At 50.1% G+C, this 72,089-nt stretch overlaps 1 long non-coding RNA gene across 2 annotated transcripts; it reads left to right on the top strand.

Annotated features, from left to right (window-relative positions):
- Positions 1-22,348: 22,348 nt before the first annotated feature.
- LOC129052696 (uncharacterized) lies at positions 22,349-29,160 on the top strand. Of its 2 annotated transcripts, XR_008517812.1 has the most exons (4): positions 22,349-22,633; positions 23,109-23,261; positions 28,402-28,522; positions 29,010-29,160. It is a non-coding gene; the product is annotated as an uncharacterized LOC129052696 (long non-coding RNA). The 2 variants fall into 2 exon arrangements; XR_008517813.1 differs by lacking the exon at positions 28,402-28,522 and having other exon boundaries at positions 22,355-22,633; positions 29,010-29,125.
- The last annotated feature ends 42,929 nt before the right edge of the window (positions 29,161-72,089 follow it).

Below are 72,089 nucleotides of genomic sequence, written 5' to 3'. Positions count from 1 at the left end.
TAACATTATCAACCAAGAAGCGCCAGTTGCCACTTGTAGAACATGCTACCTGATGACAAGAGAATACACATTCTGTTCAAATAAACATGGAACATTCACCAAGACAGACCGTAAAATAAGTCTCAATATATTTTAAAAAACTGAAATTATAATAAAACAAAAATTTTACAAACACAGAATTAAATTAGAAATCAGTAACAAAGTTTGAAAAATTCTCCAAATATTTGGAAATTACACAATACACATCAAAATAACCCATGGGTCAAAGAAGCTATTCCAAGGGAAATTGAAAAATGATTTATGCTACATTTAAAAAGGGAAAATTATTAAAATTTGTGGGTTACAGCTAATGCAGTATGTAAAGGAAAACTAAGAGCTTTAAATGTTTATATTGGAAAATTACAAAGGCCTAATGTTGATAAGCCTGTTTTGTACCTTAAGAAGCTGAGAAAAAGAGCATATTAAGAGCAAACTAATTACAAGAAAGGAGATTATAAAATTAGTAGCAAAAATAAATAAAGTAGTAACGAGAAAATTAGAGAAAATCAATGAAACCAACATCTGTGTCTTAGAAACAATCAACTAGCTAAGCTGATGAAGACAATAAGGTAGAAGATGCAAATTTACCATATTAGGAATGAAATATATGGCATCACTGTAGGAATGAAATATATAGCATCACTATAGATCCCATGATAATTAAAATATGAGATTATTATGAAAAAATGTTTATGCCATTCAATTCAACCACTTCAGTGAAATAGACAAATTCCTTGAAACATTCAAATTGCCAAAACTGACTCAGAAAGAAATGGAAAATATGAACAGCCCTATAATGATCACAGAAAGTAAAATCACAATTAAAAATCTTCCCACAAAGGTAACTCCAGGCCCAGATGTCTTTACTGAGTAATTATATTGCATGCTAGGAACAAGTAAAATGAATTCTATACAATTACTTTCAGAAAATGAAGGAAAAATGAACACTTCTCAATTCATTTTATAAAGTTAACACTAACCATTACTAAAACCTGATACAGACGTTGCAACAAAAGAAAAGTACCCAACAATATTTCCCATATATATAGCTGTAAAAACCCTTAACGGGTAAAGTCCACCAACATATGAAAGTTGGTGTATCCCAGAAATGCAAGGTTGTTTTAATATTCAAAAAATCAAGGTGAGTCATCATACCAACAGCATATAGGAGAAAAATGATACACTTTTCTCCATAGAGGTAGAAAAAGCACATGGCCCAATTTAACACCCACTTGTAATAACAATTCTCTGTAAGCTAGGAATAGAAAGAATGTCCTTGAAATAATAAAGAGCACCTAACAAAAACTTGCAGCTAACATATTTGCTACTAAAAGACCAAATATTTTCCCCCAAGACTGAGCACAAATCAAGGATGTCTGCTTTCATCATTTATGCTCAGCATTATCCTGAAAGTCTTAGCCAATGCCAACACCAGGAGGCAAGAAATTAAACAAAAGGCATGACCAAGCAAGGTAGCTTATGCCTGTGATCCCAGCACTTTGGGAGGCCAAGGCAGGAGGATCCCTTGAGCCCAGGAGTTAGAGACCAGCCTGGGCAATATGGTGAAACCCCATCTCTACAAAAAATACAATAGCTGGGCATGGTGACACATGCCTGTGATCCCAGGTACTCAGAAGGCTGAGGTGGGAGAATCGCTTGAGCCTGGGAGGTCGAGGCTGCAGTGAGCTGATCATGACACTGCACTCCAGTCTGGGTGACAGAGGGAGACCCTGTCTCAAAACATAAGAAGAAGAAACAAAAGGCGTCCAGATTGGAAAAGAAGAAGCAAACTTCCCCCTTCACAGACAGTAATCTTATATCTGACATAATTAACTCAAATTAGGGTTACATTAAGTACTGAAACTATAAAAGCTCTCAGAAAATATCTTTGCACCTTAAGACAGCAAAGATGTCTTAGATATGACACAAAAAGCACAAACATCAAAGGAAATACTTATAAATTGGACTTCATAAAAATTTAAAACTTCTGCTCTTCCAAAACATCATGGAGAAAATGAAAAGGCAAGCTACAAACTGTAGGATGATATCTGCAACACATATAGCTTGACAGAGACCTGGCATCAAGACATGTAAAGATTTCCTACAACTCAATTATAAGAAAACAAGTGAAAATGGATGAGGACTTTGAAAAGCCTCTTCATAGGAGAAAATATAGTCAATAAGAACATGAAAAGATGCTGAACACCACTAGTCATCAGAGAAACGCAAATTAAAACCACATCTGTAGTCCCAATAACCCAGGAGACTGAAATGGAAGGATAGCTTGAGCCCAGGAGTTTCAGGCTGCAGTGAGCTATGTTCATACCACTGCACTCTAGCCTGGGCAACAGAGCAAGACCCTCTCCTTAAAGAATAAAAATGAAACCACAATCAGATACCACTCTACACTCACTAAAATGGCAAAAATGTCATACCAAATGGAGAGAATGTAGAGTAGATGGGACTTCAAGTGGCATAAAATGCTACAGTCACCTTCAAATTCCTTAAATCTTAGTCATACACCTACCCTATGACTCAGGCACTTTATAGCTTTATTCATAAGAGCCAAATACTGAATACAATCCAAATGACATCAGTAGGTGAATGTATAAAATTCTGGTATAAATATCTGATGGAATACTACTCACTACGAAATGAGTAAGCATACAACATACAACAACATGATGAATCTAAAATCACCACACTGAATGAAGAAATCCAGACACACAGAATGCCTACTATGACTCCATTTATAGAAAAGTCTAGAACAAATCAAACTATTCTCTAGTGACAGGAAGCAGACCATTGGTGGCATAGGGCTGGGGGAGAAGGTCGGGGACTGGCTAAAAAGGGTCATGGTGGAATCTGGGGTGAAAGAAATATTCTATATCTTGACCGTGGTGTTGGTTGCACTCATTTGTCAGAATTCATCAAACTGTACACTTAAAGTGACTGCATTATTGTATGTGCATATCTTCATAAAGTTGCTTTCAAAAGGAATAATAGACTTGACCAGACACATCACACAAGAAGGTATACATGTGGCCAATAAGCATGGGAGAGGCCCTCAGCATCCTTAGTTCCCAGGCAGATGCCTACGAAAATGGCGGTGACCATCACTTAATTTTGGAAAGACCAAAATTCAGACAGCTGACAGCAGCAAATGTGAGGGTGTGGACGATGAGGAATTCCAGACACTGGCTTCTAGGGGTATATACAATGGTCACCCACTTGGAAAACTCTTTTACATTTCCTTACAGAGTAAAACATTTCTCCATTCTTTGAACCAGACATTCCACTTGGTTCAAAGTTACTCAAGAAAATGAAAATACAAATCCACACAAAGAATTTGCATAGAATGTTCATAGCAGCTTCACCCATACTTGCCAAAAGCTAAAAGTATCCCAAATAACCATCAACAGGTGGATAGAAAACAAATGATGGTATATTTATGCAATGAAACACCATTCTGTGATAAAAAGGAGTGTCTACAGAGGCACAAAACAGCACGGATGAATCCCTCACAAACATGATGTGGAACGACAGACTCCAGGTACCAAAGGACAAATGCTGGATAATTTCATTTATCCAATGGGGAGTTCTCAAAGGGGGAAACCTAATCTACAGTGACAAAAATCCAAATAGCAGTTGTGTCAACATGAGAAATGGGACAATTGCCCAGAAAGAGACACCAGGGAATTTTCTTGATTGAGATCTTGTTACTCATGTGGACACGCACATCAAAACTCATTGAACTGCACTCCAAATTCTGTGTAACTTATTGTATACAAATGGTACCTCAATGAGAAAAGCTCAGAAACTAAGTTACAATAGCATCTGAAAAGATGAAGAAGAAGTATATCTAACAAACTGTAAAAGGTCTTTATTCAGAAAACTGTAAAACATTATTGAAGAATTTTAAATAAACTCTTAAAAATGGGGGAAAAAATCTGCATTCATTGGAGGACTCAATATTACCCAGATGTTAGTGCTCTCTGCAATTATAGATTCTATAAAATACCAATCAAAATCCCAAAAAGAACTGTGGAATTGAGCATGGTAGTTCTAAAATGTATGCACAAATCCAAAAGGCAAGAATAGACAAGACACTGTTGAGAAGCCAGAAAAACCTGAGAGAATTCGCTCCACCAGACACCAAGACTTCTTACAAAGCTCCTGTAGTTAAGGCTGGCCAGGTACCATGACACCCGCCTGTAATCCCAGCACTTTGAGAGGCTGAGGTGGGAGGATCGCTTGAGCTCAGGAGTTTGAGACCAGCCTGGGCAACATAGCAAGACCCTGTCTCTCCAAAATCAAAAATAAAAAACCTAACAGGGCAAGGTGGCACATGTCTGTGGTCCAGCTACTCTCAGGAGACTGAGATAGGAGGATTACTCTCAGGAGGTTAAGGCTGCAGTGAGCCAAGGTCATGCCACTGCATTCCAGCCTATGCAACAGAGCGAGAGAGACCCTGTCTCAAAAAAGAAAAGAAAAGAAAAAGGTGGGGTTTTGGTGCAATGAGAGAGAATAAAGAACCAGAAACAGGCCATTTATGTGTGGACACTGGATTTAGACGTGCCTAGCTCTGCACAATAACAGAAGGGAGAAATGGTTTGGGGACTGTTGATTATCCACATGGGGAAAGAAATGAAACTTGACCTCTTACCTCCCATAGCACATAAAAATTAATTCCAGACAGACTGAGATCCAAAAGTGAAAGTCAAAATACTTCATAAAGCTTTTAGAAGGGATATGAGAGAACTTCTCCATTACCTTCAGTTGAGAAAAGATTTTTGAACAAGATTCAAAATGCAATAACCATAAAGGAAAAGGTGGATGAATTTGGCCACATAAAAATTAAGTATTTCTGCTCATCCAAAAACACCAGTAAAAGAGTCCAAAGGCGAGATCAGCAGTGACAGAAAATATTTGCAACACATATAACTGACAACAGCCTCGTATCTAAAACATATAACAAACTCCTGCAAATTCAGTACGAAAATGGATCCGGCACTTGAATAAGCACAGCACAAATGAAGGTCTCCAACTGGCCGGTAAATGTAGATGGTGGTGCCTGAGAGTCATCAGGGAAATGCACATTACAATCTCAATGAGAAATCACTGCACACCCACCAAATGAGCTAAAATTACAAGGACTAGTGGGAGGACAGAGCAAGGGACTCCCTCATCCAATACTGTACGCACTGAATCCACAGCAAAGAGCTCCGATTGTCTGAGACATTGAAAGACGCACATATGCTATGAGCAACAGTTTCACTCCGAGGTACACATTCAACAGAAAGATTTGCACAAGAGCTCCAGCACCCAAACATTCTTTAGCAGCAAAACGTATAAATAAATCTTGGTACACAGCGATGAAAACGGATGCATCGCAGCTGCACACGATAGAATGGATTAATCTTTAAAATGCCATGTGGAGTCGAACAAGCCAAACATAAACATCAGTACTGTAACATTTCATTTACATAAATATTTAGAATATGTAAAACTAAGCCATTATTTAAGGATACCTACCCAGGTGGCAAAGCTATAAAATGTTGTAAAATAAAATAAGCTGTATAAGGAAAGAAGCGATTGTATAAAGGTCAGGTTGTGGGGGGCTGGGACAAAGAAGAGTAACTTGGGGGTGGGTCTGGCGGCTGGCTGGAAGTGGGAAAATGGGCATTGGCTGGAGGTGCCTTAGGGTCAAGGAAGGTTCCCTTTTTAAGATGGGAGCTGGTGTAGCCCATCTGTGGCTGATGATCGTGACTCAGCAGAACACGAAGATGGTGACTCAGCAAGAAGGGAAGGAGGCTGGAGAGATGCCCTGCAGGGGAAAAGAGGCATGCACAAGGGGACAAGTCCATGCACAAGTGGACCTTAGCTGACCTCAGGTGACCTTAGGTGGACCTTAGGTACCTGGGCAGTTTATCTAACAGAACATAGGTCCATGACAGAAGCTGACAGATACAGGAGAAAGGAGATGAGGGCAATTTCCTAGCTGGTCCCTTCTTTTTCAGAGAAATAAGAAACCAGGTGTATTAGTCCATTCTCACGCTGCTATAAAGAACTATCTGAGATGGGGTAATTTATGAAGAAAAGAGGTTTAATTGACTCACAGTTCTGCAGGCTTAACAGGAAGCATGGCTGGGAGGCCTCAGGAAACTTACAATCATGGCGGAAGGCAAAGGGGACGCAGGCGCATCTTACATAGCAGAGCAGGAGAGAGGAGAGTGAAGGAGGAAGTGTCATATACTTTTAAACAACCAGAGCTCATGAGAACTCACCCACTCTCACGAGAAAAGCCATGGGGAAATTCCCTCATGATCCAATCACCTCCTACCAGACCCCTCCTCCAATTCTACATGAGATTTGGGTGGGGACACAAATCCAAACCATATCACTAGGTCAGTGTCCCCATCATGCCAAGGCTTATGGAACCCCCTGGGTTTCTTTTTTTTTTTTGAGACGGAGTCTCGCTCTGTTGCCCAGGCTGGAGTGCAGTGGCACGGTCTCGGCTCACTGCAAGCTCTGCTTCCCGGGTTCATGCCATTCTCCTGCCTCAGCCTCCCCAGTAGCTGGGACTACAGGTGCCCACTACCACGCCCAGCTAATTTTTTGTATTTTTAGTAGAGACAGGGTTTCACCGTGTTAGCCAGGATGGTCTCGATCTCCTGACCTCATGATCCGCCTGCCTCAGTCTCGCAAAGTGCTGGGATTACAGGCGAGAGCCACCGCGCCCGGCCAGAACCCCCTGGGTTTCTCAACATCACTGGGCAGGTCCTGAGACCAGGTCGACCAGGCCTACCCAGGCCTGCTGAAATGCCAGTGGCCACAGCATCTCTGGGAACTGGAGGGGTCCACACAAAAGACCACAAGGAAGCCAAGATGTCTAACACCAGGATCAAGGGTGTAGGGGCAATCACCCAAACCTGCAGAAATAAATCCCTCGAGAGAAATGCATGAAAAACATCATCTGTGTTGCCAAAAAAGTACCCAAGCAAACTCCTGGGAATTAAATACTCAAAGTGGCCCATGCTCACGTTGAAGGCATCAGGCAAACGCTGAGTACCTCGCATCTGTGAGGACAGGAAGGAGGAGAGAATGCATTCTGAAAGCCCCAAGTTCAAGTTCTACGCAAAATGTGCCTGTAGAGCTGAAGTGATAAAATCAGGGAACTTGGTAAATACCAGCTGCTGCACTCCCAGCTATTTTCAGCTTTCTGAAAAGAAAATGGGGTCAGAACCCCAGTATTGCTCCCCCTTGCAGAGTGGCAGCCGCCCAGGAGAGGGCCCGGGCTGGAGTATAAGCCCTGAAATGCAGGAGGAGCCTCACTTTGCAGATTTATTGAAGCATAGTCACCGGCTTCAAAATCAGCTTACTTCAGGGACATTTTGGAGCACTGAAATGAACTTATTTGAAAATTGCAAGAACCACATGAAAATACGGTGACATTTAATGATAAAGTTTATGGATTCGAAGCAAAAACGTCACCTTTAGAAAAGCGAAATCAGAAGCCGCTCACCAGTGGTGTTTAGTGGGGGTTATCATTTGAATCCAACAGAATAATCATTAAGGTTTTGGGAGGAACATCTGTGGATGTGAGGAAAAAGTCATCGTTATTTTGAAATATTTGATATAAAAAGTTCAATTAGATTCAAAATCCATTTGCATTATCACAAAGAATTCTAACATTATATTTGTCAATGAAAGAAAAAGACGGTTGTTAGATTAGAAGAATGAGTTCAATTCAGAGCAACTGGATTATTCGAATTCTGGTTTATGGAGAGAAAGGAGGTTTTACCAGGCTGAAAAGCAGCCACCATACCCTCCAGCCATTTGTCCTCAGCCCTTGCTAGAGTTTCTTACCCTCAATCTGGGGAGATCAACCCAGAAATTATCCCAGGCCATTTCACGTATAAGCCGATGTAAAGTAAAAAGTGCAGGCTCAGTCTCTGATTTTAAATTTGTGAAAGGGTTTTATTTGGAAGCTTTACAAAAATTCAATATTCAATACCTTCCCTACTCCTTAGCATTTTTTTTCTTAACATTATCTAATATGAAAACCTGTGGACATTTTCACCAAGGTTTAGGGACCCAAGTCCCCTGCAGTTTGTCCTGGTGCAGTGCACAGCCCCGGCCACGTTCCGTGTCTGCCAGGACGTAAGCAAGGCTCAGAAGCTTTTGAGTTTCAGGCCAAGGATTAGGAAGGTGGGCCCTGGCCACAGAGAGCCTGGATGTAAAACCCCACTCTTCACCCAGAGGCTGTCAGGCAAGCAACCCAGCCACTCCAAGCCTCAGTTTCCTCATGTGCAAAATGGGACAAATAACCTAAGAGGGTTTAGTTAACATTACACAAGCAAATTCTGACCCAAAATGACCACTGAATCCACATCCAAAACCACTTTGTAGAAGGAAGGCAGACCCAGGCTGCGAGCTGAAGCAGCGTCCACAGGAAATGGGGGGCCACGTGACCGGGCACTCCGGCAGCGACACTGGGCCCGAGCCCACCACACACACCACAGTGACCCAGCGGAGGCAGCTGGGTCGGGGCCTGGTCTGAAGTGACCTCAGCAGGCTCAGACCCCACACAGGACACACCCGAACCTGCTGTTCTCCACTCTCGCCAGGCTCTGCCCGGTCTCACCTGGGTCTGGGCCGAGTGTCACCCCTTATTCTCACTCTCACCAGGGGGCTGGAGGTCTAGTTGGGCCTGATGATTAGGGGTGCAGACAGGGCCACCGGGGCAGCTGCCTCTCCCAGCAGTCACCTCGTGACACCACCACTCACCCCACTCTGGCCAAAGCCAGCCCCATAGAGCCCCAGAATATGCGATGAGGAGCTCCAGGGGCCCTGCCAGGCCCATTCCACCCGGGGCTTGCTGCCCACCACAGCATTCAGGCCGGGACCTCTGTCTCAGAAGGCACTGCCCTCCAGTCCCTCCCAGGGTGGTGTGCACAGCAGGCACCACGGAGAACACTGAGCTGGCAGGCCATGGTGGGGGCAAGCCACAGTGACCACCACCCAATGTGGCCGTGGGCTAGAGAACAAAAGCTCATCTTTCATCGCGTGGGCCTGCAGGGAGGCTGGGGCCTTGCTGATCCTGGAGGGGTGGGGGACACAGGCTGAGAGGTACACACCCCCCAGGAAGGGGCCTGTGGCCTGAGAGGTACACACACAATACACATATCACATCATATGCACACATATCCCATACACACACACACCACACACACATCACATGCACACATACCCCTCACACACACATCACATCACATGCACATACACCCCATACACACACACCACACACCATATCACAGGCACACATACCCCACACACGCACACCACACATGTCCCATATACACATGCTCCCCACACACATCACATACCACGCACGGTCTCCACTTGCATTTCTTTGGCTGTGCAGAGCCATGGCCGTACCTATCCCTAAAGGGCCATGTGGTGCTCCACGTCTGACAGGGGCAGGTGAGCTGGGCACACAGCACAGGTGGCCCACGAGCTGGAGGGGCCACTCACCCAGTCAGGCAGCCTTGTCTAGTCTTCCTTTTGAGCCTCACTGTCCTTGGTCCTTGCACTGTTCTCCTCTCTGGGAGCTGTGCCTCAACTGGTGGCCCCGCCAGCCTGCCGGGTGAGTGGCACTGTCTCTGCTGCACCAGAAGCCTTAGAGCTCCATCACCGGCCGCAGTCACACATGGCAGAGCTTAGAGTTTGGCCTGCAGAGGCGTCCCCAAATGTCCTGGGCCTGGGAAAAGGTCCCTTCCCCTTCCCACCCACACCCACTCCCCAGAGAGAGTAGCAAACTGGAAGGTCTGCATCTCACAACTAGGGGCCCTCCAGGGGACAGGCAGCCTGAGTGCAGGCACCTGCTCCCACCTTCTGTCCCCCGTGGTTTGGGGCAGCTGAGCTGCAGGGGGAACTGCATTCATCCATCCCCAGGATGGGGAGGAGGTGGATGTGCCCTTGGGGCAGAGGAGCCTTGTGGAGAAGGCCATGAGGATGGAACTCACTGTTGCTGGTTTTGCAGGAACTCTACACCCTCGAGAGAAGTATGGCAGGAGGAGAGAGGCACATACACAAGTAGGGTGCTTCCCTCCATGGACCTGTTCTCCCAGAGGAAGGCCCAGCCTCCCACCCTCTACTCAGGCCTCGCATCAGTGCTCCATGGGCCACATAAGCATATATAGGTCAGTTCTCAGGAATCAAGTCCTGGGTTTTCTAAGACATCCAGAGGGCATCTCCAGGCTTCCAGTCCCTGGCTTAGAGTGGGCACCACTACACGGAGATTGAATGTGTGGGTGGATGGATGGATGGATGGATGGATGGATGGATAAATGGATGGATGGAAAAATTGATGGGTGGTGCATTGATGGATGAATAGAAGGTAGACGAGTGGATAAATGGATGGATAGGATGGATGGATGGATAGATGGATGGATGGCTGGATGGATGGATAGATAGGATGGGTGGGTGGATGATTGGATGGATGGATGGATGGATGGATGGATGGATGGATGGATGGATGGATGGATAGGATGGGTGGGTGGGTGGATGATTGCATGGATGGATGGATGGATGGATGGATGGATAGATAGGATGGGTGGGTGGATGATTGGATGGATGGATGGATGGATGGATGGATAAGATGGGTTGATGGATAATTGGATGGATGGATGGATGGATGGATGGATGGATAGGATGGGTGGATGGACGATTGGATGGATGGATGGATGGATAGGATGGGTGGATGGATGATTGGATGGATGGATGGATGGATGGATGGATGGATGGATGGATAGGATGGGTGGATGGATGATTGGATGGATGGATGGATAGGATGGGTGGATGGATGATTGGATGGATGGATGGATGGATGGATGGATGGATGGATGGATGGATAGGATGGGTGGATGGATGATTGGATGGATGGATGGATGGATGGATAGATAGGATGGGTGGGTGGATGATTGGATGGACGGATGGATGGATGGATGAATGGATGGATGGATAGATAGGATGGATGGATGGATGGATGGATAGGATGGGTAGGTGGATGATTGGATGGACGGATGGATGGATGGATGGATGGATGGATGGATAAGATGGGTTGATGGATGATTGGATGGATGGATGGATGGATAGATAGGATGGGTGGATGGATGATTGGATGGATGGATGGATGGATGGATGGATGGATAGGATGGGTGGATGGATGGATGGATAGGATGGGTGGATGGATGATTGGATGGATGGATGGATGGATAGGATGGGTGGATGGATGATTGGATGGGTGGATGGATGGATGATGAATGGATAGATAGATGAATAGTAGATGGACAGATGGATGAGTGAATGGGGGGCTTTGCATGCACTCTCAAAATCACCCACCATAAGGAAGCCACAGAAGACATAGCCCAGGACTTCATCAGGACCATTTTGGTGGCTGGTGGAGCTGGCATCTGATTGGGCTTTCAGTGACCATAGGTTGGTGACAAGCAGTGGGTAGGAGCCACACATCAGGAAAGACACAGCACGAGGGACCTCCTCCCTGTTATACTATTAAATCCAAACAAGGAGTCTAGACAGTAAGTCCTTTTATATTTTACCCTCCACACCCAAGCCACAGTGAGCCCAAAGACCCCAAGGGGAGTGGGTTGAACTAGAATGCGCAGCAGCTGCCAAATGCTCAAGCCAGCCCCTCTAGTGACCCTACCTGTCTCATCACGGCCCCTGCTGTCAGCCCACATGGGGCTCCAGTTCTAACAGCCAGCCCTTGAGCTTTCTGTAAACATCAATAGCCCCAGCACCTCCTGCCACCTGGATTCCATCTTTGTCTCCACCCACAGATCTGTGTTTCCTCCAGGCCCCTCCTGCCATGGCCAGCGTCCCCATCCCTATGCCCCCTGGCCCTGCTGCAACCTGAGGCCTTAGCTCCAGCTTGTAGGAGCGGCTGCAGGCACAGTAAGCCCACGTCTTCCAGGCTTACCACAATGATGCTGTATGTAATGTACTTGGACTTCCAGGTTCACACTGCTGCCCACTGCAGAAGGGGCCAGTGAGAGAGGGCATCCTGCCCCGCTACTGCTTTTTGGAGACCAGCTGAGCAGTTTGTATCAAAAGTATTGGAAATGTACATACTTTTAATCCCAGTGTATCCACTGTTAAGAATTTGCGCTGGAGAGACTGTCATGAATTTGCATGAAAATGTACTAAAGGCAGTCATGTCAGCTATCTCTATAACAGTAAAACAGGAGGAGTCATTTAAATGGCACATCCATAAGACGGATGGCTGCAGCCATCATAACTCAGGCTGTGGACAAATGCATGTGACATGAGAAAACTTTAAAATATGATATAATAAAGTGAACAATGCAATCTCAAATCACCTGCAATTAAGTTTTCAACATGGGTATATGTTGCATGAGTGTGTGCTCAAGCAAAGGCATTTGAGAAAAAACCAGGAAGAGGTTTAGATAACGTTAGCAGTTGTCAGTAGGAAGTGAAAATGTGAGAGGCTTTTGTTTCTTTTGGCTGCGCCCTGTGTTTTCCAGGCATCATATAAGGAGCACGTATTACCTCTGCATCCAGAAAATAACTATTTTGAGAAATTAGTAGGATCTGGTCTAGGCCCCACATCACAACTTATTCCTAGGTACCCAGGGCTGGCAGGCCCCAGGCGCAGAGTGTGCAGACCTCCATTTGCAGGAAATACAAGGAAGATGCTCATGTCACCAGGAAAATCACAGCAAATGCACCATGCTTGCTCTGTGCCCACTCTGTGCTCAGTACCTTCCTTGATTAACTCATCGGCCTCCCAGCACCACTGAGGAGGGACCTGCGGGTCTCCTTTTACAGATGAACGACTTGAAGCACAGAGAGGTGAGTAGCGTGGCCTGGGTGGACCAGGTGGTCAGTCCTTCCTTCCACGTGGCCCAGATGAGGGGACGTCATGTAGGGGAGCTCTGGCCAAAGGTGGCAACAGGACCCTGGACCCAGCCAGAGAAAGCAGAGGCCCCCGAGAGAGGGGCTGGGGTTGGCTGGCCCCTTCTCCGGTGAGGCTGGGCTGGGGCAGGTGGCAGGTCCGCTGTGGAGGACGCCAGGCCCTGCCCAGTTAGAGGCAGCTGTCCCAGCCACCCTGTCCACAGGGTCCTAGCCGCTTGGCGTCCCCCTCCACATGGTGTAGTCTTCCTTACCCCCACATGCACCTGGTGAGGAAGGGGTGACTAAACAAACGCCTTCCGAAGGTTGGAATAAGCACATGTACCCCAGAATGTTGGCAGATCCTTGTCCTCACAACAGTGGGTCAGGAAAGCCCAGGCGAGGGCTGAGGGGTGGCTGGAGATGGAACGGTCAAGACAGGGGACAGCCCACAGCTTCTGTTATGCCCATCAGAGGCATGGGGGTCTCTGGAGCAGGGAAAGAGCGGGTGGGAAGGACAGAAGTGAAGCCAGAAGACCAAGGCCCAGCAGAGGTGACTGGAGACCGGTGACCTCCAGGCCAGGGCTCCCTTGCAGTAGCGAGAACCCCGCTTCACCCTCACCAGCACAAGTAGCTGTCATCATCACTCCCACACTTGGCAGGTGAGGAAAGTGAGACTCAGAGAGACGTGGACAGGTGTGGGTTCACAGCGCAAACAGGCAGGGGTGGCCTTATGCAGAGTAGGGTTGCAAAGAGAGGGAGAGTATGGCGTGTCGGGAACCTGCTGTGTGCCCGGCTCTCAGCCTGGCCTTTTGCATGCAGCACCTCACCTCGAAACCTGGGGTGGTTACCCCCATGTTCACGAGAACCTGAGGAACCCCACCTACGAGAAAACTGAGGTTCAGGTAGGATAAGTGACTTGTCCACGGTCACACAGCAAAGGGCAGAGTGGACGTCAGACCCAAGATGACTCCAAAGCCGGGTTCCTCCCGCCCAGGGCCCTCATGCACCCACTGGCTTCATGCATTCATGAAGCCACCAGCAGCACCAGGCGCCACCGAACACAAGCGCAAGATGAGGCTGGAGGCCGTCCTCACTCACTGGGACTGCAGGGGAGCTGGGGACACAGACACAGAGAAAAGTGCTGAGAAGACAGTAGGACAAGGGCCAGGTGAGACCTAAAGGGTGAATAGGTCATAACCAGGTATATCCGTCAGCCTTAGCTGCGTGACAAATGACTCCAGAACCCAGAAGCTTCTGCCTAGATGTGTTTCTCATGCTTCTGGGCCAACTGGTCACCTGCAGCTTGGCCAATTGGTTCTGCAGGTGGTTCTGTGGCAGGCAGCCAATCAGCCAAGCCTCGTGCAGCCCAGGCTGGAGGTGCAGCAGGCGCCTGTCCCCTGGGCTGTAAGCACAGAGAAGAGCAGGGCAGGACTGCCAGCCTCCTGGTCTTGGGGTGGGAGAAGGGTGGGGGGACGCGAATGAGCCTCCCAGAGTGTGGCAGGCAGCAGAGCCAGCGGGAAGAAAGCCCCAAGATGAAAGACAGCGCAGGAGTACGTGTGGCCCAGAAAGGTCAGCAGGCACCTGGCACCCTCCAGTAACCCGCCCTCAGGCATGGCTTCCCTCTAAGAGCAAGGAGAGCCATTTTGAAGGAAGATTCCGAGAGCAGAGGGCCCAGTGGTTGGTTCCACCTGGTCTCTGGGCCATAGAGACCCAAAAAGCAGAAAGGCCTTTTTGTGTGTACCGAGACCCCAATGTCACCTTTACTCCACATCATCAACTCCTTCCAACATCCTGCTTGCCCCAAGGTCCTGCTGGGGACCTGGTGGGGTGGGGTGGGAGAAGGCCACTCTGTGAACCCTGCTCTCCAGGGCCACGCGACAGGGCCTCTTGGAAAACAACGTTTCTGAAAACAAGAGAAGTCAGACACAAAGCTCCTTCCCTCATCTCTAAGACGTCTTGTGGGTAGACCCACAAATCACACAATCAGTATTGGCACACGCATTTTTACTGCATTTTCCCAGCGAATTCTCAGCCCTTCCCACTTCAAATGTCTCACACACACCCATTATGGCAGGGTACGAACCGGTAATTAACTCCCCAAACCTCCAGTGGAAACCAGTCTTCTTTGATTCTTGTCAAATTCCTTTAATTACGAATTTGCAACTGGCCCGCTCCTACACTCACCTGAGACATGGGGCAGCCTGCTTTCTGCCATGCTGGGTTTAAAAAAAAAAAAAAAGTTTAATGAGCCTTGAATTTCAGGAAAAAGAAAAAAAAATGAGCTTTGTAAAACACACTTAAAGACTGGAGGGGCCCTGATGCCACTTCCCTTGAGGAGCTACCCCTGACCAGGCCGGCGCATCCAGGGGTTCCCTTCTCTAGGCTGTGAGAACCCACTGCCTGCACGTGCCTGCAGAGGACAGCAAAAGCCATGGGAGACGGTTTGCAAAAATGGCCCAGATATTACACACACAGACACAAACACACACACACACACACATGCCCCTTGCAATGTGACTTGGCAGCTTCTCCCTCTTGAATATGGGTGGACCTTCTGATGTGCTTTGGACAAAAGAATTCGGCAAAAGTGACATTGCTTGTTCTGAGCCTGGCCTCAAGGGGCCTTACACTCTACACTCCCTGTCCGAATCCTTCCTGGCTGCCGTGAAGATAGCCAGGTCTCACCTGCAGGAGGATGGGGCCAGAGGAAGCAGGAGAAGAAGCAGGCTGACCACCCTTCAAACCCAGATGCCTGAATGAGCCCAGCCAGGACGGCAGTAGCCTGGCCCAGACCAGCCAAGCAGATCTGGGGTGCAGAGAAATGATGAGCAATGCTGATTTTGAGAAATAAACTTGGGGACGTTTGTTACACACGAGTAGCTAACTGACACGGAAACTATAAGCATCAGGGTTTTTATGGAGACGATGACACCTACCCCAGGCCCCAGGACAGCCCCTGAGTCCTTATAACGTGGTCACTGAAATCCCTCCTGAGTCCATCATGCCGGCAGCCTCTCCAGCCCCGGCTCCTCCCATCTCCTCCATGGAGTGGCCACCAGGAAAAGCCTCCTAAAGTACTTGAATTTCAGGAAAAAGAAAAAAAAAATGAACTTCGTAAAACACACTTAAAGATTGGAGAGGCCTCCTAAAGTCCCGACCAGGACCCCATGTGTGCCTCGAGTTACCCCAGGGCACTTCAGGTCCCAGAGAAGGTCCTGCCTCTTAGTAAGGACATTGAGCCCTTCCTGATCTGGCCCCCACACTTTATCTGGGGCTGAATCTCCCACGTCACCCACCCCTTGTGCCACCCAAACCCGCCCAAATTCACCGTCACTTCTCTCATTCTGAGCCCCACACTGTCTGTTCCCTCCACCTGGAACATGCCCCTCCCCAGGCCCTCCAGCTCCCAACAGGCACCTGCTCCATCTTCAGAGCCAAGGGCCCCTCTGCACCACCTGCCCACCGGTGGCCACCGCTGGCACCCCTTGCTGAGTTCCCCGGGCACAGCTACGCTGCACAGTGGTTAGGGGTCCAGGAAACTCCTAAGGTTGGAGCCTGCCTCTGCCAATGACCAGCTGGGCATCCTACCTTCTCCGAATCTCAGTCTCCCCACCTCTAAAGTGAACGTGAGACTAGAGTCTTCCTCACAGTGCTGTCATGAAAGTGAGGTCCTCCACGCAGAAGACGGCACAGGCCCAGGCAGCCCACAATGGAGGAATGGAGGACAATGGAGGAATGGAGGGCAAACACCAGAAATCAGGGCTGGGTGGGGGCGGGGCATCCTCAGGAGGCAGCGCCGACCCCTGAAATCTATGCAAGGAGGTTACAAGACATCTCTAGGACATCTTGTCCACCCACGGGATGACTTAGAGACAAGGGGAGGAGCTTTGTGCCTGGCTTCTCAGCCCTCCAGGACAGGGCGGTCCAAGATCCCTCAGGAGGCTTGGAGTCCCCACAAATCCACTGATTTATAAATCTGGGACTCAGAAAAAAATGCATGTCAAGGGCAGGGCTTGCTGCTGCAGCACTGGGTTTGGCAGGCGGGGTCTGGGCAATCATCCCCCCTGCAAGATTGGCGGGTCCCAGCAGGCGGCCTTTCCCACTTCCTACCTGGACATTTGGACTTGCATAGACACGACCACTGAGCCCCATCCTTGCAAGGTAATTAGTCCACGACCCTGCAATCTCTGCATTTTGAAATTCATCCTGAACTCCCGCAACCCGCTGGGCTTTATTTCAAATGCCCGTGCTCTTTCATCTTCCCAGCCGCCTTCATTAATTCTCACACCCGAGCCGGGGTGCGTGTGCCCCCCTCTCCTCCCAGAGCTGTCTGCAGTCTTCGGCCTGCAGATTGATCGGTGCTTCCCCCTCCCTGGCATTTGCACAACGGGAGACAGTCTATGTGTCTGCGACCGGCCAATTTCTCCTTTCCCTTCAATTTGCAGCAAGCGTTAGCTCCCCGGTAGAGGAAGGTGAGGAGGAGATTAATTGGCAGAGCCACACGAGGACTGTTCTGCCCCTAAAGTGGGAGACAGGCCATGGAGAAGTCGTGGTTTAATTGGTTACATGTGACCCTTTCCCTTTTTTTAAATTTAATTCTAACTTTTAACATTTGAAGCTGCATCAATATTAATCACTGCTGCCGTTTTCTGAGTCACCTCTCACCCAGGAAAGGGCATGTCCATTTCTCAAAGGGAGGAAGATAGATTTGCAGTGCCAGGGGGCTCAAAGAGACCTTGGAGGTCCCAAGTCCCGCCCTCTGTCCTTGCGATGGGGAAACTGAGGCCCAGAGGGATGGAGCCTCAATCGGGATCGCACACCGAGGAGCAGCCCCAGGCTCGGCGCTGTGTCTTAGGTCCTGAGGCTTGCTTCATGTCTGCGTCTCAGAGAGAGAAAGAGCGAAGGGAAGGACCCAGGGCTGGGAGGGGCAACACAACTCTGTTCTATTTTCCGGGTCTGTAGCAAGTCCCAGGAGTTTTGGAAGGATCCTTTTCTGACATTTCTGAAGGACAGTAATTCAGAATCGGCTCCAAGGGCACCCAGCCTGCTGTGTTGCTCTTTAAGGAGGAGGGTGTTGAAGTGACCTATGAAGTTGTGAAGCCGTGAAGCCGTGAGGCTGGATCTGCACAGAGCATCCACGGAGCAGAGCCCCATCTCCAGGCTTCCAGCGGGTGAAGCAGCTGCTCATTAGCGGGAAGGGGTATTGAAGACCCCATGTGACTCTGGGCCTGAGTGGGCTCCTGTGTGCTTGTGAGTGGGATCGATACCCCTCCAGCCGCTATCAACAGGAACAGTGCTGCTGCCCAGCGGGGCCTCCCCATGGGCCCCCGACACAAGCCCTGCCACTCAGCACACGTTAGAGAGAGGATGTGAGGCCACAAAGACCCGAAAGTGTGACCAAAATGCAGGTGTGTAGCCACAGACCACTGCCACGGGCTCTCCTCTGGTCTCAGGTAAAAGCGAATGCAGAGCCCGCTCTTCCAGGCACTCGGGCAGTGGGCACCCTCTGTGTGGACAGCTGCTGCACAGGCACTGGCCCTGAGCTCACTTCGGACCCTGCTCCTCCCCAGCTGGGGGCTCTGGGCTCATCACAGCCCCTCACTGAGGGCGGCAGTCCATCAATCAGACCCTGCTCCACCGCAGCTGGGGGCTCTGGGCTAGTCACAGCCCCTCACGGAGGGAGGCAGTGCCTCAATGGCCTTTGCCCACCTTTCCTGTCTTTGATCTTTCAGCTCGGGTTTCTCGGGTATTCCTGTGTTCAGGTGCCGGGTCCATGGGGCCCTCACTCCTGGGGATCTGCTGGGGGCCAACTGCAATCACCAGAAACTAACTCCAACTGCTGCAAACAAAGAAGGAGCTTATTGAAGGACATTTGGGTCACAGGACAGAAGTGAGGCCAAGGAGGTGGGTCTGGGGCTGAGGAGGCTCTCAAGCAGGTGAGGTCAGCAGCAAGAGCCATTCAACCACCTCACCCAGGACCACCGCTGAAATTAACCATGCTGTTTTCAGCCAAGACCCACTGCGTCCCTACCCTGGACCAAGCATCATCCCAGGCCTTAGGGATTGTGCAGGAAATAAATGAAAAGACAAAGCTCACCCATTTCTTCCACGCTTGCCCCCGACCACTCAAGATGCAAAGTTCTAGAGCAGAAGAGCTGATGGATGGGCTAAGCTCTGGGCACTGCCCACCCTGGGCTCTTGCTGGGCAGTAAGAGGATGTGGCACAGTCTCCAGCCACCCTGGGGCATCCGGACAGGGAGAACCACAAAAAGGGAGGCAGTGGCCCAGAGAGGCTGCAGGCAGGTCGCTCCTGGAGAGGGGAATGGTGAGCTGAGTGGCAGGGACGCTGAGGCGATGGGGCAGGGCCCATGTTTCTTGTGGCTGGATGGAGGGCACTGGGGCCAAGAGAGACATGGGCATGGGAACAGGAGGGTGCTTAGGAAGACCAAGGATGCCAGTCCAGGGATGAGCTTCACCCCTAGGGCAATGGGGAGCCTGGATTTTGGGAGACACAAGGAGTGTTCGGGGTTTGGTGTTGAGGAAGGAATCCAGGGGAGGCAGGAAAACGGGTCAAGTTCAGGAGCAAGGGGCGTTTCTTGTCCATACACAGGACAGGATGGGCCCAAAGTGACTCTCTGGGTGCCCCGTGTGGTGTCCTCTGATTCTGCAGCAACAATAATCTCATGAGGTCAGTCATAATGCAGGCTCGGCTCCCAGCCAGAGTCTCAACCCTGCTTGCGGTAACTCATCACCCTTCCAGCCAGCCCATGAGTAATGCATAACAAATGACCACCAGTTTATTGGCTCCCAGTTCTGTAGGTCAGAAGTCCAGCAGGGTGTGGCCGGGTTCCCTGCCAGAGGGTCTCCCAAGACCAAAATCCAAGTGCCAGCCCAGCGGAGTCCCGTCTGGATGCTCTGGAGAGAAATGTGCTTCTGAGCTCACTCAAGTCCTTACAGTTGTTGGACTGAGGTCTCTGTTTCTAGGCAGCTGTCAGCTGGGCCACCATGCTCCTGGAGGCAGTCACACTCCTCACCATGTGGCCTTTTCCAGCCTCACACTCTCAACGGCACATTGAATCTCACGCTTCCAATCCCTCTGACTTCCTCTTCCTCCTTCCACGAGGGCACGTCCTCTGCTTTTTAAAGGCATCACCTGATTAAACCAGACCCACCCAGGTAATCTCCCTACCATGAGGTCGACTGTGCATAAGCAGAACATACGCCCAGGAATGACATCTCATCTTCATCAGCTCCAGGGATTAGCACAGAACATCCTCAGGGTGCTGTACTGGGTTGACCTGTTCCCTCAAAATGCATGTCCTTCCCAGAACTTCAGAATGCAATCTTATTTGGAAACAGGTCATTGCCCATATAATTAGTTAAAATGAGGTCACACTGGAGTAGGTGGGTCCTTCATTCAGTGTGACTGATGTCCTCACAAGAAGAGACACACAGACAGAGACACAGGCAGAAGGCCACGTGACAACAGACGCCAAGATCAGAGCGATGTACCTACAAGCCAAGGAGCGCCATGCACTGCCCACAACCCCAGAGATGAAGGGACAGGGAACAGCTTCTCCCCTAGAGCCTGCGGAGGGGGCGTGGCCCTGACAACACCTTGATTTCCGACTTCTGGCCTCCAAAACTATAAGAGGATAAATTTCAGTTGTTTGGGGTATTTTGCAACAGCAGCCAAAAGAAGATAATACAAGGTCCATGTTTAGAAATTCTGCCTGTCACGCATGGGAACTCATATCCTGTCCATTTTGCAGCTCAGAAAGCTGAGGCTCAGAGCGGTGAAGAGCTTGCCCTAGGTGAGAGGTGAGCAGCTAGCAGGCAGCAGGACTGGGTCTGGCACCCACGCCCTGAACCCCTGCTCCTTCTATGCCCCACAGAGGGGAGGGGTTCACATGGTCCCGCTTAGGGACAGAGTGGAGAGGGTCCAACTCCCAAAGCTCGTGCTCAGAGAGGACTCCTCGGAGCCCCCAAGACCAGGATGACAAGCTGGGCAGCAGAATCATCTACCATTGCAGGCAGAGCAATGGACAGTCAAAGATGAAACTGGTAAATAACACAATTTCTCATCCATGCCACAACACTTAGAGAAAGAGGGAGCAATGGCTAATTATGCCAGGGTGACTGGCATCATGGGACTGTCCCAGGCAACCAGGACACAGTCCTCTCCATCCAAGGCACCGGGTGGCCGAGAGCTGAGCGCACAGCCTGCCTGCAGAGTCTTCTTCCCGTGAGGCCCCACGGCCGCCCGCCTGAAGTTTCAGGCCTCACTTCTCCACAGGACTCCATCACTGGCTCCCAAACACGGTCCTTTGAGCCTCCTGCTCTAATTGCAGGCAGAGATTACTCCCCACAGTTTCAGGGCCAACAGCTGGGCTAAGTGGCTGTCCCCAAAACCCATTTCCTGCCTGGCTGGGTACGGAATGTTCTTTCCCTCTAAGTAAAATAAACAGGTCTGAACTCATTGGACTTTTCTATTTGCCGTCCACTAAAGCCTTCTAGCTCCTGGGTTTTTATACAACTAAGATTTATAGTATCTATTCTCACCAGTGCAGAGTCCCCAGATAATGTTAATAGATGGCTAGTGTTGCCAATAAATCCCTCCGGCGGCGGAGAGAAATATCTATTTCAGATGAGTTCTCCAGAGCTAATCCACATTCCGAGTGGTGGAGAGCACTTAGGCTGAAACAGCTCCACTCAACAGGCGAGGGCACTTCTGCGGAGTCTGGGCCTCTGCAGCCCACCTCTGCATCCTGGCACCCACAGAGATGCCAGGGCCAGAGCTTGTGGAGCTGGGAGCATCCATCCACCTTTGCAAAATGCTTCTGAGATGGGTCGACCAGAAGCCCACACCCGGTCTCACAGAATGGAGCCCCAAGGAGGTACTCCATACTCATGGGTTGGGGAATTGATCAGCCCAAATACAGCACCCTCCCCCTAAGGTGGCCTCTTGTCCCTCCTAAGGTCCCCACCAACCTCGAGTTCACCCAGGTGAGCTATCTCAGAACAGAGCTGGCCATACCCTCCCTGATGCCTGAATCCAGGCGTCAGGTCTCTCTGCTTCCAGCCCCTCCCTCCCGGCCTTGCTACTCTCCGGCGGCTGAGGAGGGGATCCCCTACTGGGTCCTCATCCCATGCCCAAATCACCCATCCTGAAAATGAAGCTTCCTGTGCAGAATCACGCAAGCACTCTGCATTTTCCCTCCAAAGCAGGAGTGGTGATCGGCCAAAGGTACTTGAGGGAACCTCCCCACTGCATTCAAGGCCCTCCATTGTGAGGGCACAAGCCACCTTCCCCGGGCCTCGCCAGGCCTTGGACATGTCCAGGACCCCCCAGCTTAGGCCCTGGCTTCCCCAGCCCTCTGCAGGAGACCTTCTCTGTAGCACTGTCCCCTGCTGAAGTCACCCTGGGTTCCTGAGATCCAGCACAGATGCCATCTTCTCCAGGAAGTTTTCCCAGAGATCCACTTCTTTGAAGGCAAACCTTGCACCATGAACTGTCCCCACGTGGGGAAGACAGCAATGGACAAAACCATGACATATGTGCAGAAAGCTAGAAGGGAGGATTTCGAATGTTCTGAACACAAAGAAATGTTAAATGATGGAAGTGCTAATCATCCTGATTTGATCACTACACACTGTATGTATGGAAACATCACTCTGCACCCCATAGATATGTACAATTATTATGTATCCATTTCAAAAAAAAATACCCCGTTCCTCCTCCTGGGGAATCGCGCAGCTTGGCCAGTGTCGTTCCCATCCCAGGGGGCTGTGTGGATCTTGGCCAGGCTATCAGAACCTGGGTCGTGTCTGGGTGTGCAGAGGCCTCTGTGCTGGGCACCTCTGCCTGCTGGGCAGCGTCCCAAGCAAGGGCAGCCTCATTCCAGGGCCACAGGTGAGTCCTGGAGAGGTGGTGGGCAAAGAAGCAGCCAGCCTTCATCTTTCATTTGAGATTAAATAGCGTGTGTCCAAATTATTTGCCAGTATTACCGCAAGGACAGAGAAATGGAAACCTATGTGGTCCCCGTAAAAGCTCATCTGCGCTGGGGGCAGCTCTGGGGGTGGCTCTGGGGGCCAGGGCACCCACACTTATTCTCACGCAATTCTCACAGCAACCCCAGAAGATGAATCCAGTGTGGACCACGCTTCACAGGCGCAGACGTCGGGGCTAAGGAGAGAGTGGATCTCCCCCACCAGGCAGCCTGGCTGGACTCAGGGCTGGAATTAGCACACGGCCTGGCTCTACCTGGCTGCAGCTGTGCTGGGTGAGTAGAATGGATCCTCTAGGGTCGGGGCAGGTTAGCCTGAGGCTGGCGTGGCTGGCAGTAACCATTTCTCTTCACACGTCAGAATCAATTTTTGTCATGATGAGGCCTGGATTTGCTTCCTGGCTCCACCAGTGACCGAAACTGCAACCTTGGGAGTGCAGTGGTGCGATCTCAGCTCACTGCAAGCTCCACCTACCGGGTTCATGCCATTCTCCTGCCTTGATCTCCTGAGTAGCTGGGACTACAGGCACCTGCCACCACACCCGGCTGATTTTTTGTATGTTTAGTAGAGACGGGGTTTCACCGTGTTAACCAGGATGGTCTCGACCTCCTGACCTCGTGATCTGCCCACCTCGGCCTCCCACAGTGCTGGGATTACAGGTGTGAGCCACCGCACCTGGCCAGGAGAGCTATTAATTCCCCTGGACTTCAGCTTTCCCATCTGAAATTGGGGGAATAATAATACCCTCCTCGTGGTTTTCATGAGAAGACAGTGATGAAGGCAACTGCTGTGCTTCTCAAGATCTTTGCCTTGGCACGAACACTCACAATATGGAACCATCGCTGGTAAACTTTTCTGCACTTTATGAACTTACCTGTAAGGGGGACATCTTACTTCCGTAATTGGGAAATAATGTCTTTAAGAAAATAGCTTTCTGGTCAAGTCTGGAGATAAAGATAGGGACAGATTTGCTGTCGTTAATTGTGGGAATTAATGGAGCAAAGCAACAGTTTTCTTTCCCTGAGTGCTGTGTATTAAAAATTTCTCTCGTGCATCCTTTCAACATACAATTGACATACTTGTTTAGCTCCAGCTGTTGCACTCGTTGAGGTTTTTGTTGCTCACCTTCCAGATGTGCTCATGCATGTGGGGGGCCCAGATGGGTCTGGCCAGAGGTCGCCAGGTCAAAAACTTCCAGGCTCTTCCTTGTCCCTGCACGGTGTGGCTCTCACATGGGGGCATGAACCCAGAAACAGCAGGTTCCTGCTTGAGTGATCTCCAGATTCCAGCAGGGTGCCCCGCAGCCTGGGGGCATCAGCGCTGCCCTCTCATGCGCCTCCTGCTGTTCCCAACACAGGGAATTTGGAACATGGGGCAGAGGATGGGCCTCTCCCCTCACCTTCCCCACATCAACTCCAAGCCCAGCCTCTGCCAGTCCTGAGCCCACCAGACCAGCCCACAGCCCAGAGGGTATCATCAGCCACCTGCAGGCATGGCCAGAGCTGATCTCTTGGCCACAGACCATATCTCCTGCTTGCCAGGGGACAAGGATGGACCCCATGCCAGATGGCCAGTCAGCCCAGTCAGCTGCCCTCCCCAGCACACCGAGCCCCTCTCGGGCCTCTGGGGTGGTCAGGCTGGATGAGGGGCTGCCCCTGGCAGCCTTCAGGAGCATTCACCTGCCAGTGCCCAGAGGGTTAGCTCAACATCAGGAATCAGTTTGTGTCATGAATGACCACACTTTTTCACAACTAACCCTTGAGCTGTTCCTGCACATTCCCATGTTAAAATAACTTCTCCAGGTATCATTTCTGGATGCACCTTCTGCCCCCTGCCTTCCCTCACCACCCAATTGGAGGTGCCCCTCCCACCCCACTTTTCCACCCCCACCTGCCAGTCTCCCTGATTGTCCTCATTCAGCACTTGACCTCGCGAGGTCGGCCTGTGCGCTCACTCTCTCTCTCGTGTTGTCTGTTTCCCTCAAAGAGTGTGAGCTCCATCAGAACAGAGTCCTCCCAGAAGGAAGGAATAAACATGTGCATAAGCAGCAGAGCTGAGTGCTAAGCCTGGCAAAGAAGGACATTTAATGGAGGACACTGGGTGGGTCACAGAACCCAAGAGCAAGGCTGAGTGGCCCAGATTTGGCCTGTCCTCTGGGCACTGCCCCCACATGGCCCAGCCCCACCAGCCTCCCTCACTAGACTCTCAAGAGGGACTCTGGCTGATGCAGCTTGCACCTCAGGTCCACCCCTGTGGTCAGGAAAGTGCACACTTTTCAGGGAGGGGGTGTGAGGGAAAGACAACCTGACAGACAAAAATAACAATGATCACAATCAGTAGTACATCTAGGATTCTAGATCTAGTTGTTCTGAACCCTAGGCCCATGTTTTCTCCATGTTGTGGTGGAAGAATGAGTGGGTGACAAGATAGGACCGATGCATGAAAAGAGGATGGATTTGTGGATGGATGGATGGATGACAGGTGGATGGATGTAGGGAGGGATGGATGGATGGATGCCAGGTGGATGTAGGGAGGAATGGATGGAAGGATGACAGGTGGGTGGATGGAGGGATGGATGGATGGATGGATGAATGGATGGATGGATGGACAGGCAGGTGGATGGAGGGAGGGATGGATGGATGGATGGATGGATACGGGTTGATTGGATGGAGGGATAAATCAATGGAAGAGATGGCTAGATGGGAAGCTGAATGGATAAGAGGGATCAGTGAATGACTGGGTAGGTGGTGAAGGAGTTTGCCCTTGGATGGACTCAGCCAAGATGCCAATTGTTGAACTGAGACCCTTGTTATGTAGATCAAGTAAGGATCTCCTGGAACAGGAGTCTTTACAAAGAGTGGTGCTATGATGTCAACAAGGAAATATGGTTCCTAGAGAGAAACCCTCCATGTCTGGTATGCCAACTCTGACAAAACACGTATGCATGTGTGGGCGTGCATGCACACACACACACAAAGACAGAGAGAGAGGCAAAAAAGAGAAAGAGAGAATATCATTATTACTCCGAAGGAAGTCTTGAAGAACATCAAACCCAAGATCATGTTCCAGTTAGAAAACTCAAGGCCCAGAGAGGGGAAGGAAGTTGTCCAAGGTCACCCAGCTGGTTGGAAGCCGACCCAGGTTGCAAACTTCCCGGCCAGCTCTCCTGCCATCTCACCACACTGCTTCCCAGCCAGCTCTCTTGCCGTCTCACTACATCACCTCCTTAGGAGCTTCTGAAATTGCATGAGATGCAGCCTGCTTCACGAGCAGATGGAGGCTGCTCATCAGCACACAAGGATCACAGCTGTGCCTTCCAAAAGAGAAGGCATTAAATACGGCTGCACAAAATGCAACAAACAGAATAGGGGCTGGGCACAGTGGCTCACGCCTGTAAACCCAGCACTTTGGGAGACTGAGATGGCTGGGTCACCTGAGGTCAGGAGTTCGAAACCAGCCTGGTCAACATGGTGAAACCCCGTCTCTGCTAAAGGTACAAAAATTAGCCAGGCATGATGGGGGGCCCCTGTAATCCCAGCTACTCCAGAGGCTGAGGCAGGAGAATTGCTTTAACCCGGGAGATGGAGATTGCAGTGAGCCAAGATCATGCCACTGTACTCCACCCTGGGTGACAGAGTGAGACTCTATCTCAGAATAAAAAAGAAAAGAAAAACAGAATGGGGGAGGTTGAGCGGAGCCCAACATCTGGCTCTTGGTAGAACAAATGAAAACGTGTCCACACGATCATCCAGCTGAGAGCCATCGTCATTGGAATTTGAGACCCCGGGGGCTTCCACGGACCCCACCCTTTGCAGCTCTCAGCTCATGGTGGGGGTCACAATGGAGACAGGCAGAGTCCGAGCCAACAGCACCCACTCGCCACTTCCGGTGAGGCTTTGGTGAGGTCATGAGCACGCAGCAGAGCCTGCACATACTCTGAACACTTTGAATGGATACCCACCCCACCCTGCTTTGGGTGTGAGGGGATGAGGGATCAGGATCAGGGTTGAGTCCCAGCACCCTTGCTGACCAACCATGCATCCTTCACCAGGTCACCTCACCTGCCTGAGCCTACGGCCCTCACTGTGGACCCCAGGATCATGGGGAGCAGGCGGAGGTCCCAGGGAGGCAGAGGCAGAGGCTGTGGCTGCACCAAGGGAGACGTAGCCCCACCTCCCTGAGCTGCCCACCAGGAATTTCCTGTGGCTCCCTGAGCCTGCAGACCTCGGCCCCTGCTAGAATCTTTACTGTCCTGGTTGTCACCACCACTGCAGGCACTCCAGCCCACCTCCCCGGCTATCTCCTCCAGCCACATGAACCCATGTGAAACTGCTGCTGCTTTGACCCTCACTGATGCGGTTTCACCTTGACCCATGTGTGTGGCTGATGAAAGGCTGCTTCTCCATCAAGCCTGGCTCCACAGCCACCACTCCCCTGGACCCCTTCCTGAGCCCCTGCACCTGCCGGCAATGCCCCTCCTGCAATCCTCCAAATGGCACTCACAGCATCTCATCCATTTCACATTTCACTTCATCAAGATGCCCCCATCCATCTCCTGCTAGCCTGCAGGAGCCAGAAGTCCTGGGTTGCTGCCCTCGTACATCCCAGGTGCAGTGCCTGGACCAGTGCCTGGACCACCAGCAGGTGTCCAGCACAGGGTCCCAACTCCCCGTCAGCACAGCGAGCTGTGTGGAGGTGCCTGGGCCCCCGAGATGCAGAGCTGGGCTGGATGTCAGGCTCCAGGTTGACTTGTAAGCAGCCCCAGGCCACCACACTGAAAGATGCCACCAGCCGGGGACTATGGTCATTGTCCTTGGACAGTCTGATTCCCAGGGCCCAGCCCTTGATTCCTCTGCTGATCTGGGTCAGCTGTGGAGGCTCCGTCTCAGGCCTGAAACTGAGAAGGTCACAGATCCTGCAGAACATGGGGACCTTCTCCAAGGGCTTGCCCTTCTGATGATGGGGCGAGCGCTTCCCCATGGTCAGCAGGCATTTCTAGTGCCTGAGACAGGCCCTCTATCTATTAAGCACCTGCAGCACGTGCACATGGAGACAGACATTTGTCTCCCCTCCTCCTGAGCCCATCACTTTTCCCCTAACTGCTGCTGAACCTGTTCTTCACCAGCCCAAGAGCAGAGCTGCAGAAACAGATGATGGTCACTGGGTCCAAGGTGAGGCTCTGCTGTGCCAGGAGCACTTTGTTCTAGGATGAGTCTTAATGTCCTGGCGCGGAGGAAAAACAAAGTCCCCGCAAAGCACCGCTACCCACTCCAAGGCCATCTGCGGGGCCCTGCTCTTCTCAGGAGACCCGCCATGAAGTAAATGGGGTGCAGGTGCAGGGCCTCTGATGGCTCGGTTCCCTTCAGCTCTAACATCAGTGCCTGGGTCATCATCACTAATAAAATCCCTTCACAGAATGTCCCTCCAGAGCTGCCACCATCTAAACCAAGAGAAACATTTCAGGGATCCTGCAGGTTTTCAATGCCAGGACTTATATGAAGCTTTGATCAGATAAAAGTGGACCCCAGAATACCTGGTAGGTGGAATACATAAAACCAGCAGCATCAAGGCCATCACTGACTCCTCCTCCTAACGAATTAGAAAACAGAAATGGGAAGAAGACAGGCAGAGAGAGATGGAGGAAAAAGAGGAGGAGGAGGGATGGGGAGGGAAGGAAGGAGGGAAAGAGGAACAGAGGGAAAGAGAGAAAAAGAGCCTGAGTAAGTGAGAGAGAAAGAGAGACAGAGAGAGATGGATAGACAGAGGGATACAGGGAGACAGAGAGAGACAGAGAGACACAGACAGACAGAGACAGAGAGAGACAGAGTTAGTAGCCATGGGCAGGAGTACTTCCTTCTCCCCCGTGAGCCAAGGAAGCCCCACTGCTCACCAGATCTGCCCGGGACTCCCAGGCCCCTGCAGCCGGTGAGCTCAGAGCCGGGACCCACACAGGATACAGTGTGATTTGAAGGCTCAGCAAATTTCCCTCCCAACTAAACTAATGCCCCTTTGGTCTGTCCTAGGCAGAGCCTTCTTGCCCTGGGGATGTATCTTCAAGGTCTTGGGTTATTCAGAATCTCAGACAAGCCATTCCCGTCCATCTCAGCAGAGCATCCCTTCGTCTGTCAGCTGCTCGTGGGCTGTCCATATTGAATGAATAGCTAATTAATATGCATTTGTTTATTGCCTGTTCTTTCCTCACCATTTGCTGACCATTTCCTCAGAGCCAGGACCCCAGCCAGCACCAGGGACTCACAGAACAACCACGCAGGGCCCAGCCTGGCGTGTGGCCTGGGTAGAGCCGGGGATGAATTCCTGCAAGGATGATGACAACAGGTGTGGTCGGAGCCCTGGGCTGGCCACAGAGGAGCAGGGACTCTGCAGGGGAGGGAGCACACTGTCTCCCACCTGCCTGCCAGCCGAGGTGGGTAAGCCCTGGAGGAATGGAGGGAGGGACTCAAAGCCAGCTGCCAGTTTGTCTATGGGCACGAGACCCTCATTCCCGCGAGGACCCCTCAGAGGAAGCAGAGGGGCCGCAGCCCTGCACATCAAGTTCAGGCAGAGCAAGGGAGACCATTTCTGGGCTAGAACAGCAAGGCATCGCTGAGTACCCCTGAACGGCCCCTCAGCCTCAGGAACCATCCAGTCCAAAGCCTCACCATGCTCAGCTCCCTGCCCAGGACATCAGGCACTGTGGGGACAGGGATGGCTGGACACAGCCTGACCCTAGCACCCTGCTGACCAGCCTCCCTTCCAGCAGATGCACCTGCTTCTTGAGGCATGGCTCTCCCTGTTCTGGACCACAGGCTGCCTCTCCAGAGCGGGGCCAATCTGGACACAGACAAGTTGAATTCCCTCCCCAAGTGTTGGGAAGGCACCTCCCTGTCTCCCCAAGTGCCCCCAGGACCCCTGGGTCGTGCTTCCAGCTAAGTGCTGTCTGCCCCAAGGTCTGCACTTGGGGTCTCAGAGCAGACCAACCCACCCCAAGGTGCTGCTGGGGACACAGGTGAGACCTCCTTTGGACTTAGATTTTCTCTTTCCAGGCCTGGCTGGAGTACCTGGGGCACATCCCCCTTCTCCGGGCTCCCTGCCCCGGCCCAGGGTCCCCCGCAACAGGCCAGGCATCACTTGCTGAAATGAGATCCTCGATGCCGCTGCTCAGGAGCATTTGGAGAGGGCTGGAGATGGGGGCGAGAGCTTTGCTGGGCCTTCGCAGAGCCGGGGACCGGCAGCGTTGGAGGTGACAAGGGTAATAGCCGCTGACAGTCACACGGAGGCCTTTGGCGCTGGCAAGGCTATTAAGGGTCTGAGATGAGAAATGAGAAAAGACCGCAAAGTGCTGTGATGGGTAATTTTCAGGAGGAGAATTTCTCTTCAGGAAGAGACATCCTTTAGAACACTCGGAGCAATCAGACCTGCAAACTGAAAGAGCTGCTCTTTCCTGGGCTTCTGACAAAGAAGGAAACAAGGGGTCTTTTCCACGAGTCCACTGTGCCCAGGGGGCAGGGGCCGCTTTTGTCTTTGTGTTCATCTCAGCTTCCTTGTTACAGCAGCGGGAGGGGCTCGGGACAGGCCAGAGCCTTCCACCTGATCCAGGGCGAGTCAGACCCAGGTGGGTGTCAGAGCTGGTGTCCTGGGGGGTTTAGGTAGGACAAGGGGCAGGGCCACAGATCCTAGCTGCCCCTGGAACCCCCGACCCCACAGAGATAGGGATTGCTGCCCTTCACCAGAGCGGGGGCTGGACCTTCACTGAGCCTGCCTCCCTCCCAGCACTGAGATGGCTTCTCCTCACCCATTCATTCATTCAGAAACACCTGCTGCCCCCTGCCAGGCACAGTTCTGGGGCCATGGCCTCAGTGATGAACTAGGCCTCCACTCTCAGGGCACTTATCTTGTCCCCAAACTGCACCTTATCCAAACACTGGATGCAGCTGCTGAATCAGCATAGCCATGATGTCCACCCCGATCATGGAGAGCCTGCCTTCACCTGGCAAGGCTAACAGGACGTGTGTTGGGCAGGGGCCCCAGCTAGCCCCATCCAACCCTCTCTCCTGAGAACTTGGAATTGGGAGACAGAATTTTAGTCCATCTGAAAGCCTCAGGCTCTACAGCCATGGTGCTGAGAACAGATGTGCCCAAGGTGGCCTGGGAACAGGTCAGACCCCAGAAGACAGAGTTGCGACGGCACAGACCCCAGAGTAACCTGGAGGCTGGGGGTCTCGGAGGGAGGGGAAGAGTGAGCCTGGGGCAAACCAGCTCCCGCCCTGAGCTGGGCACCAGGGCCTGGGTGCCCCCATTCCCTACTCTAGGGTGCCCGGGGCTCTCCACCCCTGGTGCCGGGTGAAGATGCAGGGAAGGCCAGCATGACACAGGACCCCGCCTGGCAGGACCCAGGATCCCGGGGCTCTGGTCTCCATTCTTGCCTCACCAGCTCTGGGACTCAGCAACCCTGCCTGGGCCAGCAGCCAAGGCTCCATGTCCTCTGGAGCTCTGGCATTCTGTGAAGGGCTGGGAGGTGACCATGAGGCTCCCACCCTGCCACGGCTACTCTCTGCTTTTTCTGAGCCTTTGGGAGCCCTGGACCACACCCTCACCTTGCCTGGGAAGCAGAGCCAAAGCCTCCACAGAGAGACCCGGAAGGGGAGAGGCCACGCGGGCCTGCCACCACCCCTGCCAGTCCCAGCCCTGCACCCCGTTTATCCCATGTCACACCATCACCGCCGCTTTGCCCTCTGTCCACACACCCTTCCTGTCCACCAGCCGCCAGCTCAGAATCAGGAACCCTCAGCTCCAACCCCCGGGGGGGTCAGGAGTCAAGAAAGGACTCTCAGGGCTGAACTCCAGGTGTCGGCAGGGCTGGTTCCCTCTGGAGGCTCCAGGGAAGGACCTGTCTCCCACCTTTTCCAGCCTCTAGAGGAGCTGCGTTCCTTGGTTCCTGGTCCCTTCCTTCAACCTCCAAGCCAGTGACAGCCCATGGAGCCTTTCGCACATCACATCTCTCACCCTGGTCCTCCTGCCTCCTGTCACCTATGAGGACCTGACTTCCCTCCTCTGGGCCCATTCCTCACACAGAGGGGCTGGCTCCAGACACGGAGACCAATTCCAAGGGGCAGAGGGTGTGGCGTCCGGGGACACAGCGCCACAATGGTCTCAGGGCTTGGCCATCTTCTGTGGAGCCTTCTCTCCGATTGTCAGAATCACTGCCCCTTGGACGTGGGACCCTAGAAGCACGTTCAGAATGGATGCTTGGAGACAGGGACTCATAAAAGCAACCCTTTTAGAGCAGAGCCTCCGAGAGACAGAGAAACCTGGACTCACAGATTCTGGAGTCATTGCTTTTTATTAAATCTTTTCATTAAAAGAGATTCTAGGAGGCCAGACCACGCAGTAGTTAGGGTGAGGCTCTGGGGTCAGCCTGCTGGGGAATTCGAATGCCCTAAATGATAAAATCTTTGCAGAAACTACGGCACATCTGTATAAGGGATATCACAGGGTCCCAGAAAGAAGGGCTCACGGCTCTGGATTGATCTGAAAGCTCTCTGGCACACTGTTGCCATAGAATGTTCTATAGCTTCTAACGTTTCGCTTCCCCTCCCCAAAGAAAAGAATTACTCACCTCTGCCTATTGTCTGCAACTTGGAGAACCTTCGTGCAAGGACAGGACATGTCTCCGCCAATGACATTGGACCTGACCAGGTGACCCCCTTTGGCCAATGAACACAAGCGAAGTGGCACGCGTCACTCCAAGAGCCACTGTGTGTTTCACTGTTTCTGTGTTCCCTCTGCCACGCCTCATCAGGGCTGGGCCTCAGCCTGGTCGGGAATGGAGAAGAATGCAGAGCAGATGCATAGCCAGCAAGAAATCAACCCTTGATTCAGAAAAAGCCCCCGAGACTTGGGTGTCGTTGGCTCCGCAACATAACCCGCAGAAGCTGCCTGGCGTGTCCAGCAAACACGCCCAGAGCAGAGCCATGTGCTTGTCAACGTGCAGGCTGACTCTGGAAGGAAAACCAGGCCCGGAAGCAGCAGCTGCCTGTGCAGAAGAGGTGGGGAGGGGTGGGAGAGGGAGACTGAAGTGCCCCTCACTCAGGGCTGTGTCATCTGAATTCTCGTCCTATGCACTGTTTCCTTAAAAGAGCAACCATTTTCAAACAACTCTTTGAGGACTGGGATGATGACATTAAGATCGTCCCAACTCACACTTTGGCAGTGATGCCCTGATGACCACCCAGGGGAGCACTGAAGACCAATTCAGCCTTGGTTCACTCCCCAAAGGACAGATCCCTCCAAGAGGGAGGTGGCACTGAGGGGGTCTGCAGGTTCCAGGGTCCATGCAGTGCCAGGCAGGGGCCACGCTCAGGGCTCACAGCTGCACAGACTGGCCAAGAAGGGAGCAGGCTCAGCAAGGTGAGGGGACGTGCCCAGGGACCAGGCCCTGACCTGTCCATCCATTACCAGGCTCCAGAGCTCTGCTCATTTCTGAGAACACTCTCATTTTCTGCCAGTCTCCTGGTGACTCACCTGCTCTTCTCTGCCCATTTTCCCAGCATAGCAATTGCTCGATACTCTCCCAAATTACTCAGGAGTCGCCCATCCATGAAACAGCAGAGCCGGCGAGCCTTCCAGACAAAAACCGCCCATTTCTTACAACAGCTCGAGTCTCAGACTCCAGTCCATGGAGTCCTGGGGGGCGAGGGCCCAAGGGGGACCCCAGGGGTGGGAGAGTGGACACCGTCAGAGAACATTTCTCTCTTCTCTTCCCTGTGGGCAAAGTCCTCAGCCCCTCCCCCATTTTGATGGAGTGGCATTTAATGCTTTTATCAACTTGGGGGTTCTCTTGATCCAGGAGCTAATTGTATTGACATTAACCTGTTTTAACAGGTCTAAAGTATCAATAAATCATTTTTTAGTAGCTCTCCTTATTACAGCACTTTGTTAATGTATTGCACTCGAAGTGACAAATCGCCTGAGAAATCATTGCTTTCCTGTAATCTACTTTGTCTTTTTAAGTCTTTTCTTTCCTCCTGCTAGTTCAGATACTTCTAAAGTTGATTTAGAGGTGAATAAAGACGGAGGTAAGACTAGTGCCGTGCACTGGGCCGGAATCCTCCATCATCTGCCACAGCTTCATTTCTCCTGGACAACGGCCATCCGCACGTCCCACTGTTTCCACACAGCTGGAATCTGAACAGGTGCACATTAGGTATGTGTTTCTACACAAGAAGGATCTGGAAATATAATCGAGGACTTCTGAAGAGGGCTGGAGGCTGAGTTTCCTAGAGAACAAATCTTCATTTGGGCTTTTTGACAATATGCAAATCCACAGATGGGTAAAGAAGTAAAAATTCCAAAAACTTCAGTTAACTCAGAGGTTGCCAAAATCTAGCTCTGGGCTTACTGGTAGCCAGGGCAAAAAGAGAAACACGTTGTGTTTTTAATTCTTACTTGGAATAAAAAAAAGCTAGCTGATTTTTTTCAGGAGAGGCTCTTTCATGGTTCTGAATTTTGAGAGTTGTTTAGGAAGAGCTTTGAAGTCAGACAGAAATGGGTTCAAAACCTGGTTGTGACACTTCATCAGCTCTGTGTCTTGAGCAAGTCACATCCCACCTCCGAACCCAGTTCCCCACCTCTATAAAATGCAGATGGTAATGCCTCACTGCTCTGCGCAGGTTGAATAAGAAAATACCTGCAAAGCATCCAGCATCATGCCTGGGGCAGCAGATACTGGGGATCCCCAGCTGCAAACGGCAGCACAGACACCCTGCTCTCACCTTCTCAAGAGCAAAACCATCCAACCCCTTTCCCTAACTACAGAGGAATGTGGCTGGAGTCGGTTCTGAGTTCAGACCGAGGTACGTGCTTTCCACTAGCTCATTCCAGTCCTAATTCGCTCTCAAGGGATGCTGAACTGTTCATGAAACTAACTTTTTTTTTTCTAACAGTTTCCAACACCTGTCTGTGTTCCAGTCCTCATTCAGACATTTGCCCCTTTGGAGAAAGTCCTCCCAAGCGAGAATGGCAAGAGAAGCCCGCCAACTTCAGGAAGACATTTACTGTCACTCAGAACCCTGCATGTATTTCAATATTTTCTTGATATGAGTCCAACAAACAAGCTATTCTCTAAGTGAAAATTCCCCTTGTCCTAAATAATTCACAAGAAGAAACTTCTGAAAAACAAACTCTGTCATGGCCCTGCTCAGAGCCGGCTGTGGTTCCACCCAGATGCCCACTGCCCACTGCAATCACAGCATTTGGGACTCAATGGAGTCACCCCTTGGCTGAGCTGGCGATGAGACCTGGGGCCCCTGGCTGGGGGCTCAGACCTTCACTGTGGCCATCTGTTATTCTGGGAGGCCCATTTCTGCCTGAGGCCCATAGCATGTGCCCTCCCTAAGGACCCAGAGTCTGCAGATGAGCACTGCCCTTGGCCAGCCCAGGCTGCACCATCAGCAGTCCCAGGGTGCCTGCACCCCGGAGACACCAGGCTTGGAGATGGAAGGACCCTAGCAGAAAGCAGAGTTCTGGAGAGGAAGGCAGCCTCTCCCTCACCGAGTGACTGTCCCCACCTCGCTCCCCCTGGGCAGCTTCTCCAGGAGCTCACAACCTTCATGGAAAAGTGCTCTATGCAGACAGACCCAGTGCCTCTTTCTGCAGCCTTTGGCTGACACCAGGTGCACTTTTGGTTTAATCTTTCAGGAGTCAAGGAGGCTAGACTGAAAACTAGGGATCTTCTGGCTAGCTCAGTCCCAAGATCCAGCAACCTTGTCATTGTCGGCGACCCCTCACCTGCCACAGTGCAGGTGATTGAAGGAGATGGAAGGGCCACTGTCCTGCATTGAGCCCCCCACTACGGCCAAGCTGCATTCCAGGACATTCTGTCAGCTGACCCCACAGCAGTCCCTCAGCGGCGCTCTGTCCTGGGACTCAGAGAGGTCTGGAAGCAGTGAGATCACTCAGCCTGTGAGGTGAGAGCCCAGCCTGAGACTCAGGCCAGCCAAGGGGTGACGCCTGATCAGTGTGTGGGCTCAGCAGTGCCTGAGGCCAAAAAGGAAACGTGTGCTCCTACGTCCACTTCTTACAGTTGCCTCTTGCATTCTGAACTGAGTTGGAAAAGTTAATAACCGCCCAACAATCCAAAATCACGGCTCTATCGAGAGAGCCCCGAGTTGCCCCATCTGCTCACATACCATCGGCAACCCTCGTAAACTCGTATCATGGTGGACACGCCAGCCAGCAGCCCCGGGAGCCTGGGACTGACCAGAAGTGGCATCCCCATTACAGGATAGACAAGGTCACCAAACAAGAAACAACAGCCTGTTCTTATTTAAAATGTTGATATTTTGTCTATCATAGATTTTTGCATTAATTTTGATATTTTACATTATTGCACTGAAATATGATCTATCTTGATGACTTCATTTTGAGAACCCCTTAAATTCTGTGCACGAGGCGCACACCTGCCTCTCCTGAATCCAGCGCCTGTGGTGTTCAAGTCCTGACTTCGGGGTCTCGTCCTCTTCTTCCCATTGCCATTGACCTAGAAGCTGGAGCTTCCAACAGAGCAGGTGCCGTTTCCCCTTTTCAAGCCCAGGTTTGATTCAGTTCCCTGCCAGGTGGTGAGGACCACCAGCCCCAGCCAGCTCCACAGATTAGATTAAAATTTGCTTCGGCCATTTAGCGTGGAGCTGATAACACGCTGTTCTTGGACTGCGGCCACTTAGGTCTATTAAAATCCTGTTTCTTCCCTGCTGTGAGTTAAGGAGACCCATTTCTCTCGGTTCCCACTTCCTGATTTCGGCCCAGAGAAAATAATTAATTCCGTTGATCCCTAATTGACTTCAGGTGGCACCTATACCAAACACTAACACCGTTCCCTTAATGAATAATTTCTTCACTAAAACGGGTTGCAGTCTTATTTGGAAGAAAAGAATAAGAAAATTAAAGCTGCGGGAAGATAACACTGCAAAGAATAACTGAAGCGTATTTACATATGCAACCAGGCGCCCCTTCTGCACTGTGAAAGGCTGGGGGAAAGCTGCAAACAGAGAGAGAACAATGAGTACAGAGGAAAACGATTAATAAATTGGAGCACAGGCGGCGGGCCCCAGGAGGCTGCTGCTGATAACAGCACGGGGTACAAAAGTATGGACGCCACTGAGGCCCCTGCGCAGGCCGGCGCCCAGGAGGCCCAGCCACTGAGCTATGTTGCCAGGCATCTAGAACTTTCCATGTGTGGAGAGAGACTGTGGGGATCCACTGCCTCAAAATTGACCCAGCCACTGGCAGGAGACCCCTGCCTGCTCTTCTAGAATGGCCATTGTCTCCCACAGAGGCCCACAGAGAGGTTGTTCTCCCAGTGGGCATGGAGGGGTGAGTCACAGAGCTCAGGATATTCCAGAAAATGGAGAGAAAGTGTAACTGGGGGAGTCTAAGCCTGCAAATTTGCGGTTCTCACCGTGTCTTCAGCGGCTGTCTTGAGTTCCTGGGTGCCACTCAGTGCCCACTGTGGGTGTGACTCTGCTCAGTGATGGCCCCACGCAGGTCTGCACCTGGTCAGCTGTCACCGAGGGGAGAGGTGCTGAGGGTACAAACAGGCAAAGGAGGAGACCTGGCACCCGTCCCACTCTCCCAGCCCAGGGAAGCCCGCCTGTGTGCAGCAGGGAGAAGATTTGGGTCTCATCCCCTCTGGGACCTGGACCCTGGCAGCAGGGAACAGGGGAGCCCTGGCCGGCTGCTCACCCCACTGACTCACTCGGGGACCAGGTCACAGATGCTGAGGACACCAGGGTGGACACGGCTGAGGAGAACTTCACTAACACTGGGAGCAGAGGCCAGCCCCTTGGGCTCAGGGCCTCGAGGCGTCCGGCTTAGTATAATCTGTTACTGCACTGAATCTCCTCAACAACCCATGAGGTGGGTACCCGCTTGAAAATAAGCAGACTGTAGCTCAGAGAGGCTAAATTCCTGCCGAAGGTGACATAACGACTAGGCGACAATGCCCAGGTGTGAATACACCTCTGCTTCATTGTCAGACTCTCAGGCACTTGTTCTGTCGAGACCCAGGTAGTAAACATTTCACACTCTGTCGTAATTAGTTAACCCTGCCCTGGTAGAGTGAAGGTAGCATCAACAATATCTAATCAAATGAATGTGGCTGAGTTCCAATAAAGCTTTATTGAAAAAAAACAGACCACGGGCCAGATTTGGCTCACTGGCTGTAGTTACCTGAGCCCTTCTCTACCATCTTATCATACCATGTGCAGTTCTCTGAATGCAGGTGACACACAGTTTCATGAGTGTCTCTGGAGGGGTCCTGGCCTGGTGGGGGAAGCCAGAAAAACCAGCCCGGTCAGAAGGCAGAAGGACCAGAGGGTGCTGGTGTAGTAGGCTGGCCAGGGAAGGAGTCTCAGAGAAGGTCCTGTGTGAATTGCACTCATGTGGAGGGAGGACATGGCAGACCCAGAAGACAAACTTTAGAGAAAACTTAAAGTTATAACTGGCGAGAAGGACTGGCGAGAGCTCCTTCCATTGCACATGGCAGAATTCCAAATCAAACGAGACTAGACAAACAAAAACAACAGAAATGGGATGTGCTGGCTCACATTTCCAGGCACTGAGGGTGTGGTTGGCTTGAGGAATGGCTGAATTCAGCAGTTTGTCAGAAACTTGCCTCCCATCACCACCTCTTGACTCCACTCTCTCTTTTCCATCAAGCCCTCTCCAGGTCACAACGGCATCAGCCACCAGAAGCCCTGGGCCTGCCTCCCCTCGTCAGCTATCTCCGTGAGGAAGTGGACTCTTGGCAATTCCAGTTTAGAGAACCAAGAAAACACTTCCTTCACTCCCAAAGCCCCCAGGCTCCACCAAAACAGCAGTAGAGAGAGGTTTTAAGATACAGGAGAACAGGCTCAAAGGCGCCACGACAAAATGCTGGAAGCTACAAAGCAGTCGCTGCGTGGTAGGTGGCTTGGCAGGACTGCGGAAGCCAAACCCCAAATCTGCAGTTTGAAATCCGAGAACCAGCCAGAGGGCTGGGAACTGAGAGGACCGGGCACTCCTGGAACTGGGTGACAGTTGAGAGAGAAGCTGTAAAAGCTGGATCCTCTCCCCACCTCTGGGGCTAGGGGACTGCCCCACGTCTGTCCTGGTGGAGATTGGAGGCTTGCTCTCTGAAGCTGGTAAACAGATTCTGGACTGGGCACCCCCGCACGTGGACGGCGCGGGTTCTGGGAAAGCAGGAGTGGGTTCTGCATGCAAAAATCCCCCCACACCACTCAGGCAGCAGCCAGCCCTGCTCCCTACAGAAAGGAGGCTGGAAGAACCACTCCGGAGCTGTAACTAATGCAAGGGGAAAGTCCCAAACTCCTGACAGCTGGGGTCCCCTGAAACTTGGTCCACCCAGATGGCCCTACAATGAGTCAATGTTGACCAGCCACACCCAAGCTCAGAGCTTCCAATCAGCTTCTTAGACCCCCATTCCTAATGCTCAGCTGAGCTCCAAGGATCAACAGACATCTGCCTCCAGCACGGAACACAGACAAAGTAAACCCTGAGACACACACAGCAAAGCTCAGCGGGAGGAAGCAAAGACTGAAGGAAAAGAGAATTTCCAGAAACATCTTTAATATTCTCAGAGAAAGAACATATTGCATCCAGGAAACAAAACCAAGCATTCCAAAGAAAATGAAGGAACAGAAATCATTAAAAAGGCACCAACATTCCCCAGGAAGGAAGATGACCCATTGACAAACTGAAAAGGCCTTCAGGTACCAAACACAACAGAAGAAAACAAACTCACACCAGGACACTTCACTGTTTCAGAACCCAGGACATGAGAAGTCTCTATAGCCTACCACATGGGGCAAAGAAAGGGGGGAAGAAAACAGGTCACATACAAAAACCAGAAAGCAAAACAGATTCAGCCGTCTCAGCAACAACCCTGAAATCTAGAACGTGGCGAAGCAAAGCCTTCCAGATTCTCAGGGAAGAAAATTCCCAGCTAGGGAAAACTGACAATCAAGTATAAGAGTAAAATAATGAGAGTTTAAGACCTACAGGGTCTCAAGAATTTAACTTCCATATGTCATTCCTCAAGCAGATACTGGTGGGAGACTCTGCCCAAACAGAAGTGTGAAAGGAGAAAGGGGAAGAGATGAGACGCAGAAAGCCGCTGTGGGGTGCGCAGGGCCTAGAATGAGATGACCCCACAGGAGGGAAGAGGAGGAGCCCCAGGAGGCGAGGCGGTGAGGGGAGCTCCAAGATTGACAGCTGTGCTCCAGCCATGGAGGGCCGAAGGCCAGCCTGGGAGCGTGTGGCCCAAGAGACAGACCTTGGGATATTAGGATATTAATAGATTGTACCACACTCGCTGCTCCAGGTCACCACACCATCCTTTGAACTAAGAACAGGGTACCCAGGCAACACTGCCCAGCTGTGACCAGGGCTTGTCTTGGCCATAGACAGAAGGAGCCCTGACCTTCCCTCCATCCTCCGCTGGCAGGACCAGCTGAGAGCACATGAGACACTCCACAGTGGGGTTCTGCCATGACGTAGTCTAGAATCCCGGAAACCAAAGCACAGGGCTACCCTGTGGCATTTATGGATGCTTCGAATGTGGGGAGCCCTGGCTTCGCCAACAGGTCTTGCCCACGGATTTCCCCAAGGGAGACTCTCATGAACCCTCGGGAAGCTGAAGTCAGACGGTGGCTCAGAGGCCATTGGCTGTGTCTTCTCTGGAACTCTTCGTCTGAAGGACAACACTGCCCTTCCTTACACATCACCTCTGTGCTTATTCCTCAAGCCTTCACTACTGCACAACAGAGCATCCCTGGAGCCTCCAGAAAAGCAAAGGAAGGATGGGACAAGTCAGGCTCCTGCCTCTGTAGGAGGAGGGCCCCTACTCTGGGCACTTTAGGGCACTGGATACTATAAAAACACCACAAAAGTCACTTATTAAGGAACCCCTGGGTGCCCCTCTGGCTCCAATCCAGGCCTGGCCCCTGACAAGTTCTAAACACTCAGGAAAGTACATCCCCACCTGACCTTCTCTATGATCTTGAACCCAGAATCCGAAGGCAAGTGGGTTGTGCCAGCGTCGGTCTCGGGCAGATGCTGCTTTGGAGATAGAGGGTTTGAGAGGAGAAAACCCTTGGGTGGGAGAAAAGCCGGGCCATTGCCAAGTTCCTCCCGCCAGTATCAGGGTGCAGCAGCTCCCACCCAGCCCATCATTTACATATCTTTTCCATTTTGCTGTTAGGAAGACCTCTTTCCAAGTCATGCTAGGACTCTGCGCTCTCACTGCTCCTTGGGTACCACTCTGTGGTTCTGAAGGTCCTCGTAAGTTGGGTGATACATAGAACAGGTGCATCTAGAAGCTGAGAGACATCTTTCTATGTCAGACAACGCTTATTACTTTTACCCTTATGTTTATATAGAATTAGATGTAACATGAATGAAACATGATACTGGTTCTTTGCACGATTGTAGGAGTCTTGAGATTAACAGTAAAACACAATGAAAGCTCTGACATAAGTGGTAGTGATTTTGTATGATGAAATTAAAATATTTTATGATTTTTTTATTTGCTAATGATCATATACAAGATGCAACCCCATTACAACAATTAAACACTGTGAGTAAAATTTCAAAGAAATTTGGTTTATTTCCAAATCAAAATATTCCTCTAAGAATGTTATTGACAATCCCAGCTGCTACTCCCTCTGCAGATCAAAGTTTCTCCAAAGTTTTGAAAACTAGCTAAGAGCTACAAGGCCTCAAGAAAGGCTAATTTGTCATTATTGTCAAATTATGTGAAAATTTTAATTATAATTGCATGATTAGCGATATTGATGAAATAAAGGCAAGAAAATTTTTTTAGAATAAGCATAATAATTTATAAGTTATGCATGTTTTTGTACTTTTATTCATCCAAGCATTATCGGCCCAGCAACAGAACACCCAGGTATATGCAATAATGATTAAATTCAGTTTGCTATGATATTTTGCCAGCTTTCAGCTATCAAAAAACCATAATTTCATACATCTCTCTCTATTTTGTTATTATGAAGCTATATTTGTCAAAGCAAGAGGCTGGAATACTTTTTATTCAACAATTTGACTTGATTTATAATTTGTAAATATTTAGACATATGATATGTGGACTTATGTTTGTAATCTTGTCTCAAGTCCCACCAATATTAGGGCTGGGCCCAGGTAGGAGCATGGAGGGAGGGAGATAGAATTAGGAAGGACAACACAGAGGCCTCTAAGTTTCTAGAATATTCTATTTCTCATACTAGGGAGTGGAGGCATGGGCATTTGTCTTGTTACTTTCCTATAAACTGTATTTGATTTTATGCACTTTTGAAGTCATGGTATATATGACAATAACAAACAAAATGAAATAAAAATAAGGGTAAGAAAAAGGATTTACCTTGTTTACCATTCAGAGAGGTCGTGAACCCCAGATGAGATCATATACAGGAAAATGCATTGTAAAGAGAAAACCTCGCTCTGGCGCAAACTGTCCTTACTGTTCATCTGACACCAGGCAGGGAAGGTGGGGGCGAACATTGTCAGCTCCGTTGAGAATGAAAATCTTGTTGACATTTTCCTTACCGGAATTTCTAATGTTTTCCTTTTACACTGATTCTAAACACATTACTTGCATATTTTGGAAAATGTGGAAACTAAGAATAAAACCCAGAGAAAACAACTACAGAAACAGTGGCATACAGTATTTCAGTATTAAAAAAAAATGTGTCTAGCCAGGCGTGGTGCCTCACACCTGTAATCCTAATACCGTAGGAGGCTGAGGTGGGAGGATCGCTTGAGCCCAGGAGATCGAGCCAGACTGGGCAACACAGTAAAACCCCATCTCTACAAAAAATACAAAAATTAGCTGTGTGTGGTGAGCATGCCTGGAGTCCCAGCTACTCGGGAGGCTGAGGTGGGAGGATTGCTTGGGCCAAGGAGGCAGAAGTTGCAGTGAGCTGAGATCACACCACTGCACTCCAGCCTAGACAACAGAGCAAGACTCTATCTCAAAAAAAAAAAAAAAAAAAATGTCTAGGCCAGGCAACGTGGCTCACTCCTGGTAATCCCAGCACTTAGGAGGCCGAGGTAGATAAATTGTTTGAGGCCAAGAGTTCAAGACCAGCCTGGGCAACAGAGACCCCATCTCTACCACATTTTTTTAAATGGCCAGGCATGGTGGTGTGCACCTATAGTCCCAGGGAGGCTGAGGTGAGAAGATCACTTGAGCCTGGGAAATGAAGACTGAAGTAAGCTATGATCATGCCACTGCACCCTAGCCTAGGCTACAGAATGCGATCATATCTCCAAAACAAAAAAGTGTCTATCTTTCAAACTATTTTATATGGTTGAGATGGTTCAGATCAGCCTCCAAATATGATTTTTTTGCCTTGTTGTTTTTCTCACTTAATATGCCAGACTTTTCCCCATGTTATTACAAACTCATTGTAAGCATCTTTGGAGCATAATTTACTTAATCATTTCCTCATTATAGGACATTTAGACAGATTCTAATTACTCACTATCACAAATTACCCTGTGAGGAATAAACAGTGCTCTTCCCGAGTCTTTGTGTGGACTTCCAATTCGTTTCTTAGGATCAATATCTCAAAATGAGCTTGAGAGAGTTTTTCAGATTCCAAATGTAGCTGTTGAAGGCATTTATGTTATAGGTACATGCCGCTGGCCTTTCCCATCTGGGCACTGATGTGCTATCACCATGGAATGCCGCATTACTTACTAAAAGTCTAAAAGCCACATGGAACCAGACGGACTGGTCGCACCCTGGCTTTGCACAGCATTGTCTGGAGATCTGAGGAGAGTTCGAGCCTCCCTAAGCCTCATGCTCCTTGGCCACGACAAAGACAGAACCGTGACTGCCAGGCACAGTACTGGTAAGGATTAAAAACAACGCAGGCGCATGCCTAGCCCAATGCCTGGCACGCAGCCAGTGTTCAATAAATGATGACTCACATGAACCCTTTTTAAAATGCTTCTTTCCTAATTATTCCAGCTAAAAGTTCCGGGGAAGACTCTGATCCGCCTGCCTGGAGTCACGCCCCCTTCCTGCAGCCAATTACTGTAGAAGCTGATTGGCCAGTTCTGGAGTCATGTGCCCTTCCCCTAACCAATTACTATGAAGTCTGATTGGCCAGTTCTGGAGTCATGTGCCCTTCCCGTAACCAATTACTATGAAGTCTGATTGGCCAGTTCTGGAGTCATGTGCCCTTCCCCTAACCAATTACTATGAAGTCTGATTGGCCAGTTCTGGAGTCATGTGCCCTTCCCCTAACCAATTACTATGAAGTCTGATTGGCCAGTTCTGGAGTCATGTGCCCTTTCCCTAACCAATTACTATGAAGTCTGATTGGCCAGTTCTGGAGTCATGTGCCCTTCTCTCAGCCAATTACTGTGGACTCTAATTAGCCAGTCCTGGAGTCACATGGCCTTCGCTCAGCTAATTACTGTGGCCTCTGATTGGCCAGTCCTGGAGTCTTGTCCCCCCCCGCACCCCCCAGTCAATTGCCCTGGCCTCTGATTGGCCAGTCCTGGGTCTCTTGCTCATTCTGAAGCTGGAACGGGGCGTAGGGTCATCCCTACCTGAACTATAGGGAGTGGGAATTGTGGGTCCCAAAGAAAGGAATCCTGTTACCGGAAAGGTGAGAGCAGGTGGACAAGCAAAAACAACAGATGCCTAAGGCTTCCGTAACAGTGCCTCCCTGCTGCTTGCTTGGGAAAGCACTGGGGCCCCGACAATGACCCTGACACCACGTGGACATGGGAGAATCACCCTTGCCTGAGTTTATAGGGGAAGGAACAAACAAAACAAAGACCAAGATGGCTGGGCCTGGAGGCTGGTTGACCCTACTGAGCTTGAAGATCTTTCTAGCCATGTAAGAATATGAATTTACAGGCAGATCTAGAAAAGGGGTGAGTTTCCGTCCTGAGGAGACAAGGGCTTCGCTGCCTAGGGAAACTAGTGCTTCATTAGGAAACTGAGCACAGCCTCCATTGACAGGACTCGAACCTGCCACCCACCTCCCACACCGGGCCCAGTCCAAAAGCCCCCTCCTCTGAGAAGTCTCCCTGAGCCCTGTCAGAGATTAAACAATGCCGGTCACTAGCTAAAGACAATGAGGGCAGGTCTCAGTCCACTGCAGCAGGGAACAGAGTCCACTGCAAACTGAGTTCATGCAGAGGTGACTGAGCATTTTAAAGGGAGAATGAGGGAGCTGGATAGGGAGTGTGCGGGGCTCCATCAGAGTCAGGGAAGGGGAGATTACAAAAGCAGGAGGGGTAGTCAGTGTGCTTAGGCCATTGTGATTGCTACCTAGGACTTATCAAAGCCAGGTGCCTGCCCTCCCACCACAACTGGGACATGGGGGCCCTCTCTTAAGGTGTTGGCTGGAACAGACAGTAAATTATTCTGGCAGCCTTGAACTTTCCCAAGGATGAACTTAAGCAGGGGATGAAGCCTTGAACTGTGAGAAAAAATGCCAGGGTCTGTTCCAGTCTCTTAGTGTTGGGAGGTGGATGAAATCAGTTGTGCTGAGAGTCTGTAGTTTCTAGAGGCCAAGGCTGAGGCCTCCTCGAGAGAGGGGTAGGAGAAGCCTGTGTTGGTCCAAAAGAGAGTCTTTGTCAGACCCCAGATGTCCACCTCCTTGGAGTTCCTCTATCATGCCCGCCATGTGCCTGTCACTCACACACCACTGTAAGATGCCCAAGGTAGGGCTTCAATCTCCACGTCCCTGGTGCCCAAGACAGTGGATGATGGAGGATGAATTCTCAGTTAACTCACTGTGCTGACTGCCAAGTGGTGGACAAGATGGAGGAAAAACACCCGGCACCATACCCCTCATAGAAGGACTTCAAAAGACTCAGATCTCCATGCCCAAATGCAGGGATTTTGATCCAGGGACTTGTACAACTGAAGGATTGATTTTTTTAAAGCTCCTTGACAATCCTGATGTTTGGTGGGGACTAGACCCCACTGGTTCTGCACAGGTAGATGCACCTGTTTCAAATGATGCCTCCTGCTGAGCAATGGATCTCCAGGTAACTCCTGCCCAGGCCCTCCCCTTCCACTCTCCAACAGGCCCACATGGGCATAGGAGCCATAGAACCCTCACCACCCCTGGGGGTGCTGAGTCCTGAGACTAAGGTCAGGATTTAGGGGCAAATAAGTGAAGGAAACCCTCCAGCCAGTGTTGGCTTGAGACTCTGCCTAGGCCTTTTATAGCTAACTTCTGCTGGCCTAGAGCTCCCATTAGCAAGCAAGCCCACTTCTCCTGGCACTGCCAGCTCCTTTGGGTTCCTTACTAGGAGGGAGGGCAGGATCTTTCCTGCCTATTCCTGGAATCCCTGGTTGTAATACAATCAAACCCAACTCAGTTCAACCACTTCTCTTATGGGAGCCATACATCATAGACTGTCAGGGTAAGAGAGGCCTTCAAGATCATCTCATCCACCAACCTTGACAGTGAGGAAACCGACGCTTTGGGCTGCTGGCACAGGTCTTCCAGCCAGGGCTCCATTCAGAAGAGCAAGTCCTGCTGTTTTGCCAAAGCCTGTCTCCAGGTCCTATTTGCTTCATTTCAGCCAAAGTTTGGGCACAACTGCCTGGTCTGATGTCCTTGCTGAGGTTGAACCCCTTCTGGTGACAGTAGTTCTGTCACCTCATGAGGAGAACTAAAGTTAGCACTCCTTTAAGGATTTGGTTTTGAAAAACTGTAGACAGGGGATATTGAAATTTGCCCAATTTGCCCGTTCCTTGGAAGCATCTCAAAGTCTAGTTCAAAACCGTGCTAACTTCAAAGGCAGAAAGAAATGCTTGGAAGAGAGGAGATGAATAAGGCAAGGAGATCCAGGGCTGTTTCTAGGTCATAATGGCCACTCCTGAGACTGCTTCCCTGTGTGGGTGGAGGGAAGGACTGGACTAAGGCAAGGGGAGCAAAGTTCAGTCCATTTCCTTGGTAACACGCAGGAAAGGAGGCCAGAGACTCGCTGGCCTCCCAGGGGCTGCCAGGGTGGACCTGAGGGAGGTTTTCAGATAGCAGCACGGGGACCTGCAGGAACAATCACTAACTCCTGGCAAACACCATGGCTCCAACTGCCACTGTCTATTAAATAGCATTATTTAAACCTTGACAGTCACTTAGATGCAGAGCTGGCAGATTAATTTTATCTTAAATCTTTAGCCGGTGGAAGTATATCAAAATGCAGCTGTTACAACCAGACAGTGACAGAACAGAAGTCCTATCTGTGTTTGGACAGTGTCTGCTGATGTCACACTCTGGGAGAGGCCCAGCTGGTGCAATGTGGGCAGCAGCAATTCGTACACCCATTAGAGAGAACGGACCTCGAGGGCACGCCTCTTTGGTCACAGCTGTATCCCAGGCACTCCCTAAGTATGAGTCTAATGATAATTAATTTCCCCATAAACACACCCGAAGCAACTGCTATGTGCTGGCCCTGGCCTCAGCAGGGCAGACACAATGACAGGGACCAAAGCTGATGCTGCTCTCAAGGCAGGGAAGCAGAGAACAGCCTCAGGCAAGTGCACGATGACGAGGGGGACCTCGAGGACTACACGAGCACCTCACACAGCCCTGGGAGCAATCATGGAGGGCTCCCCAGAGACAGTGATGCCTGGGTTTGAAGAACAAATGGGATTCACAGATAAATAAAGTGGGAAGGGGCATCCAGGAGTGTGCTCATTCGCTCATCCATTCCTTAACTCAACAGACATTCATGGAGCTCGACTCTGTGCAGGAGTGATGAGGGTAACCTGAGATGGCGGAGCGCTGTCACCAAGGAGCTGACAGTCCATGAAGACAGATGCAAACAGGACAGTCTGCATCAGTGCAGGACGACACATGAGGAAGGGTCTCTCCAAGGAGGGGACCCAGTGCCAGGAGGAAGGAAGAGGGCCGAGATCGCACTACTGAACTCCAGCCTGGGCAACAGGGCAAGATTCCATCTCAAAAACAAACAAACAAAAATAAATCAATCAATAAATAAATATATGGGAGAATATGCATTGGTTAAATACAGATACTACACCATTTTATATAAGGGACCTGAGCATTGTTGGATTTTGGCACCTGAAGCAGCAGGAATCACAGCGACATAGCCTAGAAGCAACCCCCTGTGCATACCAAGGGGCGACTGTACTCACTTTGACCAACGTGGTGTGGTAAGTGGTGTTATTCTCAGTCTTTTATTGTGCTTCCCACATAGGCCATCCATACACAGGAGGCCCTCTCTTTTCCACTGACACTGGGCTTGGCCAGGTGACTCATTTTGGCCATGAAGATCTGAGCAGCATTGACATGTACTGCTTCCCAAAGAAGCATTACGAGGCATTGCATGGTTCTGTTCTCTATTTTTCCCTGTGCCTTAACACCAGCAATGTCCCAAATCGGGGCTGCTGGGTGTCAGGGGGCACAGCCAGAGCCACTCCTGATGAATGTGTCATGGGAGCACGAGCTTAAGGGATGTTTGTTACTGCAGCAGAACTTAGCCTGAGCTGACTGATAGATAAGGAAGCCAGGATGCAGGGAGGTTGAGTGGCTTGGAAATCAAGAAGTTGGTCACAGAGCCCACTATGGAATCCATGCCTTCCAAATATCTGCCTGGTCCTGTTGCTCTGCCAGGCAACTTTGTAACAGCTAACAGTAGCAAACAGAGAGGACCCAACAGGCAGTGAGTTTTCACTGAAGCCAGCATCTATGAGTTCATGATTTTTAAAAGGCAGAAACTAACAGCTAACAGCTATTGATTGTTTTATTTGTGTCAGACACTGTGTCAAATGCTTTGTAGTCTTTTATCCACTGTTCATCTGACCCTGTGAGGTAAGACAGCCCTAATTTTACAGATGAAAAGACTGGGTTCATGTTACTTCATTCTAGTGTAAATCTACCTTATTCTTTCTAAAATCTGTATAATGTCCACAATATGAATGCAGCTAAGTATCTGTACCCATCCCCTTATCAATAAATATTTCAGTCAATTCCAATATTTCAGAATTACAAACAATGCTGCAATTGCTGACCTGGAACACACATTCTTACTATCTTTGGCTACTGTTTCTGCAGGGTAGAGCCCCAAAACTAGGGTTGTAGAGTGAAAAATATGTACTTCCAGGAGCAGTGGCTCATGCCTGTAATCCCAGAACTTTGGGAGGCCAAAGTGGGCAGATCACTTGAGCCCAGGAGTTGGAGACCAGCCTGGGCAACATGGCAAAACCCTATCTCTACAAAAAAAATTTAAACATTAGCCTGGTATGGTGGCACACATCTGTAGTCCCAGCTACTAGGGAGGCTGAGGTGGGAGGATCGCTTGAGCTCGGGAGGCAGAGGCTGTAGTGAGCCAAAATCGTGCCACCGCACTCCAGCCTGAGCAACAGAGCGAGACCCTGTCTCAAAAGAAAAAAAAGTACATACATGTTGAGTTTTTATATAAAGTAAAAACGTTATCTATTCAAAAAATAGCTGTGTCTATGTGATACGGTTTGGCTGTGTCCCCACCCAAATCTCATCTTGAATTCTCACGTGTTGTGAGAGGGACCTGATGGAAGGTAATTGAATCATGGGGGCAGGTCTTTCCCGTGCTGTTCTCATGATAGTGAGTAAGTCTCACGAGATCTGCTGGTTACTATAAGGGGGAGTTTTCTGCACAAGCTCCTCTCCTTGTCTGCCACCATCCACATAAGATGTGACTTGCTCCTCCTTGCCTTCTGCCATGATTGTGAGGCTCCCCCAGCCACATGGAACTGTAAGTCCAATTAAACCTGTTTCTTTTGTGAATTGCCCAGTCTCAGGTATGTCTTTATCAGCAATGTGAAAACGGACTCATACACTATGTGATTGGTTTCCATTCTCACCAAATTTATAAGAGCAGCTACTTGCTAATACTGTTACTAGTCCTGGACATTAGCAATATGTAAAGCTTTTGCAAAACTGATAGCTACAAAAATCTCATTGTGTTTTCATTTGGTTTCTTTTAATTACCAGCGAGGATGTGCATCTGTCCAAACGTCCATCAGCCATTTGATTCTGTCTTCTGTGAAAAGCTAATGTGTGCGCATCCTCTTGCTGGGGTAGTTACTGGTGTCTGTGGCCTTTTACCTCTGTCCCAAAGTCATGCACTCTGGAGGAGGGAGTCTCTGTATCTCTGCAGCTCCTCACTAGTGTGGATTCCCACCTCATCCATGGGGATTCAGAGTGAATGGATGAGTGGAAATGACCATTAATTGGACACTGACGATGTGCCTGGTGCTGTGCTTAACAATATGCCCACAGGGTCTCATTTACCCCTCATGAAAACCTGCTGAATTAGGTATGCATCCATTAGCTCACTCTATAATTCCAAAGTCCAAAGAGTTCTAAAATCCAAAAGAGTTTCCACAAGTCATTGGGCACGAATATCCATCATGAATTCTCATAAGACCATTTATAATCTTTGTTTACTGCCTTCATTTGAACAGTCAAGTATTGATACTAAAATATCCAATTCAGTTTGGGGGTATTTACCCCAGACCCTTCTAGCAAGGTTAATAATTGTAATACACACTGTATTACCTGCAAAATCCAAAAGAAAAAGGCCGAAATGTGAAAACTGGCTGCCCTGAGGGTATGGCTAAGAAATTGCAGACTTTTATCAGTATCCCCATGTTACGGATGAAGAAACTGTGGCTGAGAAATTGACAACTTTCCCATGATGCAGGACTGTTAAAGGACAAGGCAAGAAACTGAACTCTGACCCCAGTGCCAGTGCTCTTGACCCAGGCTCGATCCTGGTCTCTGCTTCTGCTCTTAATGCCACACGATGGGTCCCCCGATTTCTGAGTTCCGGGAGCAAGAGCTTGGTGAGAGCAGCACATTTGTAAAGGCAGCAAATGGCGTGTTAGAGACAGGGCGATCAAGCTGACCCATCTCATTGGGATCTCCATTCCAGGATGATATCATGGTTCATAAATACCATGCAGGGTCTCGGATCCCAAAGCCTACATCCAGGGAGTAGAAGAGCTCTCTCCCCAAAGTGTGGCTGAAGTTGGCTGGGCTGGGAGGCAGGCTGGCTCCCTCTCTAACAGACTAGTTTGATTAAAAGCAGGACGGATGCTTGGCTCCTGTTGGAGACAATCATTAGACAATCAAAATGCTTGGGTACAAGGAAGTAATTGCATTTCACAGAGACCTCTCTGCCATCAAGACAGAACCAATCAGTAATTAAATTAGAGGTGAAAATGAGTTGCTCAGGCCCAAGGCTCACTGACTGAGCAGATATTGAGTGAACCCCACTATGTGCTGTGGGCACAGAGATGAGAGAGACACAATCCCAGCCACCAAAGTCCCCTGGCTAACCAAGCAGCCACTCAGGATGAACGCACACAGTGTTCTCACCAGGGACTAGAAGGGGCTTTGACAAAATGGATTCTAAAATGTCACAATAGTATGATATCTTCTCAGTTAAAAGAAAACTAAACAGGAAAGGGGGCTGTAGCGGTTAGCTACCAGTGTATAACAACCCAAAACTCAGTAGGGTGTGAACAATATAAGCATTGATTTATCAGGCACATGCAGGTGGGCTGGGTATCTGCTGATCTTAGCTGGGTTTCCTCCTGTGTGTGCAGGTCAGCTTGGATCATGTGGCCTAGGCTGGGCTAGGTTTGGTGGTTGTTTTTCGAGAAGCAGGAGTTGGGGTGGCCAGGCAGCTCTACTCCTCCTCTCCCTCTCATGCTCCTCCAGAGACCAGGAGGCTGGCTGGGGCATGCTCTTCTTGGGTAATGGCAGAGGCCCAAGAGGACCAGCAGAAGCACATGGAACTTCTTCAGGCCTAGGCTTGGAACCAGCACACTGTCCCTTGCACCTGCAAGTCACTGGCCAAGACAGGTCACCTGGCCAAGTCCCAAGTCAAGATGGGAGGACGGCACCAGTGATGAAGCATGGTAAGGGTGTAGTTGAAGGGAAGGACAAAGAAATGAGGCTGATTGTTCAAGCTTCCAGAGGAAGTCACACTTTTCCAGTGCCTCCTTTAGGACAGTCACTTTGTATGCATTCCCTCAAGGAATCTCATTATCATTCTTCATAATCTGCATCATTATTCCCATTAAGAGATGCAGAAACTGAAGTTCTCGGAAGCAACCTGGTTGATGTCATCTAGCTGGCAAGTGCCTGGACACACATTAGCTTCTAGTACTTCCATCACTCCACCTGTCTTCACACTGGTCTGGGAGTCAGGGCCACTGGACTCTGGTCCCACCCTGCCCCGACTCCTTGAATCAACATGAGACAAGGCTCCCCAACTTCTGGCATGATTTTCTTCAGATGTAAACAAGGAAACTGCCCTTAAAGCTCTGAGACTGCTGGGTTTTAGGGCTAATCGATTGGTTTTGTTTGTTTTTGTTTGTTGTTATATATACTTTAAGTTCTAGGGTACATGTGCACAACGTGCAGGTTTGTTACATACGTATACATGTGCCACGTTGGTGTGCTGCACCCATTAACTCATCATTTACATTAGGTATATCTCCTAATGCTATCCCTACCCCCTACCCCCACCCCACAACAGGCCCTGGTGTGTGATGTTCCGCTTCCTGTGTCCAAGTGTTCTCATTGTTCAATTTCCACCTATGAGTGAGAACATGTGGTGTGTGGTTTTTTGTCCTTGCGATAGTTTGCTGAGAATGATGGTTTCCAGCTTCATCCATGCCCCTACATGAGTTCATCATGTCCCATGAACTCATCCTTTTTTATGGCTGCATAGTATTCCATGGCATATATGTGCCACATATTCTTAATCCAGTCTATCATTGATTGACATTTTAGTTGGTTCCAAGTCTTTGCCATTGTGAATAGTGCCACAACAAACATACGTGTGCATGTGTCTTTATAGCAGCATGATTTATAATCCTTTGGGTATATACCCAGTAATGAGATGGCTGGGTCAAATGGTATTTCTAGTTCTAGATCCTTGAGGAATCGTCACACTGTCTTCCACAATGGTTGAACCAGTTTACAGTCCCACCAACAGTGTAAAATGTTCCTATTTCTCCACAGCCTCTCCAGCACCTGTTGTTTCCTGACTTTTTAATGATCAGCTAATCGATTGTTGAACCCAGCAGGTTTCAGTGATGCTGATTGAATTTGAATGACAGGGCAGGAAACAGGATGGCTGATGCAGATGCCAGAGGCCTGCTAATTGGTTCATGTGGGTTCTAGTTACATAACCTGAGGCCACAGCAGCCCTGGGTTTGAAAGGACTTTCAGGGCCATCTAGCCTAGTGGCTTCTATTTTTTTTGCCCGTGACTATGGTAGACTGAATAATGGTCTCCAACAATGTCCACACCCTAATCCCCAAAACCTGTGAATGTGACATTATGTATCAAAAAGGACTTTGCTGATGTGGTTAAGGATTCAGGTCTTGAACTGAAGACATGATCTTGGATCATCCCAGGGGGCTCAATTCATTTGCAAGGGAGCAGGGGTCAGAGAGGAGGGAAGATGGTACACAGACCAAGTGGAAGAGGGAGGAGGAGGCCATTAGCCAGGAAATATGATGGTCTCTAAAAGCTGAAACAGGCAAGGAAATGGGTTCTCTGCTAGAGCCTCCAGAAATGAATTCAACCCTGCTGACCCAAGATCCAAGGAGTCAGCAGATTCGGTGTCTGGTGAAGGCCTGCTTCCTTGATTGTAGACAGCCCTCTTCTAGATATATCATCATATAGCAAAGGGGTGAACAATCTCTCTGTAGTCTCTTTTATAAGGACACTAATCTCATTCATGAGGGCTCCACCCCTATGACCTAATCACCTCCCACAGGTCCCATCTGATAATATCACCACCTTGGGGTTAGGATTTTAACATGGGAATTTGAGAACAGGGGACATACACATTCTGAAAATAGCACATACATACACACACATACTCACAACTAGAATAAAAGTTCCACTAAAAATATGCACTGTGCAAGATTTATTTATGATTTATATTCTATGTCATTAAAAAGTAAACAGTTCACCTGGTTGTGACACACTGGGCTGATTTCATGACCCAAAAACCATTTGCCACCTGCAAATGATTTCCACAAGGAAACACCTGGCTGTTGTCTAGCCTCTTGATTGAAGGAGATACTTGGCCGTTGTCTAACCTCTTGGTTGAATGAAACATCTGGCTGCAGTCTAACCTCTCAGTTGAAGGAGGCACCTGGCAGTGGTCTAACCTATTGGTTGAAGGAGGCACTGGCTGTGGTCTAACTCTCAGTTGAAGGAGACACTTGGCCATGGTCTAACCTCTCGGTTGAAGGAGACACTTGGCTGCAGTCTAACCTCTGGGTTGAAGGAAACAGCTGGCCATGGTTTAACCTCTCGGTGGAAGGAGACACCTGGCCATGGTCTAACCTCTTGGTTGAAGGAAACAGCTGGCTTCGGTCTAACCTCTTGGTTCAGGGTGTGGTCACTCTGGGATACTTCCAGAGCAACTATTTTATCTACTCTAGCACATGTTGCCATCCCCTCTCAGCCTTCTCTTGGTCTCTTTCTGTGATTGTGAACTTCCCTTAAGGAAACATCTTTGACTCCTCTTCTCCCGAAATAGGTGGCACTTCATGCTGAGCAGAACACTCCTAGTGGGAGCTGATACGTGTCTCTACCTCCTGCAAAGTAGCCAAGTGGATCAAATCCAGTCACCAGAATTCCTTTGCGTTTTTTCAGAAGAGATTCCTGGGGCAGAAGCTGAGCTCTCAGTGCTCTGAAGATGGGCGGAACTTCTCTGTGAGAGATAAGGGGAAGGATTTCCAAGCTGCACCAGGAAGGAGCCAGAAAAGGAGGCTGTCGCGAGCAAGATGGCCGACACTGGAGCTTGTAATGTGACCCCTCCCACAAACCCCCAGCCTTCAAATCCTTCACAAATACTTGGATGTGAGGAGCGTCTGGAAACTTTGTGCCCAAACTAGCTCTGGTAGAATTTAAGCATTAAATGTAGATACTAGAAGCACAGAGCCAGTGTGGCATAAAAACTGGCAGAAATAACTAGGCAGGAGCTGGACTGACTCCCTTAGAGCTGTGAAGGTGGGTTCAGATCAAGTGTGACCCACACTCTGAAGATCAGGAAGCCCTGCTGGGATCAGAGGGGAATCTGACACAATGGTGCCCCTGCAGAGCTCACAGCCTAGGGAAAGGCACACACACAGGCTTCTAAGACAAATGCTGTGTTGGAGAATGAAAAAGAAACCATGAGAACCCAGAAGAGAGGACAATTAACCTTCCTGGGGGTCAAGGAGGGCCCAACAGTAGAGAGGCTATCTGATCTATGCCTTGAAGGCTTTTACTCTCTGGAGGTAGAGTGGTCAAGAGCTCAGAGAGGTGGAGCAAATCAAGATCCCTGGACCTGTCTCAGGCCCTAGGAGTCAGAATCTCAGATGGAGGGCTGGGGACACCTTTGTTAAAAGCTTCAGGTGATTCTGAGGCTCAGCCAGTTCAGGGAACCACCAGCCTGGAGGACAACCACAGCTGCAGCCGAGCCACTCTCAAGGACACCTGCCTCCTCCTGCCCTGAATTTTAGGGCACCGTATGTGTGTCTGTGTCTGCATATATATGTATGCATGTGTATGTGTGTGTGTACATATCTTTGTATATGTGTGTGTGTATCCATGTATGTGTATATGTGTGCATATATGTGTATGTGTATGAATCTGTATGTGTATTGTATATGTGTATATTGTGTATATGTGCACATGTGTGTACATGTGTGCATGTGTGTGTGCATATGCATGCATGTATTTATGTGTGTATGGGTGTGTATGTGTGTGCGCATGTGTGCATATGTGTGCATGTTTATGGGGGGGTGTGTGTGTGCATATGTGTATATTTGTATGTATGTGTGTGTGCGTTGCCTGAGCTGGGGTGTGAGGGCTCAGTCCCTGTCACAGATTGGTGAGGCATAGTTGGGGAGTCCTTTACCAGAACTCAAAGGTCATGTGTACCTCAAGTTCTCCTTCCTGCCTCCCTGCTCACCCCCATGAACAGAAGGCTCCTCCCCAGCCCTGCGGCTGCTCTTTGTATCCAAGACTGTGAGGCCCACCAGCGCCAGGCAGCACATTGTGTTGCCAGCCTGTGGAACATCTCACTTTGCATTGGCTGCATGCACATCCATCCCCTTGAGGACAGGCTCCATTTGCGCCACAAATGGAAATGAGCCTTCTGAGATGATTAGAATTTTTCAATAAGATGTGAGCTGGCACGCAGAGGGGCATGATGAAATGTCTTCACTCCAGATCTCCAGGGCTTCCTTTTGTTGTTCCTCTCTGGTGGTGAGTGATGGAGCTTGGAGGAATGTGCACAGGCACAGCTTCCACAGAGTTCCACCCCTGCAGGTGGATACAAGGGGAGGCTGGGGTCTCCTGGACACTCTCTCTGCTTGCAGAGGCACCTGTGAGAAGTTCAGGTAAACATTCCTGGTTGCTGCTGGGGTGGGGAGACCATTTCTGACTGTGTATCCACTGACACCCCCTCCTCCATCTATGGGCTCCCAGTGCAATCCCCCCTCCCTGGGCTTCACACATCTCCAGCCCCAGCTGGGGGAATCTGCCAAGGTCTATCAATGCCCACGCCTCTGTTAGGATCCAACTGGTGTGAGATCGTTGCTTTCGATGAAGGTGGGGAAAGGGAGTGCACCTTAATTTTCTCTCTGAATCACCAAAATCGAGGGAGCTCATGTAAAGCTTGCAGCACATGTTGCTTGAGCACTGACTGTGTCTCTGGCACGAGGCAGGCATCAGAAGACAACTGTGAACCAGATGGACATGGATTCTGTCCTCAAGGGAGCCCAGCAGCGATGGCCCACACTGGGAAGCCAGAGGGGAGAATCTGGAAGTGTTGGGGAAGCAGAGAAGAGCTGGATGCAGAGTCCAAGGGCTTAGTGAGAACCCAGGAATCAGGGAGTGGGGATGATTCCCGGAGCTCGGCAGGACCGCCAGCCTAGCCACCAGCCTCCTGATGGAGGTCGCAGGCCCCAGTTTATATCCTGTCCAGTGAGCCAGTAGCACTTAAAAAAATCAGTGGTCACTCAAAGCCTCAGAATCTGCCTTGGTAAAACTGCAAAATCACATGAAAATGGGAAGAATGACTCCCTGTATGTCTGCTGAGGAACCACCTTGGGCACCATGGGTGAGTCAGATGGGGTCCCACCCCCATGAGCTCAGTCCAGAGCGGGGACACAGAGAAGCAGCCCATCATAACACAGAGAGCTGCCTCAACCAGAGGGGAGAGCCAAGGGAGGTTCAGGGAAAGCTTTCTGGAGAAGGTGAGCCCTGAGCTGAGGCTGAAGGGGTGCAGGGGAGGCCCTCAGGAAGGGTGTTTCTGGAAGAGTGAACACTACAAGCAAAGGCTTGGAGGAAAGAGAGAGCAGATGGCACATGGGAATGGCCAGTGAAGGGGCCATAATCATCTTCTGAGGCATAAGGAGAGGAGTAAGATGGGAGTCTGAATGGAAAGGGGTCCCCTAATGTTGGCGATAAATTTATGAAACAATTGAAAGCCACTGGGACTTCTAGGGGAGATGGGGAGATGGGGAGGACAGGATGGCAACAGAGCTGTGTTTTAGAAAGACTCATCAGAATGAACAATGGACATTCGAAAAAAAATTCTGCTTCATTAAAAAGAATGAGAATGCAAGTTAAAACAATAATATGTCATTTCATACCAACTAAATTTGAAAAAAAATAAGATCTGATGACATCGAGTGTTGCCTAGGACCTGCGACAACAGTGACCTGTGCTCTGCCGGTGAGCATCGTGTTGACACACCATCTGGAAAACAGGTTGTCATGGTCTAGTGACATTCACAACACACACAGGGTCACACGGCACTTGGACACTTAGGGGCACATCCTACAGGAACCTTCCCACAAGTGACCACAGGTGCACGGTTCCCCCAAGGAAACCAAACAGAACAAACCTAGAATCGGTCGGTGTCCATCGATGGAGAATGGACACATTCAGTTCTGCCATAGTCATGTTATGGAATCCTGGAACCCCACTGGTGAGTGGAGATGAACAAACCACAGCCCAGTACAACATGCTGGTCCTCAGGAACATAATCATGTGGTTAAAGCAGCTTTGAGACTCCCTCCACACACCACAGGATGCCACTACTATGTGCACAGGATGCACAGGCAAAGGTGAGTAATACAAATGTGTGTAGCACAAACATGCAAAGCCAAACACTCCATTGTTGACAGATCAGCACTTGCAGTAGAACTCAGGGGCCAATTCAGAGACTGGTGAGTACAAAATACCTTTAGGGAGCGGGGAGATGGATAGGATGGATAGGATTTACATTATCCATAGTATAAAGTCTGAAGCCCCTGGGCTGCAGAGGTAACATCAACTCCTGAAGGTCATGGTTACTGCCAGGGTGTGCAGTGAAGGGTTCATCTTGGTACTCCAACAATACTTTATAATGTTATTTTAATTTTGCTCAATATTTAATTTGAAAACAATAGAGAACAAGATATTTTAAAATGACAGAAATTTGGGAAGGACAGAGAGAGGAATGGGGCTCTTTAGCTACATTAATACAATTTTATTAATAATATTTTTTAAAGATCATACAAAAAAAGCACTCAATAAAATACCAAAATATTATACCACTTATCAATCATGAGGACTTGAATAAGTTATTTAACCTCCTTGGAGCCTCTATTTCCTGCTGATGCAGCAGCTAAACATTTGAGGCATTGTTTTAATTTAAATTATATATACGTAGGTAGTAAATGTTTTATATATATACATATTTATATAATATAAATTATATGTGCATTTATTGATGAATAAATTGGTTTATTAAGTTGGTGTGCCTAAAATAATTTTATTCAAAAGCTATTAAAAATTTTTAATTAAAAAATGAAAATATGACATATCTATGTATATTAAAGCTAAATTTTTAAATTATTTAAACAATTACATATTTCAAATATTTAAAAATAGCACTTTGGGAGGCCGAGGCAGGAAGATCATGAGGTCAGGTGATCGAGACCATCCTGCCTAACACGGTGAAACTCTGTCTCTACTAAAAATACAAAAAAATTAGCCAGGCATGGTGGTGCATGCCTGTAATCCCAGCTACTCGGGAGGCTGTGGCAGGAGAACCACTTGAACCTAGGAGGCGGAGGTTGCAGTGAGCCGAGATCATACCACTGCACTCCAGCCTGGGTGACAGAGCGAGACTTGGTCTCAAAAAAATAGATATATATTAAAAAGTAAAAATAGGCCAGATGCAGTGGCTCACGCCTGTAATCCCAGCACTTTGGGAGGCCGAGATGTACAGATCACCTGAGGTCAGGAGTTCGAGACCAGCCTGGTCAACATGCTGAAACCCCGTCTCTACTAAAAATACAAAAAATAGCCGGGTGTGGTAGCACATGCCTGTAATCTCAGCTACTCGGGAGGCTGAGGCATGAGAATCACTTGAACCTGGGAGGCGGAGGTTGCAATGAGCCAAGATCATGCCACTGCACTTCAGACTGGATGACAGAGCGAGACTCCGTCTCAAAAAAAAAAAAGTAAAAATCAATAAAAGACTTATTATTGGTACACAACCACATACTTCAGTCATTTTCCTTTCTACATTATCCTAATGCTGTGTCAGTGGCATTTTTCAGAAGAATGTGACTATATCATTTTAAATTTTTCATAAAATTGCATGTAATTGTCTTCATATTATATTTTATGATTTAAAAATTCTAAGTTGTTAACATTGCAACTGATTCTTTTCGAAAGGGCATGACATTTTAAATTTAGAAACTATTATCTCTACAGGAATTGAGGTAGCTGGTAAGCTCAGAGTAAATTCTGTTAAATGGAGAACATTTTCAATTCCAATATTTTTTTCATTGAAATACATAAATATTTCAGCAGAAACATTGTCATAGAGACTGCCTTTTGCATCTGTTTAGGGTGCCTTCTTTGACATATTTTTTTCACAACAAAACATGTCAAATGCATCATCTCTATTCATGATTCTTTTAAATGTCTTACCAAACTTAGATGCCATAAAATTCTAGGCCTTCTCCACCAGATTCCATTCCAGTCCACATCATACATTTATCCAATTAAACAAAGGAGCTTCATTTAAAGATTCTTTCCATATGCCAAGATATACCAAAGTTTAAGAATTTCTAAATAAAATCTTGTAAAAGTGTATTACATCACAATGTAATATGTTCACTTCCTCCCTTGCTCTCCTAGAGGAAAATTTCAATGTCTCTCTGCGTAGCAAGCTTTGTTTTCAATAATTACAATTTGCTAACAACATTAAAAACTGACATTTGGGGGCTTCTATTCATTGACTGCTTCAATTAAAAATTTCCAACTGATGGCCGGGCGCAGTGCTTCATGCCTGTAATCCCAGAACTTTGGGAGGCCGAGGCAGGTGGATCACGAGGTCAGGAGATCGAGACCATCTTGGCTAACATGGTGAAACCCCATCTCTACTAAAAATACAAAAAATTAGCCGGGTGTGGTGGTGGGTGCCTGTAGTCCCAGCTACTCAGAAGGCTGAGGCAGGAGAATGGCATGAACCCATGAGGCGGAGCTTGCAGTGAGCCGAGATAGCGCCACTGCAGTCCAGCCTGGGCGAAAGAGTGAGACTCCATCTCAAAAAAAAAAAAAAAAATTTCCAACTGATTTTATACAACTGCATCCAAAATTTAAAGGATTTGTTTACAAAAAGTTTAGTGCCATCATAAGACACTTAAGTTGATTTATGAAGTAATTTTTCAGAAGCTCCAACATTTATCAAATCTGATTGATAATGAGGAAAATGAGAGAAGGTGAGTATTACTATTTGGAAAAAAACAAGGTTTTTTTCATATTTAATGTTAAAGTCATCACAAAAGTGTTTATTTCAAGTTATTCTGGGTACACACATAATAGCTGTAAATTTTGACAACTACAGCTCCTGTTAGGTTGGTAAATTATCATGGCTTGTTTTAATGGGCCACAAGTAATCCCAAGCACATTTCTGTACTTAATTTAGAAAGAATCTTGTTTTTACCATGACACTAGCTTCACCAAAAATTGTGTTCCTATCATAACTACAAGAACAAAGAATGTACCCTTTCACCCTAAGTTTTTCCATTGAATTCATGACATCATTATATCACCAGCAACAGAAGGAACTTCTAAATCCTCACTGATTCCATAAATCAGATGAAAAGGATCAAACTGTCATTGGAATTAACTGATTTCCTCTTTGAAGTATCTGGTAACAATGATATAAAACTGGAATCATTTAGCTGTTTCTAAAGGTCTTCTACCAACAGAGCCAACACATTCACAGCTATCACTTCATTTTTCATCTGTGCATAAGAACACTTGGCAGTGGAAAATGAGCAGAATTAATTTCAAGGACTCAGCATGGGATCTAAGTGAAAAGTCATGGTCCACAGAGTGAAACGGAAACACGCCTTCTGTGGACACGTGCTGGGCCATCGTCCTCAGGCCTGGGTTCCTTAACACTCTGATGCTTTTTCCAGGGATTTGTTATTCTGCTGTTGCTGTGCTCAGGGAGGTCCCTGTGTCACCCAGGCAGGTGTTGGGGGCAGGGATAAATGCCAACAAATGTGTTGTGTAAGTCCTACACCTGTCATCAGCTCTCTGGAGAAACTGAAATGCAGACATTTAGAACTTAATTGTTAATCACATATATATTTATGGGAAGGCTGAGGCAGGAGGATTGCCTGAGGCCAGGAGTTCAAGATCAGCCTGGGCAACAAAGCAAGACCCCCATCTCTCTAAAAAACAAACAAACACGCCAGGCATGGTGGCTCACACCTGTAATCCCAGCACTTTGGGAGGCTGAGGCAGGCAGATCACGAGGTCAGGAGATCGAGACTATCCTGGCTAACATGGTGAAACCCCACCTCTACTAAAAATACAAAAAAAAATTAGCCAGGTGTGGTGGCGGGTACCTGTAGTCCCAGCTACTTGGGAGGCTGAGTCAGGAGAATGGCATGAACCCAGGAGGTGGAGCTTGCAGTGAGCCAAGATCGTGCCACTGCACTCCAGCCTGGGTGACAGAGCAAGACTCTGTTTCAAAAAAAAAAAATAGCCAGGCACAGTGGTACAACTTCTGCTGTAAAGTTCTTGTGCTTTGGTTCCAGGGATAGACTACGGGTGCCTTTGTAGCCAAGAACACATCAGCTGTGGCTCTGTTGTGAGGTGGGCTGATAATGTTTAAATCAAAAAAAGGACGTCGGTTTTGGTTGTTTTTTTAATCCTTGTTTTACTGCTTCCCAGCTGTATTTGAGCCTCAGTTTCTCCTCTTCTGCAAAATGAAGCTATTGATACTCCACAGGAAGCTTAGGATGTATTAAGTTAAAGAACAACGTATGTAAATGCTGCCATAGTGTACAGCATATGTATCAACGCATGGGTGAGTCCCAAGATTGGGGCTTAGCCTGGGAGGGTTCTTGGCTTTGCCCAGGAAAGAATTTAGGGGTGAGACGGCAGTGTTAGACAGCAACTTTTACTGAAGCAGCAGCAGAGGCACTGCTTGGTCTCCAGAATGCACCTTGCTGTCATTACCCCTAGGCCTTCTCACAGGCTGCTCCCTCGGCTGGGAGCCCTCCTTCTTCTTCTTTCCTGGTCCTAGGATGCTGCCCTAAAAGCTCAGCTCAGGGGCCCTGGAAGGCTCCTGACTCCACGCCCACCTCTGTGCTCCAGCAGCCCTTGGTCCTACCTTTCTGTCCTGTTCCCATGTCTGTCCTCCCACCTGAGTGTGGGGCTCCTGCAGGCGGGGTGGGGTATGTTCTTCACTGTATACAGCACAAGCACAGGCTCAGGGACCACCCACGGCAAAGCAAACACTCCCAGGGGCTGGGTCAAGCCCCAGAGGAGACAGCTGTGGCCCTGCCCTGTGGGTATGTCCATGTGTCAGACAGGCAGAGGGACACATAGGCACAGCTACACAGTGGGCCAGGCAGGGATGGCTGAGGGCAGGGGCCATGGGAGCCCCAAGCAGGGCCCTCCCAGCCTTGGACCCACAGGGCTTCCCCTAGGCCTCCTGCCTATCCCAGAGCGCAGGCTGGAAGGACCTGCCAGCAACGTCTAGCAGCACAGACGCTGAAGACGGCACTCACCAACATGAGGTCAGCTCTCAGAAGACCCTCAGCCTCCCTTCTGGATCTGCCTCCGTGGGAGACCTCACAGCAGCAGGTTCCTCCAGGGCTCCCTCCAAACTGCAGGCCACAGCCCATCATACCCATCTTGAAGCCACATTTCCTGCCTGTGGGGTGAGGAGCTGGTGAGGACTCAGGGTGTCCCCTGGGATGACAGATTTCCCCACCTCCAGGACAGGGGCTCAGCCTCCAGCCTCCCTCTACCCCTGAGGCCCTGAGTGACAGGGCCTTTGGAGGAGGCAAGGCCTTGCACACACCTCCATTGCAGCCTTCCGGCCTCCAGAGCAATGACAGAGTCAACTCATGTTTCAAGCACCCAGTTTGTGACACTTTGTTATGGCGGCCCCAGGGGACTGCAGAGCGGGTGACATTTACCCCAGCACTCACTGAGTGCACGCATTGTTCTAAGGGCTCCGCAACATGTCACTTAATGTTTCCAAGAGCTTGTGAGGACAGCGCTGTAGTCCCCCACTGTGCAGACAAGGTAACTGAGGCACAGAGATGCCAAGTCACTCACCAGAGGTCACACAGCCCTAGTGGAGGGTCCCAGCTCCGGCAACATCTCCTGTTTTCTCTGCCTGTGGCTGAAGCTACCCAGGTCTTGCCCCTGCTACAGGGAGCCCAGGACCAGCTGCAGACATGACCCATGCCCGGGTGGCATGGAGCTGGGCACTGGCTGCAGTGAGGCGGCGATGCAGTGAGTCCAGCCTGGAGCCACAGAGGCCTCCGTGGAAGGCTCTCCTGAGGCCACACATGCGTGCACAAGCTGCCTGGACAAATGAGCTTTTCAGAAACACTTGTCCTGGATATCTTATCTTCTCTTCACCTGTGAAAGGGGCTCTGAAAATGCCCATCTGAAAGTTTCTCCCCATTCAGTTCAGAGAAAGAAAAAGAAACTCACTCAAGGAGAGAATTTAAGCAGGGCAGTGCGAGGACGAGGGGCCCTGCACCCCAGAGAGCTTCTGAAAGATGGTGTCCCAGAGTGTGGAGATGGTGTCACTATCCTCCTTGGAGATCCAACTCCATGCGTCCCCTGGGATGCTTGTCTCCACACCCAGGGGAAACTGAGCTCTCCCTCCAGAACCTAATGGGGAATGTGCTTTGGCTTTGAGGTTCTTGTGCTCTGGTTCCAGAGCTAGACTACAGGTGCCTTTGTAGCCAACAACACGTCAGCCATGTCTCTGTTGTGACACGGCCTGATGTCTAAAATGAAATAAGAACACGGGTTTTGGTTACTTTTTAATCCTTGTTTTACTGCTTCCCAGCTGTATTTGAGCCTCAGTTGTTCCTCTTCTGCAAAATGAAGCTATTAATCCTCCACAGGAAGCCTAGGACGTTGTAAATTAAAGATCAACATATGTGAATTGCCTAGTGCCTAGACCGGAGCCACTGCTCGCACCTGTAGAAGGGATGGCTCATGGAGGATCAGCCCGCGTAGAGCACCGACCACCTCACAGGGCTATTTTAAGCACTTTGCCTGCACTAACCAAAAGCAAATCCCCAAAATAACCCTATAAATTAAGCCCCGTCTCCCCATTTTATAGATGAGAAAAGTCAGTCACACTGAGCATAAGAAATTGCCCAGGTCCCACAATAGTTAGGGAACAGCAGAGCCAGGTTCACCGTCCAACCCCACCCTGTATTCCACTGCCAGAGAGGAGAGCTCCTTTCCCCCTAGGTGGCTCCTTCCCAGCTGCTGATGTGTCTCTCTGCACCTCAGTTTCTCTGAGTAAATGCTGACATCCTTGTTCTTGGAGGATGACATGGGGACAGAGGCTTGGAGGATGTTTTAAGAGAAGACGACATTTCAGACGGGGGGGCCGGTCCGTAACGCATGCCTCAGCAGCCGAGGTCAGACCCAAATCAATTTGTGTATCCAGACTGCATACATACTCACAGCCACAAATCCAGGCAGCTAGCCACTGCCACTTGCTCAGACCATCCTGTGCTCAACCCAGAGAGGCTACTGCAGCCTGAAATGCCACTGTTGACCCCAGCTTGTAGTGTGGGATAACCCAGGCCATGTGTGTGCCCCCTCCTCCAGGAAGCCCTCTCTGCCCTCTGGCCTCCTACTTCCCCAGACACATCTTTGGTATAGCAGACATTCTGACTCCATGCTATGTGCTGGGCCAAGGAAAACAACTAGCTATGGAATCTGCCCCTGGGGAGTCTCCACCCTGGGGGACAGAGACACAAAGGGATGTGAGCATGCAGAGCCCTGTGTGGCACGTGGCGAAATCCAGCGGGACCCTCAAGGAAGGACTGAGTGGGAAAGTCAGAGGGGAGAGGAGAGGGCAGAGGTGAAGGGGAAAGGGAAATGGGAGAGAAGTAGAGAGAGGAGAGAGGGAGGGGAGGAAAGGGAGGAGAAGGGAAGGGGTAATGATAAGGAAGAAGAGGGAATAGGAGGGAAGAAAAGGAGAGAAGGAGAGGGCGAGAAATAGGAGGAGGAGAGGGGAAATAAAGGCAGGGAAGTGAGAGGAGACGAGGGGAGGGAAGAGTTGAGCTGAGACCCAGGCATGGGGCCCCAGCCCGTTGCAGCACATGTTCTGTGGCCATTGACTTTCTCTGTACTAGGAAGGTCTAGAGGGCAGAGATAGACTCTCATTCTTTCACTCCTGATGTTTCTTCAACACCTAGCAGGCACCAGGCTCTGTCCTGAGTGCTAAAGATACATTATGAGCAAAGCAGACAGACCAACACCCATGGCTGGAGCTCACATCTTTACTCATCTTGGAGCCTCATGCCTCTACCTGGCACATGGAAATGCCAAAAAAAATGCTGGAGAAAGATGTAGACTCAGTGTGCAAAGCATGCTCATGAACTAGTGGACACTCCCTGCACCGCACCATTGATGGCTGTATTCATCCACTTCCATATTCCTATAAAGAACTGCCCGAGACTGGGAAACTCATAAAGGAAAGAGGTTTAATTGACCCACAGTTCAGCATGGCTGGGGAGGCCTCAGGAAACTTACAATCATGGCAGAAGACAAAGGCAAAGCAAAGCACCTTCTTCACAAGGCGGCAGGAAGGAGAAGAGTGAAGGGGGAAGAGCCCCTTATAAAACCATCAGGTCATTGAGAACTCACTCACTATCATGAGAACAGCATGGGGGAAAACACCCTCGTGATTCAATTCCCTCCACCTCATCTTTCCCTTGACACGTGGGGATTACGGGGATTACAATTCAAGATGAGATTTGGGTGGGGACACAAAGCCTAACCATATCAATGGCTCAGCTCACGATGCAGGCAGTGGAGATAAATGCTCCAGAAACCATTTCTTTGTCAAAATGCAGAGCTCATGGGAGGCTCACGACATGTGGCTGGAACTGCAAACACCCGCTGTTCCAAACAGCCGTCAAAAGGCTGGATTTCCCATTTTCTCCCTCACCTCAAACATTATCCATTCTCTCGTGAAAGTTACAACTACAGAGAAGCCACACAAGAGCAGAGCCTGCTGCTCACTTCACAGCCTGTTGTGATTGTGGAATCAGTGAGCGAATGAACAATGAACAAATATATCACACAGTTCAACCACCTTAGTTTACAGGTGAGGAAATGGAGACTCAAAAGGAGGAAGTCTCATCTGAAGTTGCTGAATTGTTCAAAAGGGTTGGATTCAAGGAAGACTTCCAGCAAGAGGTGGGCAGGGCATCAGGTCCAAGCCTGGGTCCTCTCCCACTGTGGGGTTCAAAAGCCAAAAGGAGGCCATTTGGACTGACAGAGCGTGAGCAGCAGGGCCCAGGTGCAGCTGCAACAAGGGAATCCCAAAAGGCACAGGTTCTCTTGGACACCCTCCAGATATTTGGTCTGCAGTGATGCAACCCATCCCGGGGTTCCCTCCTGTTGAACCTGCTCACCTGGACCTGCTCACCTGTGTCTGCTCACCCAGATCTGCTCACCCAGACCTGCTCACCTGTGTCTGCTCACCCAGATCTGCTCACGTATATCTGCTCACCCAGACCTGCTCACCCAGATCGGCTCACCCAGACCTGCTCACCTGGACCTGCCCTGGTGGGACCTGCTCAGGACAGCCGACCTTGTATCAAGCCCTGTGTGGGTGGCCCCCTGCTGCAGTGGACCTAGGGCACCCTCCACAGGCCGGGGTGTGCAGTGAGTACCCAGGATCTCTCCACCATGAGTCCCCTGGTGCAGCTCCACAGACCTTCCTACTCCCAAAGCCGGCGACAGGAGCTGGCTGTTTTTGTGAACACAGCTCTTCCTTTCCCCAACAATCCTTTTTTTTAAGTTTAAACGACCATAATTTTCCTTTTATGCCCTTGCATTTGTTTTCCAAGATGATGATTACCCATTCACGGAGTATTAATGATCTATTAATATGGAAAGACTGGGGAGAGAATGGGCTTGCGAAAGAACACACATTTTTATTCAAATAAATTACATGGATTTTTTATTAAACTGCTCCACTTATAATGGATACTTAGTCACAGCCCTTTCTGGGCATCTGCTGCCAATTCCCCTCCTTCATTACTGCCACACCGAACAAAAGGTCTATTCAGAGCACAGGCCATTTGGAAGTCCAGGATGGCCCCGAATCTCGGCACACCCGCTGCTTGTTCATTCGGTACAGCTCATCCCTCGAACGCAATTCTGCAGAAATAAATCAGACTCGGGGCTGGTGCGGAGGAGGAGAAAGTGCTCCCTGCCCTGAGCCCTGCTTTTCCAAGTTCTTCTCCCCCAGGGCCAGGTTCACGCCTCCTATCAGCTGTGTCTGAACAGCCTTCCCATTTCACCACTGACAGGCGCTGCAGGAGGTTGACCAGCCAGCCCAAAGCTTCCCTCCTAAGCAGGCACTCAGCCGCACATCTACTCTTACTGTTCAGGTAAAGCTCTTTCTCCTGATGGTGCCAGCTTGGTCACATTCTCATGCAATGACGGCCACCTTAGCCGGCCACGACACCATCTGTCCTAAATGGATCACTGAGTCCCAACAAAACCAGGGCTGAGTTTGGCCACAAAGACATCCTTCCAGTGCTGCCTCTGCGATTCTTCCTGTCCGTGTGGCTTAGAAGACAACCCCATTTCCTGGGTGCCCGGACTGACCTGTGCCCTGGTGCTGCCTCCCAGAACTCAGGGTCTCTCCTGGGTGCCCAGACTGACCTGTGCCCCGGGGCTGCCTCCCAGAACTCAGGGTCTCTCCTGGGTGCCCGGACCGACTTGTGCCCCGGGGCTGCCTCCCAGAACTCAGGGTCTCTCCTGGGTGCCCGGACCGACCTGTGCCCCGGGGCTGCCTCCCAGAACTCAGGGTCTCTCCTGGGTGCCCGGACCGACCTGTGCCCCGGTGCTGCCTCCCAGAACTCAGGGTCTCTCCTGGGTGCCCGGACCGACTTGTGCCCCGGGGCTGCCTCCCAGAACTCAGGGTCTCTCCTGGGTGCCCGGACCGACTTGTGCCCCGGGGCTGCCTCCCAGAACTCAGGGTCTCTCCTGGGTGCCCGGACCGACCTGTGCCCCGGGGCTGCCTCCCAGAACTCAGGGTCTCTCCTGGGTGCCCGGACCGACCTGTGCCCCGGGGCTGCCTCCCAGAACTCAGGGTCTCTCCTGGGTGCCCGGACCGACCTGTGCCCCGGGGCTGCCTCCCAGAACTCAGGGTCTCTCCTGGGTGCCCGGACTGACCTGTGCCCCGGGGCTGCCTCCCAGAACTCAGGGTCTCTCCTGGGTGCCCGGACCGACCTGTGCCCCGGGGCTGCCTCCCAGAACTCAGGGTCTCTCCTGGGTGCCCGGACCGACCTGTGCCCCGGGGCTGCCTCCCAGAACTCAGGGTCTCTCCTGGGTGCCCGGACTGACCTGTGCCCCGGGGCTGCCTCCCAGAACTCAGGGTCTCTCCTGGGTGCCCGGACTGACCTGTGCCCCGGGGCTGCCTCCCAGAACTCAGGGTCTCTCCTGGGTGCCCGGACTGACCTGTGCCCCGGGGCTGCCTCCCAGAACTCAGGGTCTCTCCTGGGTGCCCGGACTGACCTGTGCCCTGGGGCTGCCTCCCAGAACTCAGGGTCTCTCCTGGGTGCCCGGACTGACCTGTGCCCCGGGGCTGCCTCCCAGAACTCAGGGTCTCTCCTGGGTGCCCGGACTGACTTGTGCCCGGGTGCTGCCTCCCAGAACTCAGGGTCTCTCCTGGGTGCTCGGTCTGACCTCTGCCCCGATGCTGCCTCCCAGAACTCAGGGTCTCTCCTGGGTGCCGGGACTGACCTGTGCCCCGGTGCTGCCTCCCAGAACTCAGGGTCTCTCCTGGGTGCTCGGTCTGACCTGTGCCCCGGTGCTGCCTCCCAGAACTCAGGGTCTCTCCTGGGTGCTCGGTCTGACCTGTGCCCCGGTGCTGCCTCCCAGAACTCAGGGTCTCTCCTGGGTGCCCGGACTGACCTGTGCCCCGGGGCTGCCTCCCAGAACTCAGGGTCTCTCCTGGGTGCCCGGACTGACCTGTGCCTCGGGGCTGCCTCCCAGAACTCAGGGTCTCTCCTGGGTGCCCGGACTGACCTGTGCCCCGGGGCTGCCTCCCAGAACTCAGGGTCTCTCCTGGGTGCCCGGACTGACCTGTGCCCCGATGCTGCCTCCCAGAACTCAGGGTCTCTCCTGGGTGCCCGGTCTGACCTCTGCCCCGGTGCTGCCTCCCAGAACTCAGGGTCTCTCCTGGGTGCCAGGACTGACCTGTGCCCCGGTGCTGCCTCCCAGAACTCAGGGTCCTACGTCATGGCTGGCTCGGGACAGACCCCCCCACCACACACACACACACACACACACACACACACAGCACCCCTGGAGGAGAGAGGCGGCACCAGGACCCAGTGACTCCAGGTCTCCTGTTAGCAGTTAGCATCTGCCCCAGGTTGGCTGCATGCCTTTGTAGTTAGTCACAGCCCTTCCTGGGCACAGTTTGCACACTGAACTCTTCTCTGCACCTCAGACTTCTCATTTGTAAAGTAGAAACTGTCAAGACTCACCTGTGCTCCCCTCACAGGAGCCGTGAGCATCAAATAAAACAATAGAATAAAATAGTGTTATTATCATTACGATGGCTGAAATGACAATATCAGGGCTCGGGATTGTGCAGGCAGCTTTAGTGACCTTACTTCTAATTCAGAACTGTGCAAAAGGTCTCATTATTCCACTCGATGGAGAAACCAAGTGCATGTAGATTACCTGACTTGCCGAAGATGATGCTGGTAAAAATGGCAGAGCCAAGTTTCCCACACTCCACCCCACACTGACCTCCCTTCTCCTGGAAAGTGTCTTTAGTTCTCTGGAGTTTGAGGAACTCCCAGTCCCTTCCGTGCCCCACAAAACATCGGTGGCAAGTATTTGCAGTGGCTTTGCTGAAGCTGTGGCTTGGTCATTGTCGTACGTGTTCACATCTGAAAACGAAACAGGTCCAACAACCTCAAAGGAAGTGAATCTGCCCAGCACTGGGCCCCTAGGAGGACTCGCTGGAGATGCGGGCAGGGGCCGGATCCCATGAGACCCATGAGCCTTGGGACAGCCTGGGTTCACTCCACAAGCAGTGGAAAGCCATAGAAGACCTCCATTTCTAAAGAGGGTTTCTCTGGCAGCTCAGCAGCACTCGACATTTCTGACAGCTCCTGTCCTGGAACACTGCCTGCCTTCAGACTCTGCACGGTCCTGCTTGACCTCTGTGCCCTGAGGCCTGGTCGCAGGGCTTCAGGGCCTCCCAGCCCTGGGAAACCCATGGGACCTTGGGGGTCAGGAGAGCACCATTTGGGTCCCACCACAGTGAGGAGTGGGCCTTGAGTGAGTCCTTCACCTCTCAGGCCTCAGTCTCCTGATGTGTAAAATTGAATGTTTGGACTGGATGGTCTTCGTGTGATCCTCCCAGCTTACCTGAGGACTGGAGACACCTGCTGGGGGAATCTGGGGAGGTTCCCCCTAGCTTCCTCCCTAGGTAACCTCCTCCTGCATAACCTCCTCCCTAGGTAAGCTCCTCCTAGGTACCTCCTCCCAGGTACCCTCCTACCTAGATAATTTCTTAGGTAATGTCTTCTCTAGGTAACCTCCACCCTAAGTAACCTCCTGGAAACTTCTTCCTAGGTAACCTCCTCCCTAGATAATTTATCAGGTAATCTCTTCCCTTAGGTTCCCAAAGTAACTTCCTAGAACCTTCTTCCTAGGTAACCTCCTCCCTAGGTAACCTCCTTGGAACCTTCCAGGTCACCTAGGACCACAGTCACTCCTGCCTGTGCAGAATCCCCTCAGTCAGGGGGTTTCCCCCATGGGCAGATTCCAACTTCCACTTCTAAAATATTTTATGCATCTGCATTTTACATTCTGTATCTGACAACTCCAGTACATGAACTCCTTGGGGGTCTAAATCTGCGCTTGTTATTTTTGCTGACTTTCTCTCTCATGGCAGTGTTTACTGGTGTGTTGGTAAAACCTTCATTATGAGCTCATATTCTGTTGATCTTAATTTATGGGTGTCCTGAAGGCTTAGATTGAGGGTGCATTCCTCCAAGAAGGATTTGGTTTTCTTCTTCCAGTAGTACCATGGGGTTGATTCTGACCTAGGATCACAATATCCCCTCAAGGCCTCAGGCTGCTGAGGAAGGGTTGGGTTCAACCCCTTCACCTTGCTGGGCACTCAAGCCCCACCCTTCAAATAGCAGCTCTTGAGACAAATGTTCTCCACACACTTAGGGCTCATACTGAAGCTCTATAAATGCTTAGGAGGTTTCTTTGTCCTAATTTTCCCTTTAGTGATGTCTCCCATTTATCAGCAATACACCAGAAACCATGTTTGCAGCAGAGTTCTGCTTCTAGTGAGGATATAGAAGATAAAGATCATTACTTCACCACGACAGCAAGAAAACACCATATAAACAACAAAATCATAATATTAAGCCCTCAAAGAGTTGTAAATGCAAA

The sequence above is a fragment of the Pongo abelii genome, chromosome 23, assembly GCF_028885655.2.
Source record: "Pongo abelii isolate AG06213 chromosome 23, NHGRI_mPonAbe1-v2.0_pri, whole genome shotgun sequence".
Lineage (NCBI taxonomy): Eukaryota > Metazoa > Chordata > Mammalia > Primates > Hominidae > Pongo > Pongo abelii.
The sequence above is the reverse complement of the archived record's forward strand: the minus strand, read 5'-3'. Positions and strand labels throughout refer to the sequence as shown.